Here is a 72,089-nt window from a genome sequence, read left to right on the forward strand (position 1 = left end):
TGCTCATGAGGCATTCAACAATAAGTTTGTAATATACCATGCCGTGATTCGGGGGACCTTACATGTAGTCCATAACAGACGAACTGGAATTTGATCAGGCATCCATACTTGATGATGAGTACGTGGGTCGTTGACCCACGTACTCATCAACATCGACTGGAGGACAGCAGCCTCTGTGGCTGATTTATAACCAAGAGGGAGTACGTTGCTCCCTCCAGTCAAAAGCGAGAAAAAAAAAAACAACACCTGTACCTTCTAACAGTAAAAACAAAATGAACGTCAAGAGAGAAACACAATATTCACAGGAGTGTCCATAAAACTGCTTCTAAACCCCTTTCCCTCGCCCCCTTCTGCACCAGTTCAAACCATTCTTGACGGCCTTTGGTCATGATGGTCAAGATTCCAGAAGCAGAATTAACAAGCGTTTAAATGACTCCACCTAGCGAAAAACGAGTTTTTAAGATTTTGAGTACAAAACATAGAGCCCATTTCGAAGGAGATGGAAAAAAAACGCTTTTGAACGAGTTTCGGGGCAAAAGATAGGCCACAGTAGGCACACAAGAAGCTTTGGAGAGGCATGATCTAGGTCACTGCAGCTGAATAAAGCCTGCAGGATCTAGTTTCTTTGGGCGAGGAATGTGCCTGTGCTCGCATGAAAACATGTTGACCCATTTTCATACTGGAAACCCTTGAACTAGCGATATCCTAAAATGGTTCATTGTGATCGTGGCGAGCGTTGCCGCCACAATCTACCGCTGAAGGAAGCACTATAGCTCCAAACAAAACGCGGGGTCTGTCTATCAAGTCCGGATGACGTCTCCAGCACTTCGCTGGCTCCAAGCGTGATGTGCAATTTAAAGAAACCATTTAAGAAAATTCGACAAGGGGACAAGAGGACATATAGAGCGGGTGTAATTCGGGGCTATCAATTTGTTCTTTTGTTAGCATTTGAAGGCTGTGTTTTGCTAATGCCTTGTTTCCTGTTCTGGGTTCGGTCGGTTGTCCCCAAGTTTAAGATCGGTTCATCTTTGCCTTGGAGTTTGATGATCTTTAGTTCAGTAGATTGCTTGAACGAATTAATTTTTCAAAGCTTGTAAAGTGTATTTGACATATTGAGTACAAGATGATAGGACATGTAATTAAAAGTGAGTAGCAAATACTCCACACTAAATTTAGTTATAAGATGCCAAAATACTACCAAAATATTTGAAATACAGTATCTTGAGCAAAGTATTTAAGATAGGCAAAAGCCTGTTCGTACGTCTCATCATGTCACGCGATGTCGATTTATTACGCTAAATGTAGCCGGAAAACTGAATTGCTGTATACGTCACGCAACGTGAATTTCCCCGCTAAATTTAGCCGGAAGCAGAATTTGCATAAGTATCACGTGACGTCGTGGCGAAGTCAGTTTACTCGTTAAATTTAGCGGGGCAGCTAGAGAAGTGTCTAGGTCCCATGAAATTCATTTTTCGAGCTAAATTTAGCAGGGAAACTGAACTGACCTATAAGTAACGTGACGTCGACTTCCCGATTGGGTTCATACAGATTTTCAAGAAATACTTGACCCCAAGAACAAGAAAACCTTTGTTTGAGTTCACTCACTGGTCTTTAGGTTAGCCTCTCTCCGGAGTCCCCGCTTACACTAAACGAGTGGAATGTTGATATCGAAAGGCGCAGCGTGCGTAGGGGCAATTTCAAACACGGGTGACGGCTAAATTCTCATCTTTTCCTGGTGTGTTTCGTATTTCATGATGTATGCATTTTCAGGAGGGAATTAGAAAAGCAATGTATCACATAAAAAAAACTGTAAACTGTCCGCGGGCGACAGAAAACATGCAATTTGATTTGTTTTTTTTGTTTTTTTTGTTTTTTTTTTACAATGAGTTTTGACGGTGCCGTGCTCAGGCGAGTAAATCGAGAAAGTGCATTACTGTCGAAAATAATTGACAGCAGAAGATAGCCGGAAGGCATGCATATTTCATGCGCACTAATACCGTGATTACCGTTCTAAAGAACAGGACTCGGACATGCAATTTAGCAGGTGTGAACTTTCGAACAATATTGTACGTACCGCACTGTCCAACGTTAACTGAAAATGATTTATTTGAGAAAGATCCAAAATAATACAGCACAACAGTGTCGAGGACACCGACATATCTACTGTAAAACGGAGTTCAAAATGACCGTGTTTTGGGGCACATTTTGGGGAGAGCTTACTTTTTTCACAACTGCATCACCAGGGTAAAGAAACAGACACGCCTGGATCGTTCCTCACCCAACAAGAACAGCTATTTTTCGCGATGACTGAGAAGGACTCTACCGGGATTATTTCTAAGAGTGGGCAGAACAGTTGTCATTCTTCTCAAAATCACGTCTATAGCCGTTCGACGTTCTTGCTTTCCTTCGTTGTTTTGTGAATGTCAAGCAAAAACGTTCGAATGGCATGCTCTCACAGTGAAAAATAACTAAAAAAAAAAATCAAGCAGCTTGCACACACACACACACAAAAAAAAAACTTTTAAGAGAGGCTGGATAACGTCGAATGCAAAGCTGCAAATCATAGGTGAAGAATCGCGCTGAGCAGGTTTCAACAGTCCATAAGACTTGGATAAAATGTTAAGCTGATAGGTGGCGCGAGAGTCGCACCAGCTGCATCATCATCAGCAACATGGTAGCGGACTAGGAGCGTTTCTTGGAAAGCTGTATAGATAACCCGACGTTAGGTCACGTGACGTCAATTTTCCCCGTTATGTTCAGCGGAAAGTTCCCGGGCGGACTGGTGAACGGACAGAATTTTGAAATTTGAGGGTGGGGGGCCGGGGATTCTGTTAGAAAGAATCTCATGCTTTAAAACGCGCTCTGCGCCGTGACAATGAGCAAACGTAAAGTAACGTTCGTTGTGTCTGCTTAGACTCTGTGTTCTAAAAAACACCTTTTGAACCTCGTTGTCAGTTCGATACTCTCCATAAAGACTAGAACACGCATGTTCGAAAAACCTAACAAAAATCGCAAGATATTCGGAACATACAAAATAGCTCCACACAATGCTTCGGAAAGTCATGCGTGTGTATTTATCATTCACATGCTTTCAAAGAAACCATACGTGCGTGAAATTTACGTGCAGTATGTGCCTATGTTAAAAATATGCACGGAGGACGTTTCCCATACTCCATATTTCGTGCGCCGTTCGGTTGGCTTTCGCGCATGTGTTCCAGCTTTAGATCAGAGTGATTACGTGTGTTACACAGGAAATGAGGCGCGTGGTGCTTTTTGTCTCTACCAGTTTCTAGTACATTCGTGATCTATTTGGATAACATATTAAGGCGAATTCTTGAAGAGACACCCAACCAATGTGCAGGGGGGTTTGTAATATATTGGCAATCTTACGCGAATCGAAGCCACGACGGCGCTGTCTGCCGGAACGATTGGCTTTGTATGGGGCCTAAGGGACAGATCCCTCATGCTGTCGATGCGATTGGCCTCGTTCCTGATCATTAGCACTGCCTTCATCTGACCCGCGAACGTCGTGGTCAGGATGATCACCACCAGCCAGAAGGCGGCCACGACGATCCGAGCAGAGCTCAGCATTGGAGTGGATGGGGACGCTGGTGTAATAAAAAAAAAGAACAGTAAATGAACGAACGTAGTGTCGCAGCTTAATTCCACATAGCGTAAACAAGAGGAGCGTGTGCGTTATAAAGTGCACAGTTCAGGACGCTGTATGACAACTGTGAGGTCATTGGTATCTGCAGAATCGCCATTTAACAATTTACTTCTTTTCTTTCCTATCCTCTGGAGCTGCAGTCTCAACGACTGAGGCATGAAAACGACAAGTTTGGTCCGTCAACACGTCTGCATTAACGAGTGAGCAATGCCAAATATCGTTAGTTGATGACTTTGTAAGGTAATGTCTGTGAGCGTGTGCTCTAGTTAAAAAAAGACAACAAAACAGACATTGAATAGGTATGTTTTAGTGCTCTTATAGGTTTGATAATTGTGCACGGATGTTAAAATATAAAGTATCGGCGTAATGTGATTTACCTTCTAGGAATGTGGTCATGATGAATGTCCTCAGATGATTGAAGAATGCCGGGAAACAAGGAAAGCCGGCGGATGATCCTCGTCTTAGGCGAAAGTGGACCTTGTCGCTGATCGTCCACGTGATGGCCGACAAGATTGTACCACAGAAAAAGCAGACCCACACCTGCATCGAAGGTAAGAAAAGGCTTCGTAAAAACTTGTAAAAATGTATCGATTGATAGGCGTATAAATTGATTTAAGTACGAAAGACGAAAGAACAAAAAACCTGAACGTCGGTTTTAGTTGGCTAATTTATGATGGGGATGGGAAGAGAAAAAAAAACAGCGGGGAAATTAAATATTTTATAAACATAATTGGGAATGATGACGTTAATGTGGTACTATGATACACAGACTGAAGGACGAGCCCATCATCGCAAGGAACACTGCAAAAGCCTTTACAAAGACAGCTGTTTCCCAAGGACTGAGTACTTTAAAAAAAAGACTAGATTGACCTCAGTTCATCCACAATAATTTTGGATGCAACAACAATCACTCCTCATCAAACCTTTCGCGTTAGTACACGAAAAACTAAATTGCCCCTTTCACTTCCCAGCTGGCATAGTAGCTGGAGACTTTCCTATACCAGTTCTACACTGGAGGTGGAATATATAGACTACATTTAGTCATATATGCAACTGAAGAGCCGCCTCTAGCGGTCCCAAGTCCAGATGAAACGCAAAATGTGTCTTGAGGGCTGAAGATATACAGTAAAAGATGCTGACATTTCGTGTTTTTTCACTGTAGTACTGCGAGATTGGTTGTTTTATGATGAATAAACCAGCATTTGCAGAAATTCCTTGTAAAATAAAAACATTTATTTGACATTGCTTTTGACCTCGCCTAGCTATCTGCGGTCTTACTCATATTTTGAGCGACAGAACAGTGACCTGGTATCTACAGAATAGCTTTGTGATCATTCTATTGTGGATATTTGTGGGAGAAGCGGCATTGCCAGTAAGCCACTTTGTCTTACGCATTGTTTTATTAAAAACCGTATGTTTTGCGGTGAACGCACTAAATTATTGGAAACTTTTAGCAAACCGTTACCGTGTTCCGGGTACCGCACTACCGGAGCCTTTGAAGCGTTCTTTTAAGCGCGTGCCCCGCGGTATCTTTATCAGCCGGGCGCATGCTTAAAGCATGCTTCAAAGGCTTCGGTAGTGTGGTACGTGGAACACAGTAACGGTTTGCTAAAAGTTCTGTTAAATAGACCAACTCCTGTGCTACGGTAAATCACCGTGACATAATCTATCCTATTCTCGTGCGGCCGCTAAGTTAGATGCAATAGGTGTCGTTTTTTGTTGTCTTTATACTGATGGACTGACTGGGTTGTTTTCACAACACCGTTTCCATCTTGTACAAGAGGAGGAGACCTTCATGTAATAAATATGTATTCTACACCCATTAGTTAACCTTCATGCCAGTTGTCTGAAGACGGGAAACGAAGCCTAGACATTGTTATGGATATCGTCAACATACAACGTTATAGCTTGAATAAAGGATGTTTTACTTTTCATAAGATAGTTGGAATTTCGGAAAGCTCCAAGCGCGTGTAATCTGAAGAGAGACGCTGACCCATGTGAAGAATAATATTTGGCATATACATCAATATTCTTTAACAAATGTTTGCCTAGAGGGTGTTTTGTGAAACCTCATAAGTCTTAAAGTCTGGCGCTACATACTGTGAGAGAACAATTTATGTCAGAGCAGTGCGGCCGTACCATGAAGTGTTTATACGGTACCGAATCTCTTAGTTTGAAAATTTAACATATAAGTATTACTAAACAGGGACATAATCTGTCAGGCCAAAACCACTATACTAACAGGCTTCAACAATATGTTTCATAACGCCGCGTCAGAATTAAAATTATCGTGGCGCATGCCATCTCATTTCGTTCTACAGCTGTTATCGCTTTCATTGTAAATTGTTTTCGAACCGATATCTTAACAAACTGTTTTTATAACATGGTACATTTATTTTGTATGGCATTTCTCCACCCTCGTGAAGTGGACGGTTGCCCCAGTATGAGGTTTACTATTCTTTAAAGGGTAACTGCAAAGAAAAAAAAGTTTTTTTTTAAATAGCCTAATTGGGACAAGCATGTCAAAAAACAATTTTTCCGCGAGAAAAAATATTTTTAACAGCAATATTTATTGCGTGAGACTCGTTTTAGTTTGCGGCTATTTCGTCTGTTTTAAATCGCGCGCCACGAAGTTGTGATTATGTGACGTCAATCCCAAAAGGTTCTCATTGGCTAAGAGTTTGATTGACAGCTTAGGTCTTGGTTGTTAAACCTTTGTTATATGTTGCAATTTCCTTTTGAGCGGCATATTTTTACGTTTAAAGAATAACCCATGTGATGAGAGTTATTATTCTTTACAAAAGGTTTACAAGACGGGCACTTCCGTTTGGATTCATACAAACAAAAGCTTCGCCATTCTTTCATGGCCGCCGAAGTCTGCTCCCGCCTGTCTCGCCTACCTCGACTAATCGTTTCGCCGAAGTGATCAGTGTTTCGTCGTTTCGTGCTGACCCAGGTGCTTGAGTGAGACTTCTTGAAGTGAAGTAGTGTGTGTTTAGCAGCTGTCGCAGGTGTTAGTGATAGGAAGCGACGCGGGGTTTTGGCATTCATAGCGCGGTTCTTGCGTTTTCCTCTTTGCTTGCTTAGCGTGCTTTTTTTTTTTTTTTTTTTGCTTGTTTGTGCGTGCAAATGCTGACTTTTCGGAGATGTCAGATGCGTGATCCCGACAGTGAGCCTTCCAGCAGCCATGTCGCCCCGAAAGGAATGCTATTTGGCTGGAGGCAACCGGGCGTTCGCGTAGCGACCAACGTGTCTAGTTCTCGTCATATCGCTCTGGAGGCCGTCGAGATTCGCCCCGTGTGCACCTAACGTCCGCGACTAGACAGAAAATAAAAAAAGCACTATGTCCACTACATAAAAATGGTCTCAGTTCATGCATCTGTAGGCAGGTACGAAATCGTGCCCAAATTTATTCACACCGCAAGATGCAACACGTCGCTGTGCAAACGCAGTCCAACACGAAGCATAAAAACGGCAGATTTAGGACAACAATGCGGAGTCCATTGTTCAATTAAAACGACGTAATTTTGTGAAAACGCCCGCAGCTTTTTACTCACGGTATGCGTCGGGAAACTTCCACATTTTGAAACAGAACGAGGCAGATTTACTTTTAAAAACGCTCCCAGCGTCCTCCCGGACCAATTTGACTGGATCAGCTGACGACGACGGGACTTAACTGGTTGAACGTCAACCCCACAACAACCAATTTGCGCTCCGTGTTAGCACCGCATTACACACACCACAAACGTTTCAGCTCTCGCATCGCCGTGTTGCACCAAACAGAACGAGATCGCCGAAACCAACGCAGCGCTGTCGTGAACCTTGGCTCGTGGTTGCGCACTCGTGGATTCTGTGACTCCCTTCGCTTTCAAAGCGCGCACGACGATTACGAACGATACTTTCCATCTTCCGGGAACATCACAGGGGCACTTCTCCGGTCACGTCTTCGCTACATGTGTTCGCAAACCGCGTCAAACCAAAAAAATACCGCGGCCTGGCGTGGTTGCCAGATCTTGCCGGAAGTCGAGACGCTGCGTCGTTCAACTCCGCAACGCAAGGAGAGTGAGGGGCGGGGCGTACTCCTCTTCCGCGGGGGTCGAAAGAGCGGGAGTTTCAAATGTGGAGAAATTCTGACTCTACTAAATTACGTCCTGTGGCGTAAATATTGATAAAAAAAATAATTTTTTTCGCGGAACATTTGTTTTGTGACATGCTTGTCCCAATTAGGCTGTTTAAAAAAAAACTTTTTTTTCTTTGCAGTTACCCTTTAAGGCACACAAATCTTTGGGAAGAACACACGATGTGCCTTATGTTACTTTGAACTTTAACAATCATGTTGTAAGACTTTGGCTTTTAAATGAACTGATGTGCTCATAACGGACATACTCACTTGCCACGTGAATATCTGTATGATTCCGATGATGTTGCTTTGATAGCGGGACAGACGTCCTGCGAGAATAACCAGTTCGATGGGAACGATGGTTTCTGTTTCCACAGCCACGTCCTTCTTTTCATCTGTGGGGTTCACCACGACCAAGGCTACGTCCGCCTCCTGCAAATGGCGTGGGCATGGAGCCTCGTTTCTTAGTCATTCATTTGCTGTTTTAAAGCAGCCGTTACCAAAATAGTGAATTGTCAACAATTACAATCTTGACCAAGCTGTACAGGAATAGAAAGCAGTACGGTGGTGAGATGGGCGAATTGGTGATGCATTGTAAAAGGGTAAAACAGCGCAAAAAGGCACGGACAGGAAGAAGTACACAAACGGAACGCAGCGCTCCGTTTGTGTACTTCTTCCTGTCCGTTTCATTTTGCGCTGTTTTACCCTTTCAGTATAGAAAGCAGTATTGCTTAGCACCAAAAATAATTTAAAGATCCCTGCAGTAAGATGAAACGAATAATTTTGGGGGACCATGGATATTATGTTTGGCACAATGAGATAATCTGTGAAAAATAATAGTCGAAAACTTTTTTGAACTAAAGGAAGATTTATAACATAATTAAAATGACGAAAAAAAGTAATACATTTTTATGATGTAATGTGTGTCGTAAAGCTCAGTCATTCAAACAGGCATAGCCTACTCTATTCTGGTAAAGCTTGGCAGATCGCCATGAGAAGCGGCCGCCGAAATTGAAAAGGCAGAGTGGCAGACAACGGATAAGAGGAGAGCTACGTGACGGGCGCCCGGCTGCGGCGAGAAGCCGAAACACACTTCTCCCAAGCGATGGAATATCCGCTCGTGCTCCTCGCGTTCCCAGCACTTTCGTTTCTTTTCTCCTCGGGTTTTAAAACCATGTTTTGGGGTCCTCGCCGCTGCAAAAGCTGTGCCCTGACGTCCAGGTTCCCCCAGAAATGCTGTGTGCTACCAGATCCTCGCGCTCCAAATCTGCGACCGGGCAGTCTATGGCTCCGTCGTCGAACAGCCGGGCTTTGTGAGCATAGAGGAGGCTAAGATACAAGGCTAGGATTGTCATAGGACGTGAACTCTTGCAGTTTAGGCGTTTTCTGCCTGCCATACAGTCAAATTTAGGATTTGGACGTTCATATAGCTGGATAAAGTTATAGCTGCTCTGCACGACAGCCTGATGAACAGAACTCCTTTAGCTAAAATTACCAGGTTGCTGTTAATGACGGGCAGGGGCGGGAACGATTCTAGGAATAATCCCTGGATTCTCCAGCGCGAGGTTTCGCTCCTCGTACTCAGACTCGCGGCATGGTATACGATGTGCTAACACACTTGCCCAAAAGTGATAAAACAAGAAAGTAAAATGAAGACGGGAAAATTCGGAACTTCGCATGCCAACAGTGTAGGCACAAATATCCTTACGCACCCAGTCATGAGATGGCATCGCCAGTGAAGATGATGTCACATATAAATTAAACACAAGTGGAAAGTCACGTTCCGAGTATAAAATAACAAGTAGAAATCAACAAATTTTCGATGACTTGAGAATTGGTGCAGTTGAAAGTCTTCATACAAATACAAACGGTTTGTAGTGCGCAAACAATTTGAGCATTAGTTTTTGTCTTGCAACCCAAAAAATCTAAACACAAAATGTGGTTTTTGCTTGAAAAGCTTACCCAACTACATAATAATTTTATATTTCCTTTCACTGGATAAGCCGCATAAAAAAAAAAAAGAAATTGGTAAACACTTACGCATCCCGTAAAGCGAAACACAGCGACAGCTGAGGTGTAACGTCGGAGCCGCTAAGGTATCATTTCAGAGCAGATGGACTGAATAAACAGTAAAGGTGCGAGAGTGCACCATGGAGTCCGCATAGACGTTGTGTATTAAATCGAGTAGCACAGCGGACGAACATTCCACAGCGTTTTGGAACCGATGTGGGTGTATTTGGTGAAGAACATTTCGTGAACCCGTTGAACAATTCTATTGGACACATAATGGGACTGCCTTGTGGTGATTGAAGAACGCTTTGAAAATCGCGCGCCCAAGTTTGAATTCCAAGAAACAACGACACTGCCTATGGACGGATGAACCGTTAGTTCTCTGTCGTTGGTTTGGCTGCCTGAACGTCTTAAGCAATGTAATTGGACACAAATTAGCTGCGCCTTTTGGTCACTGAAGAACACTTCCAAAATCGCGTACTTTAGTTTCAAGCGTTGTAGCTCCACCTAATTTCACGCCCGTGGTTTTGCCGGCTTAACACCCACTTGGTTTTATTACTTTTATTGCCCGAGAACCTTTCTGGGATAATTAGCGAGAACGCTTTGTTTTTATCGTTTCCATTATCAGCAGTCTCATATTTATGTATTTACGGGCGTCATGGTGTGACGTGGCGACTTACTGTCACGTGGCGTCCTAATGTCATTTCACGTCATCATATCACGTGACTTGATCACGGTGTCACCTAATGTCATTAGGTCGCGTGGCATCACTGTGCAACGTGACTTGATATGACCATGTCACGTCATGGTATCAGCTGACGCCAGATAACACGTGACGTGATGCACGGCGTGACATCAGAGTCATGCCGAGAGGGGTGACGTCTATGTGGAATGTTTTGACGGAGTGCCGAAATCGGCATCGCGTCGATATGGAGCACGGTCGACGGCGCGAAACCCGCGAAGTGTCCCACTAACAGCCAACGCTGTGAAAAAAATAATGTCTTGGCGACTGTAATATATTGTCATAACCTTTTGCTCGATGACCTACATTGAGTATCCAAACGTTAAAAGGAAATGTTAATCAAGACTGTAATCTATCCATTCCTTGGCATCTGCCAACACGCGGCTAGAAAAGAATCCTCATTATACAATCAGCAATGGACGAGAAATTGCGCAATAAACAAAACTAACGCTTGGGGACGGCTGGAAAGTAAACAGAGTATTTTCACTCTCCTGCTGTCACAAGGAAAATTGAAAAGAAGAAGATGGGGAGTAAGAACAGTAAATACGGCCATTCAACCTTTGACAAGAATCAAGAAAGACTCACATCATGCTGCAGCATTCCCATGACTCCGGTCCAGTTTCCATCGAATTTTCTTAATCCCCAGAAGGAATCCATTGGAAAGGTGACGCTATAGCTGACACGGAAACAACTTTCAATAAGACATCCCTACTACGTACACCTTTTGATCGATGTACTTTTCATTTGGTTGACGATATTTAATGTATGCTCGCAGTTGTTTTCAGTCAGTTACTTCTTGTGTCCGATATCACGGAAGCTTTTAGAACAACAGTTTGCAGGAATTTCGTAAGAGCCTCCTTGCCGTCAATGGATTACATGACACATTTGCATTTACATAAGGCCGACCCTCAACATACATAGTAAATGACCTTTTCCAATTGCGTGCAAGGGCAATCTTACAGAAATACAATAAATTAATGATATTAATTTTTTATCCACCATTTTATTTTTACTACCATGATCCAAAATTCACCATTATTGAAATGTATGATTCCAGAGTTTATTTTTGTGTACAAAATATCCTGACGTTGCAGAAAATCATAAACGGCCGTTACAGGCTTAGAAGGCAGAGCTAGGCTTTCGCCGGCAATCGCGGTGTACAAGCGCGTTCACTATAAAATCTACCCGAACTGACGATTGCTAAAAATGGGGAATTCGGTTTCGCTCCACCAGAAAGGTTGAGTTCTACGCATATCATGACAATCTTGTTGAATTGGTACATGGTACTGGAAATATAATGAAGCGTATAATATAACTAAACTAAATTAATATAACCATAAATGAAGGTAATGCCCGTAGCAAAATTTTCTTAATACATATACATGACGATGATGTTGTTGGTGTTGAAAGTGAAGACGGGAATAAATACTTTTGGCCACTCCTAAAGTGATACATTCAATATAGAATTGGCGAAGCTAGTTTTAACGGAATTATGAGTCTTACTTTGTTTTCAAGGATTGAGCAATCGTGCTCATGATTTCGCCGCTGACTCCGTGGACGGGAACGTTGAAACCTTCTCCTGTGGTGATCTGGTACGGCGGATACTGCACACAGATGCGTCACTTTAGGTCATTACTTGGGAATATAGCGTAGGGTGCGCACCTACTTAAAAGTGAAGTAAAACGGCTTAGTAAAACGGCTTAGTAGACGTCAAATATGCAGCTTTTTATCAAAAGGTGTGAGACGCGAAAGCGAAGCATATAAACATATGAACTCCCGCTCGTCCCCAAACCGTACAAGCGTGCTTTGCGTGCCCTAGTCAGTAGCCCTGGCTCGTAAGCGAAGAGTCGTGGGTTTGAATCCGGCCTGAAATGTTTCATATATTTTTCTAAGGCAATTGAATTACTTTCTAAAGTAAAATCGTTTGAGGCATGCGCTTGCACCTTTGCATTTAATTGCAGTATAATCATAACCTTAAAATTGAAACTTGCAATTTTAAGGTTATGATTATGCTGCAATTAAATGCAAAGGTGCAAGCGAGCTGGAAAAGAATGATGAAAGTAATCCCCAAAGAAGGGGAACAAGAGGGACAAAGGAGGAACTCAAATCTCTAAACACAGCTAGGTGACTGGTGCGCGACCGACAAAATCCGCCTGGTCCGGGTATCGAACCCGGGACTTTTCCATTACAGGTGGAGCGCTCTACCAACTGAGCTGTTAGACGTCAGTAGAGCAAACGGATTTTATCGGCTGCCACCAGTCCAACACCAACAAGGATGAAACTTGCAATTTTAAGGTTATGATTATACTGCAATTAAATGCAAATGTGCAAGCGAGCTGGACAAGAATGGTCTCCTTCTCCAGGGATTATTTTCGTCATTCTTGTCCAGCTCGCTTGCACCTTTGAATTTAAATGCAGTATAATCATAACCTTAAAATTGCAAGTTTCACCCTTATTTGTGTTAGAGTGGTGGCAGCTGATAAAACCCGTTTGCTCTATTGACGTCTAACCCCTGGTTAGCTCAGTTAATGGGCAAACCTATTTGATGATATGATGAGAATGAAAGAATTTTAATTGCACGGCTGCCTACAAGTGCTGGGTAGTCGTTTTTATTGTTTTTAAAACGCTGAATAAAAAAAAAAACTGGTTAGCTCAGTTGGTAGAACGCTCCACCTGTAATGGAGAGGTCCCGGGTTCGATACCCGGACCATTCGGATTTTTTCGGTCGCGCACCAGTCACCTAGCTGTGTTTGGAGATTTGAGTTTGTCCTCTGTCCCTCTTCTTTAGGGATTACCTTCATTCTTTTCCAGCTCGCTTGCGCCTTTGCATTTAATTGCAGTATAATCATAACCATTATATTGCAAGTTTCAATTTTAAGGTTATGATAATACTGCAATTAAATGCAAAGGTGCCAGCGAGCTGGACAAGAATGTTCCCCTTCTCCAGGGATTATTTTCGTCATTCTTGTCCAGCTCGCTTGCACCTTTGCATTTAATTGCAGTAACATCATAACCTTAAAATTGCAAGTTTCACCCTTGTGGCTGTTAGACTGGTGGCAGCTGATAAAACCCGTTTGCTCTACTGACGTCTAACCCTTGGTTGGCTCAGTTGGTAGAGCGCTCCACCTCTACTGGAGAGGTCCCGGGTTCGATACCCGGACCAGGCGGATTTTTTCGGTCGCGCACCAGTCACCTAGCTGTGTTTGGAGATTTGTGTTTGTCTTTTGTCTCTCTTGTTCCCCTTCTCCAGGGATTATTTTCGACATGTGATGAGTGCCGTACAGGTCTGCCCCTATGAAGCCGATGTCGCTGAGAGGAGGACGGGCTACTAGGGAGTTTTCGTAGATCGTTTCTCTCTGCTGTCCCGTAACGCTGTCCACAACCCGCTACGCGATCCGGAACTCTGCAGACGATGGTAGCGGCGCGCATGCGCAGTAACGGCGTCTGCGTTGCTGAGAGCGCAGCGGAAGGGAAAGCACGGTCTACGAAAACTAGAAATTTTCCTGACAGCAATGGGAACTGAGGCAAACATGTGACGCTTCTGAACGTGTCAACTGTTACCGACCCTGTCATACATCACACACCGCAGTAATATTTGGTTCATTATATGTTCGATAAAAATACTGCGGAGTTGACAATATTGAACATCGGAGTTCTAGTATACACCTCTTTTTATTATGAGGATCACGAAACAAGAAAGACACGTGCAACCATCTGGAGGCGCGTATAAAGCTACGATGCCCTGGGACACCGTACTTTCCCTCTATTGTTTTATTCATATTTGTTTTTGTGTTATTTTTTTAAAGGGCGACGTGGTGCATTCTGTTGATTGGCTATAAAAGACAAATAAGCGCTTTTGGTTTTAATAAAACAAACCACGACTAATTATGCCATATTACTTCAGAAATGAATGCCGGATTCAAGAGTCCTCGGCCTTAATACGAATACGGGTTTGCGCTATCGGAGCAACGCGCATGGCATTCAATGTAATATCATCCACTGCTATTTCGATTATACCAATTATTTAGACGTGCATTAATTCTAGCACAGAACTTTTAAGGTGTTTTGCCAAAAGACTCTTAACAATAGAGCAGATAGCGCGAGCAATTAGTCTATTTCTTACGCTAGGGGCAGCCATTGTAATAAATAATTCCCTAAATTATGTATTTATTACTAAGATTGAGTTCATATAAAAGCAACGAAAATACTTACATTGAATGTAGTCACTCTCAATGTGCTTCCGTCCGCCATGACTCTTATTGGCGGTTCTATGGAGTTTTAAAAAAAAATCTCGAAGTTTCTTTAGTGGCACCGATTGTTCAGGTGTTGCTGGTACGAAGAATGCACAAAAAGTCACGCAAACAACCACGTCCGCTATCAATGAGCTATGAAATAATAATAAAGAATAGTCCTATTGTTCTTTTTGTGCTCAGAAAGAAATTGTGCCTACTCGATACCGGTACAATAGCCGCGACCTTGTGACCGACTGATAACATCCTCTCATATAAACTCTCGGTGCTTGCAACTTAATTATGAATTCGCGGGTTCGTATGCGGTTCCTAATTCGTTATTTTATTCGCATCGCAAAACTGACCCCGAGGGCTCAGTAATCATTCCTTCTTTTTTATGCCCTCATTAGATCGCGAAGATTGAGATATTTCGAGTCATAATCCGCATCAAACAAAAAGAAAAAAAAAGAAAAGCACACAATGTAGAGGCTTGCAAAAACACAGTCCTATGATCATACTGTTCGAGAGTTAAAATATTTACATTATTTATACGTACATGATTGCATCTTAGTATCTACTCATTCCGTCGCATTCATAATTTTCTCCGTGAAGTCTCGTTGGTGATTTCATCTTGGGCACTATGACATGCGCTTGCGGCGGTTTCTTGCGCCGGCACCATGAAACTACGAGAAAGAACATGAACAAAAATCATTGTTTTGGAACAAACAGTTTTCTATCTCCCCCCCCCCCCCCGCGCCCTTTCCCCCGCTTTTTCAAGTTGTTTTGTTTCTTATTCCTCTACTTTTACGTGTTAGATTTGCATAATATAAGCGGGTATTTGTTCCCCAACAGTGTAAAGAATACGGGTCAAGCTACCCTACAATTTGCTCAAGCATTTATCCATCTGCTTTTACGTTCTCATCAGTTTTATAAGTTAAGAGCCATCTTGAAAATCAGATTATTTTTAACTGCCTTTTGAGTAACTTTTATGAGCTCCGTGTATTGATATAAATATAAGTTACACATTTATTTCTCTCTCTATATATATAAAAGCAAAACTGTAAGAAGTTTTTTTTTGTTGTTGTTTTTTTTTTGTTTCTAGTCAAGCCATGCGCATATCCGAGTACCAAAAGTGTAAAAGAATAATCAACATTGTGAATCACTCGTACGATAAGAGTCAAACGAAAATTCGCCCTCACCGCCGTCCCCAATAAATTTCTTTTTTTTTTACTTTTTTTTTTGGAGAGAGGGGTGGGGTCGGCCATCGGCTACACCAGAGTGGTTATATAAAATGTAGACTAAAATACACTTCCCTCAAGATAATCCTCTCGAACATTTACAAATTCATTTCTCAATTTGCTCTTTAGTGAAAGAGTTGGGTGACTGAAAAACAGTCGGGAAAACGTTGTTAGGTCCTAGTTTTTTTGCGTCGAGTTTACATTGCACCTTTTAACCGTTACACCCTCTTACTCAAAAGCGAAGAAGCGGCATTTTTTGTTTAGTCGACCGTGTCGCAACCTCCGTTTCCGCTGCTTCGGTTGAATCAGTAAAAAACATCGAATGAATCGGCTCAATCTAGAGAGGGTGGAGTGCCGCCACTTCTTTTCAACGTAACAGCTCGATCAAACGCAGAGCCTGAGCGTCACGACGTTCTGGGAGACAATGGCCATGGATGTGCTCGGAAATTTTCTCGAGTTGTATTGCGTAAGGCCGCGGTCAGACGGCTAATGCGTCATAGGAAAGAGGGTCTGCGGACACTGACTGACGAGTTTCCCTGCCTCGTATGACGTCCCTCTCTCACCGGTCATAAAATATTTGCAGACATGTTCGAAGTGTACATACATGTGTCCGGCAAACATGGTTCGAATATGCTCGAAGCCCATCCGCAGATATTTCTGCAATCACGTATGCAGCGAACAAAGTGTCTTTTGTATCATGTATAAGCGGTGTTACTGCGGCTTTCGAGCGCAGCTCGATTATGTCCGGTGCCTATAACGAGTCTCCGACCGACGTCTGTATCGCGTCCACGTCCTCATTTGTGGTCCGTCAATTTTCGCCTCATGACGTCATAGAGGTGTCATGCTCTATCTTTTCTGCGATCCTGGCAATACACCTCCGCAACGGCGGAGGTGTACGAGGAAAGACGCCTCTCCCGCTGTGTGTCGCTCTTCAAATTTACAGCTCACGGAAACTCCAGCAGCCAGAGGAGGGGACGTCGCGACCATAGAGTTATTATAATGTACGCTAGAGGTTCAAGTGGCGCTAGTGTGCTGACGCAAATTGAAGCAGACAGCAACCTGTCGAAAATTGACTTCCGGTAATGCATTTCTATGGGAAAAAGTGAGTGCATTTTCTCCCTGCGCTCGATTATAAGAGCCAATATCCCAAATAATTCGTACGTACTAGGTAGCTTGGAACATTTCTCAGTCAGGCCGACAAAATAATTGGTCAGTTACGGCGTTTTTATTTCGAATTCGTCGCCTTAAAAACGGTGCTAAAACGGCTTCGTACGTGTATTTATGTGCACCGTCGGACACTGTTAGCGCGAACGCGGCGTCAGCGATTTCCAGCATGGGGGATATACATGCCAAACAAACGAAGGACATCTGGAAAATCAAGAGCGGCGGCAAGAACTATAACACTGGATCAGTAACTCGCAGTGCATGTACGATCAAAATAAATTGAAGACCACGCAATCTATTCCGATTTTAAATAAGTAAATACCGCTTTATTTTTTCTGCCCTGAGCGAAGCTGCTTGTTCTACGTTCAAAATATCACCCGCGCCCTTGATATCATTGAGAAGAAGTGCGCAATAAAAGCTGCCCGGTAGAGAGAACGACACGAAGAGACACCTTTCATAGCCCACGGAATTTATTCACTACGTTTTAAAGTTTTTTTATCCGCTCATGCACGACGGGATCATTTTCATACAGTGACAGGACTGGCATATTATCAATAAACAAGCGTCACCGGAATGCTGGCGAGTCTTGAACACATTCTATATTCGTTTCGATTGTAATTTTGCTTTGAATCGTAGCTTGTTCTTACACACCTGCTGCGGAACACACGTTTGGAACTGAAATGTAGCGAAGTTAAATATCGTTCACTGATGAAGAAAAATGCGCAAACTAAAGCAATTATACTTTTACAGTGTTAATCAAGGTACATGCTATTCGGTACGACCCAAATAACCAAAGTGTTCCGTGTTATTATCCGGCGAAGAGACAAAATGCACGCGCGTTTTCCCATAGGAATGCACAGGAGCACCGCAAAAGAAGACTGGTTGCTGTCTGCTTCAATTTGCGTCACGGAAGTCGCATAGACACTAGCGCCAGTTGAACCTCTAGCGTACATTATAATAACTCTATGGTCGCGACGACAGCGATAGTCGCCTTCGCTCGTAGTTTTCGTAAAAGTGTTTTTACGCCGTCATATGCTCGTCTTATGATCTATTTTAACTTATTTCGCGATCTATATTTATATCTCATGCTTTTTGAGGGACTTGTCTTTAAAGCCTTATAGTATCACATGTAGTTTTTTGTATTGATTAAAATCAATAAAAAAAAACTACATTGACACACATTGACAAACATAATTATATGTGATGCTTTCTTATATGCACACATTTTTGTTGATGCAAATATGTTCAAGAACTTTTGATTGTGAAACTCCTTATATCTTTTATGTTTTGCATTTTCTGTGCTATTTGTAACTGCACTCTAAGAAAAAAAGAAGGAAAAAGTAAGAAACGCATAATTTCCTCCCTTCTACTGACGCGCCCCCAAGCGGGCATGAGAAGAAGGGAGGAACGAGACGTTTTTCTCCTCCATGTGGGAGCATGCGTTCGCCCCCCACCTCATCTTCTTTTTGTTTAATTTTTCAAGCACGTCGCGCTTGTTGTTTAATATAAATCTTGAGTTTATTGAGCTTCAGCGGCAGCGAAGGCTGCCTTTAATTCTGTCTGCCAGTTGAAACATGACGAACATCTCGGTTGCATTGACGTTTCTAGCGCTCATTTTGTCAAACAAGCAAACCAGGCCGTTAGAAATAGCGAAGTTATGGAGCAGTGAGTAGCGCTACGTACACTGGGCTAAGATGGCCATCTCCGGATTCCGGAACGATGCGGAACGACATGACGACCACAGCGTGGTGACGGCTTGGACGGCGTTATGGAAACCGTGGAAAGTGCGTCCAAGACAGGCAAATTGTGCTGCCGGATGCCGGCGTAACATTTCTGCTGCGTTCGGCTCTCTTTTCTGATGCCGAGTTTCAACCGACCATCAACCTGGTTTTGTATTTCCGCGTGTCAGAAACATAGCAGCGACATCGTGATGGCAGTGTTGTGAGTTGTGAATGAAGACAGGAATTGTCTCCGATGTTACCGTGTACCGTGTGCTCGCGTATCAGTGGTGTAACAGTAAGATGAGGTCACGTAAAATGTCGGGCGTTGATGCTGCTGGTTGGGCCGTGATCGAGGGAGGTCGAGTGTCGCAGGTCTACTTTATGGTTTACATTAAGGAGTTTAAGACCGCTTAGGGGATTATGGTGCATTCGATCAACCTGCGCATAATGATTTTAGATGGCTGGTCTGAACCGTGGCTTCCATCGTACAGAGGGCAATGTGACTGTCGTCGGCGATGTCTTGTCCACTCTCCGAGAGCGATTACGCTCGGGGGAAGGACTGAACAGTCTTGAAATAAGACGGAAAGTACGTATACTAACAGTTTGGAATTTAGCATGAAGGGGGATAGCAGGTAACATTTACAAAAAAAAGCTATCCTTTATTTTGCTGTTTAATTATACTGCGGTTCCTCGAAAAACTGCCTTCTTCTGGCGATTTCCATAACGTGTTTTGGAACCTGCTCTCGCGGCTTCGTGTTTTGACCGCCAGGCGCTGCTGATATCGCATTCGCCTGAAGAGGTTGGAGAGCGAACCTGCAGTCAGAGCTTTCTGTTCTAGCCGCTAGGTGCCGTCGATTTCGATGGAGTCGCCAGCGCCTAGCGGTCAAAACTCGAAAGCCGTGAAAGCAGGTTCCAAAACACTCGCTGGACAGAGTGCTAAAAGTTCTCAAGCTCACCGCAGCGTAGCTCCGTACACCTAGCACCTGCCGGAAGTCGCGGCTTTGACTGCATTCATGTTGGTCGAAAAGCGAATTCTCTGCCCGTGAAGCATCGCTTCCAGCTGAATGAATATCCTCTCTATTATTCAAGACGACAATTGAAATCGCATGGGAACAGCACAAATAAAAAAAAAACATATATTACGACAGAACAACTGGCGCCAATTCGCGCCATTCTACGACTGCTGAGTGGGGAAGCAAACGCATGTCTTGGAACCGCAGTGGAGCGGCTTGTTTTATTGGCCTTCAAATGAATACGGCATGAGTGTTTCCTTTTTACGATGAGATTCATCCTCTGAGCCGTTTAAAATACTTTCGGATGCATGACACTACTGATAAAAGATCAACATGCAAGGGATATTCTTTAGTGCTTATGTGGTCATCGAGAAAATTTGAACCCTCAAACAACCAGTACAGAAAACGGCAGTGCACTGAACAGAGTCAGTAAAGGGTGTAGTGTGCGGACAATAAAAAAAAATAGAAAGATGTGTAGTGTGCGGTCATGTTAATGTTTATATGTGTTATGTATGTGTATGTCTCCCTGGTATGTGTACTGTATTGTATGGAGAGGTAAGCGAAGTGTACGTGTGCGTATAATATAGACGTGTAAATCCCAATAAAAAAGACAAAATCTTTTTTTTTTTTTTTTGTGGCCGATTTTTTTGTGGCCCACTTAGCCTTGGAAGTACTCTGCCTGCGCCTGCTATGTGGTGGCTAGCAATTTAACCTTCTTGATAACGCAAATAAATGCAAATGTGCAAGCGAGCTGGACAAGAATGTCTCCTTCTCCAATGATTATTTTCGTTAACCTTCTTTCACACCTCGCGATATACTTTGGACCGTGGAATGAGCCAAGTGCTGATTCGATTTTGCTCTTTCGGGAGCCTCTTTTGATTTCGAGAATGGTTATGACTCGTTTCTGAAGTGCTGTGCTAACGAAGGAAGTGTGTCGCGGATAGTTACTAAGGTAAGACGTGATGTGTGGGCAGTGTCCGTGTTTGCGTTGTCTCCGTTTAACATAGCAGTTCTGAAAACGAGAAGACTGATTGAGAGCGTTTGAAACGCATTTCCTGCGCTGGAAGTTCGACAATAAATATAGTTTGTGAAAAGCTCATGTTACGTTTCCATTTTCTACAGCTATCGCTCCGAAAGTAGAGGCTCGCTTGGATGTGCGCGAAGCTGTTGACTGTCTTTCTTGCGATAGCTGCTTAGCAGGCCTGGGGGCCGCCGGTGGTACGAGGTAATTTCCTGTCCGAAAAATATGCCAGCTCTTTTCGGTTGAACCGCGGCAGCGTTGCGCGCAAAAACCTGCGCCATGCGTAGCGTCCTGGCGTCCTAAAATGTTACATTCGTGGCAGAAGTGGGATTCAAACCCAGGCCTCCTGAGATCGACATTTCGGACATTTACATCAGGTTCTTGAACGCTTCCGAAGTGGATCTCTTAAGATCAAATTGTCGAAATGCCGATTCTTTTTCGAGAAAAAATTGTATTTCGGCCACGAGATATCTGCAAAAGGAATTGCAACCGACGCAGCCGAAACAGAAAAAATCTTAAAATGGCCCACGCCACCAAACTCTTTTGATGTCCGTTTCTTTCTAGGTCTTGCTTCCTACTATCGAAAATGCATCAAGAATGTTGCTGCGATCGCCTTACCGTTGCACAAACTCCTGGAGATGCAAGCCATGTTTGCTTCATCACAGCACTGCCAAACTGCATTCGACGTGTTGAAGAGACGCATTAAAAGCATGCCCATCCTTGCATATCCTGGTTTCAGCCTTCCTTTTATCTTGTACACAGATGCCAGCGACCAAGGAATGGGGGCGGTACTTTCGCAAACATTGATGGTGACGAGAGAGTCATCGCGTATGGGAGCCGTACTTTTTCCAAACCAGAGAGACGCTACAGTGTCACAAGGAAAGAGATGCTCGCACTGACACCCTTTGTGGACTATTTTTGGCACAACTTGCTCGGTCGAGAATTCACCTGCCGAACAGATCATAGAGCTCTCCAGTGGCTTCGAACACTGAAAAACCCGGAAGGCCAAGTCGACTGCTGACTAGAAAAGCTAAGTGAATACGACTTACAAGTTCAACATTGACCAGAAAAAGGACACAGCAATACACCCTCAATGTCGCGACGACCATCTGCCGACGTACCAGCTTTTGCCTGCTCCACAACAATCAAATCACTCTTCACAAGGGAAGAACTTTCACGCTCAAAGGGCTGATCATTCTCCCGCTCTAGCCATCTAAGCACTCGAGGGGCGAGCCGTGGAGAAAATTATAGACCCTGACGCTCAGCGAGACTTGCAAAAAGGAACGAAACTCTCATTGAATGACGGGTGCCTTTGATGACGCGAGGCTTGTACCAGTTCTACCTTGTGCCTGGGTTCCAGAAGCCTTATTTTTAATACCTTCAAGGCCCAAAAGCATTACAGAAGGGAGTGGTATTCAAATATATAAACAAATAAAAACGGCATTTATGCTATACAACAACTTGAAAGTAACAATGGCGGATTAATAAGCTAAAATATGTTTTAATGGTGGATTTAAAACAAAGTGGATCTTTTAAGGTGGCTATCGAGGTGGGCAGATGGTTCCATCCGTTGCGTGTCTTAGGAATCAATAAAATAAAATAGAATGAAAGACGTTTACAATTCTCTGTAATGCCTAATTAGAGCGCAGCTCTTAAGGAGGAAGAGGGTAGGGTACGAAGGGGAGGGTATGCCCCTCTTCCACTTCCGTAAACTCCCCTCCTCCTCTACCTGCTTCCCTTCCATGTAGTGAGAAATTTTCGCTGAATCACTCGCTAAATTTAGAGAAAATTTCCCCGCTGAATTTAGCGGGGAATACTTCCGCTAAATTTAGCGGGGAAATATTCCCCTAAATTTAACGCAAAAGTTTTTCTGCTAAATTCACGTGACGTCACTAAGATTAACGAGACGTCATGTGTGACTTTACGAGCGTAAAATTTTCCCACAAAATATGGCGGGAAAGTTCCCTATAAGTTCAGCGGGGAAATGTTCCCGCTAAATTTAGCGGAAACATTTTCCCGGGTTGAGTGGCGTCCCCGTGTGATGTCATGAGGGCAAAATGTTCCTGCTAAATATGGCGGGAAATTTTTCTGATAAATTTAGGGGGACAAGCGGTAAAATGTTGGTAAATTTGCCGCCCAATTTAGCGGAAATATTACTCGCTAAACTTAGCGGAAAAATTTCGCGCCAAATTCAGCGCAAAAATTTTACCCTCGTGAAGTCCCACGTGACGTCACGTGCGACGTCAATATGAAAAACGTCCAATAATGCAACGTGCGGTTACGCCGACGGCGACGGCAACGCCGCTCAACCCGGAAACGGGCGCCTAAGAGCTGCGCTCCAAAAAGTACACGTTAGTGCGACAGTGAGGGACACCTACTTTGTGGCTATGATCCGCATGGGATGACTGTTCCAAAAACAGCTCGCTTTTCAGTGAACGATTTTGATGATAAATCTTATGAAAAAGGGCTAGTCTAGACAGTTTTCTGCGTAAAGTGAAAGGAGGAAGGTTTAAAGTAGTTTTTAATGCAATACCTCATCCAATATGGTAGTTAGACAAAATGAAACGTGCACTGCGATTTTTGAATTGATTTTAGGTTATTAGTAAGAAAGTTTAGTCTTGAAACCCATACCGCAGAAGCGTACTCAAGTTTGGAACGGAGAAGAGTTTTGTAGTAAAAGCTCTAACGATGAAGGCACCTTAGAAAAGTTTCGACGTAAATACCCAAGCATTTCGCAAGCGGTTTTTACAATATAGTTGATATGCGTTTGCCAGGAGAGGTTAGCCGTGATATGGACCACTACGTACAGTAACCAGCAACTAAATAGCTCCAAGCGACCGGGCGTTCTTCCCCCTTTAATCAGATCACACTAAAAAGACGCTGATGTTAACAGCAATTTCTTTGCGTGGATTGGTTCCCTCTTGTCAGCTTCACATGGGACGAGTCCTGACATCAGCACTCTAAAAACAAATGCTCGCTTGCTTGGAGCTATTTCGTTTTTGCGTGACTTACTAGTAGGACCTCACTTGTTCCAGCAAAAATCGTACAATGTTATATTTGGAGTAGTTTTGACTGTTAGCATGACGGGAGATTTGCATTCTTTTGCATTTATTGGTATTAGGACGCATTCTTCACGACGCCATAATAGGAGGACACCTTGGCCAGACGAAGACATTGCGAAAAGCCAGAGAAAGATTCTTCCGGTCCAGAGTGACAGATGACATTGCATCGTGGTGCTCAAATTTCAGCGAATGTAATGTGCGGAAACTTCTCCACCACACTCCGAGAGCTCCACTCGTCATGCAGATCGCTGAATCCCCATCACAGGACCATTTCTAACTACAAAACGAGGGAGCAAGTACATACCTTTCGTATTGAAGTGTTTCACGCGATAGCTTAAGGTTTTTCCAATGAAGTCCCAAGAGTGCCAAGAAGTCGCCGATTGTCTTGTTCGTAATTTGTTTTGTCGGTTTGGCGTTCCTAGAAGTGTTTACTCGAACCAGGGAAGGACGTTCGAAAGCCGACTTTTTGGATAAAACTCTGGCTTGCTCGAAAAAAAAAACACAAAAACATTTGCGTATCACCCACAATCAAACGGGTTATTAGAGAGGTTTAACAGGACACTTTTGTCAATGCTGACCGTCTATTTCGATCAGTCACAAAACAATTGGGACCTTCGCCTTTCTTTGGTCATGATGGCATACCGGCCAAGTGTCCCCGAGTCGACCGGGTTCACTCCGCACTACTTTCTATTTGGCAGAGATGTGAATCTGCCAGCAGATATTTCTAACAAGGGCAATGAAACACGTCCTTAGCACTCCAAGGCAGCATGTCCGGCAAACTCAAAGAACCTCGTGGATAGTACATGCTGCTGCTACACTACATGACGCCGAAGCGTCGCGTCGCCGAAAACAATATTACAATCTCAACGTCCATGACCAGGATTTGGACGTTGGCAACAAAGTTCTACTTCACTGCCCCGCCGTGAAACGGGGTAAATCCTTGAAGCTCTAACTGTCTTGGCAGGGATCCTATATTGTTGTCAAGAAACTTTAAGAAACATCGTTTCGAATGGAGCTTGAGGCTTCTAGATGCAAGTGGATAGTTATTCACCATAACAATTTGAAACCTTATCGACAATTCCCAGCATACAGGTGTCCCAGACAGCTCAATGACAAAATGTACCTGGCGAACGTGTTACAGATTATCCCTGCCACGCCTCTATTGGTTCTGAACAAGAACAGCAGCCTCCTGCGACAAGTAATCCCGGTCCACCTGACCTGGGGGAATCAGATAAAGAAACCTGGAACAACCATCTCTCTGCTTTTGAGCAGAGGTAACAGATAACAAAGGGAGACAATGACTTTCCACCTAACAAGTGTACCGGATTGGGAGGCGATCCGGCCCGTGAATAGTCTTGAATCCGTCCTCAATGACAGCCTTCACGGCGAGAACGTGATGAGCAAAGTTAGGAACGTCGGCCACCCCTTCTACCAGGTGACCACACAATTTACCAGGACGTAAGCCCCGAGGATCGTCGGCTGTGGTGACTGGTAGTCAAGATGAAACGATGGAGACGCTCCGGCAGGTGCATTCTACGCCAAACGGGACGTTGAACACCGGTTGTCATATGAACTTGCGGAATCGTTCAACTCCACTGCTGCCGGCACGCTTTCGAGATTTCATCCTCACATTATTTCACGGGTCGGTTGGAGAAGGTGCAGCAAGAAATACGACGTGAAGTCGTGTGAGGAGACCTTGCGCGAAGGTATTTTAAATTTAATTTTTAAAGCGTTGCACATGTTTAGCCGGAAAAGCGCCTCAAACATATGTGGACACGAGAAAGAAGGGACAGGAGCGCGCGCTACTTCTAACTGAACATTTATTGAAAGCACACGAGTGAGTGTTTTCAATAAACGTTTAGTAGTAAGTAGCGCTTGGTCCTGTCCCTCCTTTCTCGGGTCCACGTATTTTTGAGGCAGTTTTCCAGTTCAGCAATATTTACATTATGGTAGGGCTGCCTTGCTGCATGCTCATCCGGGAGGAACAACACCAAGCCGGGGTTTCCAAAAGAAGAAACTACATTTATTAAAGGGGTACGGAAACAAAAATTGAAATATCCAAATTTTGTTCGGATGATAACCGGAAATGATAGTCGCTCGCTTGTATTTTGAACGACTGGCTATATTTTTGTTCGAAACGGTGCACTCAAGCAAGCGCTCCAAGAGAAGCGAACGGAGAGAGCGATGCGTCGTGTGATATCCGACGCAAGCAAAAACAGAAAGAAAAATATTCCTACGTTCGCGGCGTAGAGAGGCTGGCGTGGTTATGAGCTTTGCCGTTGGTGCGTTGTCAGCTTTGTGGCGGTGTCAATTCGCGACTCTAATTCACTATAGGGGGCGCCACTCATTTTTCAAAATGGCGGGTATAGTGAGGGTTCGAGATACGTGCCGCTGCTGAGCCTGTCTAGTGTTTTGGATTCACTGAGCGGCACGAATTATTTCTGGTGGTACGAGGAAGCTAGGGTGTTATGAGTGCAGGTCACCTCTTTACCTCGAGAAAAAAAAAAAAAAAAACGTGCCAGGAGGCACGTTTTAATTCGGAAGTGAAACCGAAACTAACCTATATTTTGGATTTAATTTCTTTGTTTACGTATTAATTTTGGATTCTTTCATAACTTAAGATGAGTCTCACATCGAAATTATTTAGTTAAATAAGTTGGTCGCCGAAACTTTATTTTGCGACTTACGTGGTCGGTCCAGGCACTTCAAAATATTTTGGACATTTCAGTGTCCTTTTAAAGACGGAGCCTTTCATACACCTAAGAGGTAAAAACATATTGTATTTGCTGAGAAAATGAATGCTTATATTTGTGCGTTCTCACTGCCTTTTCTCGCTCAGATCATTGTCATGTGAAATAATGAACTGCGGGGCTTTTATGGGATTTTTGGGTATTTAGATGATCAGTTGCGTTAAGATTCCCATCACATCAATAAAAGAAAAAATCTAATATTTACAATATGGTCACAAAACGTATAAATTAAGAAACGCTGTTCTTAACACAAAAACACAAAGGCGGAATCCCAGTCAAACAGCTGAAGTGTGTGTGCTTTTTTTAAAGCGACGCTTGAAGCATAGTGTTTTATATTGCACAAAAGTGTGCTAATCATCATCACCGCTTCGAATTGCAGCATTTGTAATTACTAAGCTATAAAATAAAAATAGTATAAATCAATGAAACCATTCTAGATAATGTAAGAAATCTATGTAACATTGCATTAATTGTGCGTAAAGCATATGATGCTATCAAAGTCGTGACTTTTGACAATCGGCAGAACTTCCAAAGTCCCAGCCATTATCTTTCTCGACGATATGCCTCCCTCCCCTCAAACAAACAAAAAACTAACACACAAACAAGAAAACAAACAAACGAATTTCGTTCTTTTTTTTAATTACCGATCTTTTCATAATATTTAGCTACTTTCAGTTTTACGCACCGTCTTTTTGCAAATCTCAGCCTTGCTAGTTTGACGGAACGCCTACCTACTTGCACTTCTGCTCACTGCAGCACATTTCATTGTCGTTGGAAGCCCGAGCACGCGACTCTAACGTAAACGCACATCGCTTGCGTTTGCTTCTATGCACTATACTAAAACTATCTAGTAAGGTACAATCCCATACCGGCTGCAGCACTACATTGGGACAGTGAAGAGTGTTGTTTGCATTCGGAAGTGACAATTCGCGAGCCCTAATCGCAGGCAGTTCCGCCATGCCCGCTGAGCAGGAGGATTGGGGGACCCGCACTAAAGCGCTTCCCGTTTCCGCCGCGGGAGGGCGAGCAGCGAGCTGGAGACGCAAATAGCGTAAACACGTTACAACCGAGCCGTTCGAAGTACCCGTGGGGTGACGAGCATGTGGCTGGCCCAAGGAGCGCGTAGCTTCCACAACATTGTCAGCTTAGGGGTGAACGGGCTGGGGACAGCAACTTTTGTCCAAATTATGAGCGACTGGCTAATCTTCTACACTGTTAGCAAAAATAACACGCCCAGACGTGTAAACCGTTGTCCCATAGCGGACACGTCAAAACGTGTTCGTTTTACACGAGGCCATCTGTGTTTTTCGTCTACACATGAGGTGCTGTGTAAACTTAACACGCTATACCGTGTCTGCCTTCCGCAAAAACGTTTCGAGCGTGTTCCTTATGAAACATGGCGGCCAGCGGCCGAGAACAGGCGAGAGACGAGCCCAGCGAGCCGCGCGCCTTTCAGCCGAAATGAAAGCACACAGGGCGCGTTAGTTCTCGTTCGATGTCTTTTATGCACAGTAAAAATGTCTCCAAGCGGCGGACGTAGCACGTAGCTACCTGCAAAGGTACGTACGTGCGTTGTCGGCGGTGTCGGTAGCCTCAACTAGCCGCTAGACAAAAAATGAAACGAATGCCGAACTCACATGGATAAATAACTTGAGCAAACTATTTAGAATCGGGCGGTAACTTGCGCCACCTATCGAGATTTCTAGCAGCCTGTATTTAAAACAAGACGAGTTTGTTACCACTGCGAACGACCACGACTACACAGCAACCCTACATACAACGCAGGCAACACCAGTACCACGTACTACATAGCACCGACATGTACACAAACACAATAACCGACACTACGCCCGACACTTCCTACTTGATATCCATTTCTCCCCGCGGCGCATATAAGCTTGACATGTGCGGGTGAGCTCTTGGTCGCTGACCATTACAGATTTATAGAAGAATACACAAAACACGGCGCAATGGACAGCCGTGTGTTAGAACTGTTTGCATTTAAAAAGTATGGAGGCAAAATCTATAATGTTAGTCCGTTGCAATAAATAACGATATGTTAACAATAAATCTTAAACCGGTCATGAAAAAGTTCAAAATTTTGTTATTTTCTTGCTTGACCAGTGTTATGAGCAGTCCGACTAGCTTGAATCAGATAGGAAAACAAATTATTGGGATTTTGTCATTACGTATACAATAATAAATGAAAATGGTCCTTGCGCAAAGCATTTTTTATATATTTTTGTGAAGGACATCCGGACATCCGCCCAACACTTCACTTCCGCTAGTTGCAGTACATTCTAAGAAAAAGTGAGCACCCCCCTTCGTCATCGTGCGTTTTGACGGCTGTAACTACCCCACAGGCTTACTTAACTACCCACTGGGCTCGAGCCATTGAGAGTTAGCACCCTGTTGGCAGGTGACAAGCATGTGGTAGTCACGTTTTATAAACTCTTGAATTGAACATTCAAGTGCATGCAGTCGTTCAATAGTAAAAGTCACTTCAAAAATCTCAAAAAGTACTTGAAACTTGTTTTCTTTGTGCGTTGGTTATCATTTATTCAAATTTGAACCGGTCGAAACAAGCCTGTGGCTCAGTTCGCCTAAACTGGCAGAAAACAAACAAGTACAGGCAACCTTGGTAGGCACCTGCTAAAACCCGAGGCTGATAAAAAGTATCCAAAGTATCGCGGTTGTCCTTTTTGGTTCCGTCGCGGGTTTTACCCAACCAAATCTCTAGAAAAGCACAGGAAGCTACGCACAGGCGTGAGTTGACTTGAATGTTCGCCGGACGAGATACTCTCGTCGTCTTTTATTGTGCGGTTCAGTAAAGAGCGTGCTCTCAATAAAGGTGTGATCGGTCAGTTCTGCGTACAGATCAGTTGCAACTGGCCTCCTCGGTTCCGCCGAACTTGCGCGCCTGTCGTACCCATTTTTTTTGCTTTCAAGTGCAGTGAAGTATGAAGCATTGAACACCACGACTGAGGCCGGACAGGACGAACGTACACAGATATCTGGGATCATGTCCGTGTATTTCACTATTTCTCTGTCTCGAGGTACATGATTCGCCTTCTCTGGTTCATTTGGCACATTTCATCGAGCATACTCGATAAAAAAAAATACTTCAAACAAGGCCGGTTCAGACACTAGCGTTTGACAGCGTTGCGTCGAGAACCGGAAGTCACTCACCGGCACGTCTGTGCTTCGTATCAAGCGTGGAATCCAATTCAAGGAATCATCTTGGCACGCGATATAAGCAGCAGGGATGTCCTGATTTCTTGCTGCCGCAACGCAGTCAGACGCACGCAGTCAAACACTACTGTCTCAACCAGGATTTAGACAATTTAGCATACGTATTACGCGTTCGTTGCAGGTGAAGGCACGGGCCCGAAAGCAGCAATTCTGCTGTCCTCTTGGCGCGAGCGCGAGCGCATAGAACCGATATTTAGCGAAAAGAAGAAAACTGAAATAACGCTTCGGGGAGGACTGGTGGACGGGCTTCGCTAAAATCAACTGCGCGTGCTCAGTTGGCTCAGTGTACTCAACGTTTACCCAACCGCCGCTAAGGTCAGTCTGGATATGTAAAAAGAGAAAAGAAAATGCATCAGTGTGTTCAGAAAGTTGTGATTGCAGAAATTGGTTTCGATAATTAATACAATTAATTAAACAGGCTTCTGTATACTTGAAGTGTAGGCAAGCGAGAAAACGAAACTGTTCAAAATGTGACGTGTAGCAACTATTCAAATTTATTTATAACCTGCAGTTCACTTTTGCAATGGCCCTACATTAGAGATACGGGCGCTTTCCTAAGGGCAGTAGAGGAAAAGAATATATACGGCTAAATCTTGCACAGTCTTTTCGTATTTATGCAAAATATGACAGTGGTCACCATCCTAATCTGTCCCATAAAATACAGCAGTATATAAGCTGGTGGTGTCGACTTGACGTGTGTATAGGAATGTAGAGTGTCAGTGAGTGATGTTGTATATTGTTCTGTTTCTAAATGCGTTGATGTATAAAATGCTGTGATATCTGTATGTCGCGTATGAGTGAAGTGTGGCGTAGGTTATGTACAGTGCTAATCACACTTGTCTATAACGCGCGAGCGTGCGGCTTTCTCCGGGGAGCGCTAGACTGGTGGCATTCGCGGAAACTAAGCTAGTCACGTGGCGCAGCATGGAACGGCCCGCTCGAGGGGTGTCCTGCCCACTCTATCAGCTTGATAAGCGATAAAAGTAAAGTGCTTTATGATATATTTTTGTTTTTTGATGACGACATCGTTGATACGCCTTCATGCTTTACACTCTTAGAAAAAAGGGTCAGTATAGTCCTCCCTAAAGGGAGGAACGCTCTTGACACATATGTTCCTTCAGAAAGGGAGAAACTTTCGTCCCTTAAGCAGGGGAGGAAAAGTTCCTCCGTCGACTGCATCTCATTATGGCGGCCACGAATCGAGCAAATCGAGCTCGGTAAGGCTTAACGAGAACACTAAGTCCATTGCACGAAGCGAGAGGAGCAGGAAATAAAAACGTAACACGAGCTTTCTGCGAACTGTATTCATTTCCGAAGTTTCTTTACCCCTGCAGGTAAAGAAACTTGCGTTTCGAAAGCATGCAGTCACTCAGTCTTCTCATCGTCAGCACTGCGATGTTCAACGGAGACAACCGGCACTCAGTTCGCGCACTTTATGTCCTACCTTTGCTATTCCTCGAGCCACAATTCCTTCGTCAACCGTTGCGTCAACCGCACATCACGGAGGAGTGAAAATCATTCGCCCGCAAAACCAAAAGCCGCTCTCAAAAAAAAGCAAATCCGATGCAACCTCTTGGCTTATCTCAGCACGGTAACACGAAATTATGGCGTAGCCGCGTAGCGTAAAAGGATGTTAAATCGCTTGCCACCAGATGGCAGGGTCAAGCAGAGTAATCGCACGTAGCTAGGCTAGGTGGCGCTAGGTACCGCCCAATTCATGTTTTACAAAAAAATATTTTTATTTCCTTCCGCCACAATTGCGTTTCCTTTTCTTCGGAATCTCTAACACATGTAGACACGTTGCGCACACTACAAACATCAGGTCAACATATATTGAACGCGTACACAGGCATCGCACATACAGACATCAATACAACAGCACACTACCCCGATCACTACTACCGAGCCCTGCGTTTCCGCCTTTTATAGTGGTCGTTTTGAACGTGTGGAATTTTTCGGTGACTCCCTAAACAAAAAAAAATATTCCGAACATGTTCATTTTTTCCCAGCAATGTCATACATCTGAGGGTATTTTTAATGGCTCAGGGGATGAATCTCTTATTAAAAAGAAGACGCTCGATCATGCCATAATTATTTGAAAGCCAATAAATCGAGCCGCTCCAATGTGGTTCTAAGCCATGAGTTTGTTTTCCCGCATGGCCCTTCGTAGCCAGTATTTATATTGTAGTGTTCGTTTTTCTATTTGTGCTGTTCGCGCAAAGCTGCAATTGCCGTCTTGAATTAATCTCTGTAGAGCGGATATTCACTCAGCTGGAAGTGATGCTTCACGGGCACAGAAATCGCTTTTCGATGAACTTGAATGCAGTCAAAGCCGCGACTTCCGACAACTGTTAAGTGTACGGAGCTGCGCCGTTGCGAGCTCGAAAACATCTAGCGCTCATCCCAGCGCGCCACTTAGAGGGCAGTTTCTACAGGAACCGTAATATATTTAAACAGTAAAATAAAGTTTAGCGTTTTTTGTTTTTTTTCGATATTGCCTGTCTTTTTTTTAATGCTAAACTTCCATTATAAACATGAGTAAAGCTATAAACCAACACGCGTCCCTGACGTCACGCAGCTGCGGTGGCGCTGTCGACGGGACTGCGCATGCGCAGCAGCTTCACCTCACGGGAATTTGGTTTCTGCGCATGCGCAGTGCCCACACCTGATGTGGGCAAACGCGGGCTTGTTTGTAAACAGCGTGTCGGTCTATACGCACCCCGGAGTGCGCTTCGGACGGAAATGGCTATACGCACTCCGCTTTTCTCGTATAAAAAGAGTGGACACAACGCGATTCCTAAGCGGTGCCATGGCATAGGGGTTGGGATGTCCGCTTCCTACGCAAGTGGTCGCGGGTTCGATCCGCGGTGGGCCAACTTTTTTTTTTTTTTCTCAAACATTTTGTTGTTTTGTCGAGGCATTTGGCGATATTTACGATATTTCCTTTTTTGCGATGAACAGTAAAAAAAATAAAATCGAATGTTGTCGAGAAACTTTGCAGAACTAAATGGTAGCGGACTCCCTTTCCGGAGGTGCGATCGGGGACAGCGGGGCTTGGATTGCCGGCTGGACGCCGCGAAGCGGCGTGTACTGGTTACGCTTTGTAATTAGCAGCCGATACTGTCGCCGCGAAGCGGCGTGAACGCAGGCGGGGGGCTGTGTTAACGAGCGCCCCAGTGATTCACGCGCCGTTCGAAAAGGGTGGCCCGAGCGGCATGATCTCTCGGAGGGGTGCGTATAGCCATTTCCGCGCGAAGCGCACTCCGGAGTGCGTATAGCTTTACTCTATAAACATACGTACTTTCCGTCATACTTTCGTAGTGTTGTCTTTTCCCCAGAGCGCAATCGCTCTCGGGGACCGACAGTCACATTGGCCACTGTACGATAGGAGCTTACCGTTCAGATCAGCGTTCCAACATGACTATCCACACGTCGATCGGCTGCACCTAATCCGACAAGTGGTTTTAAACTCTTTAATGTAAAGCGGAATGTCATCCTGCGACACCCCGGCCCCTCCGATAACGGCCCGACCAGCGGCATCAATGCCCGACAGTTTACGCCATCTCATCTTGTTGTAACACCACTGATACGCGAACACACGGTCACATCGGCGATAATTCCAGTCTTCTGTTCACAACCCACAACACTGCCATCACGATGTCGCTGACACGAAGAAATACAGAACCACGTTGACGATGTTGCTGACACGCAGAAGAATCACGTTGAGCGCCGGTTGGCACTCGGCACGGGACAACGGAACCGAACTCAGCACGGAAGGCACCCAGGCAGCCGACAGGAAAACCTGCCTTCCTTGGACGCAGTTCCCGCGATTTCCATAACGTCGAAAACGTCGACACAGTTCCTCGTGGTTTCTCTGCTGTAGTTCCGCGTGTGTCCCGCAAATTGGAGACGGCCGTCTTACCCAGTGTATGTAGCGCTGCTGACACTGCTCCGGAACTTCGCTGTTTCTAGCGGCTTCGTTAGCTCGTTTGATAAAATTAGTGGTAAAAACGTCAATGCAACCGAAATGTTCTGCACGTTTGGACTAGAAGACGGAATTACAGGCGGCCTTTGCTGCCGCTGAAGCTCAATCAACTCAACATTAATTTATTAAACAACGTGCGCGATGTGCTCGAAAAACGAAACCGAAAGAAGATGGGTCGGGAGGGCGAAAGCTTTCTCCGGTCTGCCTGGAGGAGGAAAACGCCTCGGAGAATAATAAGGACTTTAATTTTCCTTTCATCGGTCTGGGTTTGTTTATGTGTGTTTTGGTAAAAAAAAATTAAAAAAAAAAACTTTACAAAAAACAAAAAAAAAAAAAAAAAAAAAAACTTTACAAAAAACAAAAAAAAAAAAAAAAAACTCTTTTCTGGGGATCGAACCGTTGACCACTTGGTCAGTAGCGCGATGTTCTACCCCTGCGCCAACTAAACAAGGAGGAACTTGCCCTCCTCCTTTCGTCTGAACTGCCGTTCCTCCCTTCTCTGGGCAACTTGTACGCAACAAGGAGGAACAGTCGCTTTTGCTACCTTTCTCCTCCCTTTTTTCTTAGAGTGTAGTTTGTTTATTGTTCGAGCAATGATGTTGGTAAAAAAGCATGCGAGCAGCCTTCCGCGTTCGCCGCCAGCTGAGAGAGTGGGCAGGACACCCCTCGAGCGGGCCGTTCCATGTTGCGCCACGTGACTAGCTTAGTTTTCGCGAATGCCACCAGTCTAGCGCTCCCCGGAGAAAGCCGCACGCTCGCGCGTTGTAGACAAGTGTGATTAGCACTGTACATACGGCATTGTCTGGCGAGGCGCTCAGAGCAAGAATTGCTAGTTTCTTTTTTTCTTTAGTTTGAGCGCTGTCCGTTAGGTGGCGCGTGTCGCCGCCCAATTCAAGGAGTCGCGTGTTTATGTGTCTACTTATTTGAGTGAAAAACATGGAGGCGTTCCATGGCTCCACGTAGCAGCCACAAAGGGTTTCTGCTTCGGTTCTCGGCCTCTCGTCCAAATGGGATCAGTCCCATAGCCAGTTGAATGGGTGTTCCGTGCGGTGAATAGCGCCAAGTGCGTGCACAGACGCGGTGAGGATTACCAGGGACTTGAAAGTGGATAACGAATGCTAACAGGTGAGCAGGAACGTTGAACGATCGGAACCGACGCCGCTTAAATCGGTGATGCCTCGCCTCGCCGCTGTCAACCGAAAACGCCGGATCACTTGCGGCAAGCACAGCAAGCAGATGCTCTGTTCAATAAAGACATCATTCCATTTGTCGCTAGTTTGTTTCCTTCTTTGAATGTTTTCTGGCCGCGAAGTAAATGCAGCCGGCCTCGCGAAAGCAATCGCGGACAAACCCCCTCAAATGCGCCCGCCCCCCCCCCCCCCTCCCTCCCCCCTCCTCACATCGTCGCCCCTACTCGTATTAGGTGCGGTGCCGGTGCTTCGAGGCGCGTTTCGGGGTGCTTTGTGCGCACGGAAGGCAGCGAACGGGCGTACGCACTTGAGAATCGTATTTTAGCAAAAAGCAGTCCAGCTCGCTAGGCCGTACTCGTATTGCTCCACTGTCGCTTGCCAGCCGCCATGTTGCTTTTGGGGGTGCTCACTGTGATTACCTGCTGATTGCGTGCCGTGTGACTGCCCATGGGGTTGTTAGTATAACAAAGAAGGGGTAGCGATATCTGTGACGGCTTCTGACTACCCCAAGTGTAGTACCCTACGACAACCCTTTTGTTGAGAGTGTACGGGAGCAGACGCCTTCACTTTTGGGGCGTTTTGATGCAGTTTGTTGTTGTATATGTCGTGTCGGTGTCGAGTGGAGCGGTAAGGCTTGGGAGTTTGTGACCGGTGTTATTCGTGAACACTGGTGTGGGGCGCTGATGCGTCTTTTTTTTTATGCTGCCACCACCCCGAAATTTGAACATACACGGGCCCGTAGCAGTGCATTATGCTGAATCGCGAGCTCCTTCTCTGTTGACGTCGCTTTCCTGGTACCACTCGTGGATACTGCAAGCGTTTAAACAGTGTGCACCGTCTCGCCTACACCCCCGGTGACGTACTCGACCTGTTGAAACTTATTGCTTCCGTCATTTTAGAGTACGCAAGGCAGTTATCTCGTTGGTCTGGTTTCGGTTATAAAAGCAAGGCAAAACGCTCGTAGTTCCCGCCTTCAGTACACGTTGGACATCTTCCACACTTTGACACCGGATAACTGAATGAACGAGAATTTACATTCACTTCCGAGGTTACTCTCGCCGCTTCCTCACCGTTGAGCAGCTGGATGAGCTGGCGACAAGCCGCGGATGAAAGGCTTGAGCATCATCAGCCCAAGCGCACTCGGTGCCGATGCCGGCGACGCGGGTTTCTGTCAACCAGGAGGCCAGCACAAACCGTGACCGTTCCAGCTCTTCGTCATGACACGGTGTTGCAGAGAGCAGGGTAAAATACAGCTACATAGATCACCGAAGCAAACGCACTGCTATCTTAAATCTTGGCTTGTGATTGCGCCTTTGTAGTAGATCATCTTATTCGTTTTGCTGGCGAGACGCAAACGACGGGCATAACAAAATCGCTTGCATATTCCGCATATCTCACAAAAGCATTCAACCTGTCACCTTGCGAAAAGCGCGAAACACGGAGTCCGCACCGTCCTAAGCTTCCCGTTTTTTACCTGCTTTAGAGCAGTTTGTACCTGCTAGTAGATATGCCTACTGAAACTGAAACAGGGCAGAGCCAGAGAAAAAGAGACGAAGTTGGGAAAGCTTGCTCGCTCTCCAATTTCTCAACTCTCAAGTGATTGTGCTATAATAAATGCACCAACGCCCCTTCAAAAATAAAGAAAGAGCGCTACGTTCACAACGTAAAAAATGGTCTCAGTGCATGCACCTGTGGGCAGGTAGGAAACCTTGCCCTAATTTATTCACGCCGCATGATTGACGCAACAAACTCGTTGCAGGACTGAATCATCTACTCGAGCGGTGTGCGTCGCTGTGCAAACGCAGTCCAACACGAAGCATAAAAAACGGCAGATTTAAGACAACAATCCGGAGTCCATTATTCAATTAAAACGACGTAATTTTGTTGAAAACGCCCGCTGCTTCTTACTCACGGTAAGTGTCGGGATACGTACACAGTTTGAAACGAACGAAGGAAGATTTACTTTTAAAAACGCTCGCTGCGTCCTCCCGGACCAGCTGGACCGGATCAGCTGCCGACGACGGGACTATACCCGTTGAATCTCCACCCCGCAACAATTTGCGCACCATGTTAAAAGCGTGGTTCAAACGGACCCGGAATACAAAGCACCGCACCACACACGACGAACGTTTCAGCTCTTTTTCGCATCGCCGGGTTGCACCAAACAGAATGAGATCGCCGAAGTCAACGCCGCGCTGTCGTGAACCTTGGCTTGTGGTTGCGAACTCGTGGACCCTGTGACTCCCTTCGCTTTCAAAACACACACGACGATTACGAATGGTACTTTCCGTCATCCGGGAACATCACAGGGGCACTTCTCCGGTCACGTCTTCACTATGTGCTCGCAAACTCCGAAGCTCTATGCGAAGCTTCTCGCGTCCCGTAAAACCAAAACAGTAGCGGCGCCATGCGTACTTGCCAGATTTTCTCCGGTCAAACAAAAACAACGAAAGCCAACCGGCTCTTGCTTCCAGCGTACATCGGCGTTGCGCTTGCGCTGTGGCCAGATCGCTTGCAGTTGAAGGTTGAAGCAAAAACGAAACCAACTGCAATGTCACGTGTTCACATCGAGGACACGCTTTTTATATCCATTTTAACTGTTTGGAACGAATAACTAGACCCATGACTTTATTTGTGGTGTGTAAGAAACTGTTATCAAGACCCCTAAACTAAATACAAACATGGGCGACATGAGGGAAGCCGCATTGCCATCGACCAGAAAATGGCGGCGAGCACGGTAAGCGCGGGTTTCGCCGACGTCCTGCGACATGGCGCAATTGCTTTTGGTGCATATCTGCCTCCGAGACATGTTTTTTTCCGCGGCATTTGTCTCGACGGTCCTTTCTAAGTGTGTCCCCAAGCATTCCGGTGCTTCGATAGCCGGCAATGCCGCGGTCGTTGCCGGGGGCGATGCGTGTTATCGAGGTCGGCTACACGGTTATGCGTGTATGAACGAACCAAAACACGTTTTTTTACAACCTCGCATGATTTCTGAACGAATTATCCGTTACTCATCGTGTAAATTTATGGTAATTTGTGTAAATAGCGTGTTTTTCACCCCAAATATTCGCCAAATACACGGGACTTGCTAACAGTGTAGGGGGAAAATGGCTGTATCCGGGTGCACAAACGAGAGTCCGAGAAAGAGGGGAGTCCCTCCTTTCCGTCTTCTTAAACTTTTTGGTTCAATGCGTGATTTGTGAGTTGAGGCGGAAAGCTAAGATGGAAAATGTTAAAATTCCCAAGAGCGGCGCTGCTCCGATGGAGCTCGCTACGTCATGACTACATAGCAAGTTCGCCAATGTTGCTAGATTACCTCCCAAATAAGCTCCGCATGCATGCACCAGGTGCACATTGAAATATCGTTTAATTAGCTTTAAAATTAGTTTGCTTGTGCCTTTCAACGCATGCCTTGTGTATTTGAGATTATGCTGCAACATGCAACACATTAAAGCTATAACATGACCGTTTGAATTTCGTTTCTCTACCCCTTTAAAGTAACAGCGAAGGGCTGTTAGTGTTGAAGAATAACACGGCCGCAGCGTTCGATCTGCACGCCTCCGTGACCTCGGTCCGTCTCATCCCTTCTGGGGGCGTGTCCCCTCTTTTATTGGCTCTCTCGCCTATTCTTCGTGCGCTGTTGTGCGCCTTGGACGTTGTCCACTTTGGGCGGTCGGCAGCGGCCTGTGGGCGTAGTGGCAGACTCTCGCTGCCACAACATTTATCAAAAAGTTTGCCGAATTTTATATATAGCAAAATAAACTCTATAAACTTCGAATTGTGGAAATTCGAAAGTTTAGTAGACGTAAATTGGATAAATGCTAAATCCTTGATTAAATGTACATAAATATTACCTTAGAAAAGAAAAAAAACGATAGTTATAACTTGTGAAAATAGCAAAAAATGTAACTTACATTTTCGACAGCAGCTACATCTAGGGCCTATATCTGGTACCATAGATATGTTTCAGCTTTTAGTGACAACATTCTTGAAAGGTAGAATTTACGATCTCAATCTTTTCACGTGGAATGAAGCCTGTTAATAAAACATTCGACTTTTCCCCGCTTGGAAAACTATGTGAAAGGCGCAGAGTTACCTCGGGGGTCCTTGCCTACTCAAAGCATACTTTGAGGCTATGAAGCGTTCAATATGACCTGGACAGCGCAAACGCCTGATCACTGAATTTATTGTTTCTTTCCTTACATCACGCTAAAGGTGCAGCGTAAAGCAGTGGATGCCCAATGATTCTGGTTCTCCCAAGAAGCGCATGCCAACAGTGCATCTTGCTTTGTTTAAATTCTTTTGACTTCCGCTCTTGCACTATTCAAAGTTCGCACTTAATGCCGACACCGTGCTTGTCTAGAAAGCAATTAGGAAAATTGCATCGAGAATGTGGTACTGCATTAAAGAAACTAATAATCCGCCTGCGCATTTGTGAAACCGACATCGCTGTTGCAAATGGCCGGACGGATCTGATAGCTCAGGTTGCTTAAGACCTCGATGGCGAAAATGCAAGTTGACACGGATAGCATGACAATCCAGAACAGGAGCAGGTCCTTGAAATCCGAGAAGGAGATGTTTCCGTCGCTGATGGTCTGACCGCAGCCTTGCCAGTGGCCTGACGAATCTTTCCACCATTTTGCCACCAGGCCAGAATCACGCAGCCACAAAATCCTTTGAAAAAAATATGAAAAACAGGTCACACAGTGGTGCCAATGTAGCTTGACGTCAGCTATTTTCCCAGTGCGTAACGAGATCTGAGTGATAAGCTTTATAAAAATCATATATGCTTGGATGACTTTAATAGTTGCGATGCCTTACAGTGCATGAACAATAATAGCAACATGTGCTCTCGAGAGCAATTATTTGGGCTACTTTATTCTGAGTTGTATTGTTTTACTGCTTGTAAGCCATGTTTGTTTTATTCAGCCTATGCACATCAGGAGCGTTTGGAGACTTAGTAGGCAGTAATTATTATCGTGGGATAGAGATTCCTACAAAGCACACGGCCTAGTGCCGAAGCTCATTTTTAGCTTTTGAATAATGCGCGCTGTTATCAGAATGACTATCAAAAGGAAACGCAGCGGATAGGTTGTATGTGTCTTTTTACCTCTTCCAAGTTTCAGGTTTGTAAGTAATCCATTTTACAATAGACAGTGTCTTGAGTGGTTTGTTGATGATCGGGACAAAACTGAGACGTGCTTAATGGAAAAGCTAGCTCTATTGTAATCAAAAATTAAAGTAAAATCCATTGGTGAACTCTTAGGGAATGCGTTAGCATGATCCTTGTGAAACGCCATACGGGTCTTTCTTTGGGAAACGCTAACGCTGACCCCTTCACTCCTCTATTTTGGTTTTCTCTTTTGGTTTTATTTTTTGCTTCCTCTATTTTTGCTGCCAATTTTTGGCCTCGATATAGGGTTAATGTTAACGTTAACCAAAGGGAGACGTGTGTGGTTTTTCCCAAAGGTCATGTGCTAACGCATTCCCTAAGAATTCCACCGATGGGTATCACGTTAATTTTTTTCACCGCTTTTTTGCACTTTGTCAGAGTACGTCGACGGCCTTGATACCGTAATACATATCACGCGTGTAAAGAACCAAATTTATACCACTCGTGAAAGGAACCACATCTATATCACTCGTGGAATGAACCGCATCCATCGTTTTAACTACACACACATCACAGCCCACCCACCGCTATGTCGGAAACCCAGAGCGAAGAACATCCGGCGGCCTCAGAGGGGCACTGAGCACGCTTTCATTTTACCGCGCCGCAGCGCCTCCTCCTCTCTGCCTTCGCGCCAGCTGTGGGACGCTGCTTTGACGAAAGCGAAGGCGAAAACGCTCGTTTTGAAGAAAACCCTGCGGCGCGTCTGTCCGTTTGTCGGCTCCTGGGACATGGGGAGAGGAAGAAGGAGAGGGTAACGCGCGGCGACGTCAGCGCATTGAACCAATAGGAGCGTTGCATGCGTCACTCTTTCTCCCTCCTTCTCACTTTCTCCCCGGTGCTGAAAAACTGACAGACACCGCCTGGACTTCGTCAAAACGTCCGTTCTAATTCTAACGCATTAAAAAAAAATCAACTTGGAGATTTTTTTTTTTTTTCACACCAGTCCTTTTATCTACAGCGGCTATCAGACTTCGCGTGCTGCGATTCTGAACCGGTGTATTACAAAAGGAAATGACGTATATCCGTTTTCGGAGGAAAAAAACATCCAAATGAAGTATAAGAAAAACAAAATTCGAAAACACCAAATATGCCTCACGACGGATTCTAATAGTTGTAATTCAAGGTTTCAATATTTATATTTCTGCACGAGCCCTCCCCCCCCCCCCCCCCCCACTCCCCCCTCCTCCCCCCTCCCACGTCGATGCAACCTTCTTTACAAATAGTCCCGAGCTATACCACAACCAGACTTACCTACTATTGATGGCTTGTTGCCTCTCCAGTGGCATCCTTTTGTTCAGGTAGAACACAGAGTTGAAATTGAAGGTGGACTCCTCTCCCACGTAGTACTCTCCTATCGTAGAATTGGCGCATGCAATCGTGGCCCGCGAGGCCGAAGCTGCTCGACTGATGATGACCACAGCTTTGCCGAGACCGACTTCGCGCATCGAGGCCTCCGACAGCACGACGGCGGGTGGCTGGCTTCCCTTGTGCTTTTCTACCATGCGCCACACTTTCTGGTAGTATGTATCCCTGGAATCCTGTTTAAAAAGGCAGAAAACTGCTTGAGAAATCGTGTTGAGTATGTATGTTTTCGGCTAGCACACTTCAGAAACGTAGGGTCGAACTGCTGTCGAAAACTTGTTTTCATTGTCGTAATATAAAGCAAAGGAAACGCTATTTTAGAATTGTTACGCGATGAAAAGCCCGTTGCCGTGTACGCGTTATTTCGGACCGAGAATTGCATTAAATAACATAATTAATTCAAAGGTTTTGAGAAATACTGAACATTACTCTTCTGTTATACTAACAAAAGTGTTTGAGCAATCTATTCAACCAACTGTTCTCCCATTGGACTGGAAGATAGGAAGGGTGGTACCCATTCACAAGGCTGGTGACAAACATTCCTCTCCCAATTATCGTCCGACTTCTATAACCAGTGTTCCCTATAAACTTCTAGAACATGTCCTATTTGTTAATAGGACATGTTAAACCTTGTTAACTTTTAAGAATCAACGACTTTTTCAGCATTTCCCAACATGATTTTCAAAAAAAAAAAAACATTTTCATGTGAGACGCAGCTTTTATCATTCACTCATGATCTTCATAGGATTCTAGACCTAAGATCGCAGGCGTACCGTATTTTTCTGGATTTCCTACAGGCCTCTGATGAAGCCTCTCACAAGCTTTTGCTACTAAAACTTTCCAAACTTAACATAGACGCTAACGCTCTTGCGTGGGTTAAATGTTTCCAAATTCAAAGGTGACAATCAATTGTTGTAAATAATAGTAACTCCTCAACTCTCACTGTTACTCACAGTGTTTCACAAGGATCAGTCTTAGGGCCCCTACTAATTTTACTATATATTAATGACTTTCCGATTAATCGTTCCTCATCAATTTCTTTGTTCGCTGATGACCGCCTGATTTATTGAAAACTTCTAGAGTATAATGGTACTTCGAATCTCCAATCAGCCGTTAACACTATCTACCAATGCATGGTCTATGAGTTTTAACACTAACAAATGCATGGCATATGAGTCTTAACACTAAGAAATGCAAGGCCATGCGGGCGTCTCGCCAATCGCATGACTATCCTAACAACCTGCTAAGTAATGCCCAGTTAAAGCCAGTATAATGAAATTAGTGTTTAGGGCCTACATATAACTTCTAACCTGTGGCGTACAACTCATATTCATCATATTTCTTCTTGGCTATATGTTAGGCTAAATCAAATGCAATTTTTCATTAACCAATGTTTCACATAAGAAAAGTATTCACAAAACTTTAATTCGGCCCAAGTTAAAATAGGCAGTTTTTATCTGGGATCCCGACCAAGCAACTCTTTCATCTACATTAAAATCAATTCCCAAGAGGTCTGCTCGTTTTATCCTAAGCAACGACCACCACACATCCAGTGCCACCTCTATAAAAATGATCTTTTATTGACACCTTTATTCATTCGTCCAAACGTTTCTTGACCTTGTTTCATAAAATGAATAACCATAATTCTATACCACGCGACCCACAAATCTCTCGTCCATTTTATGATTCCTCTCGTCTGGATCATTAGTATAAAGTGGTCAACCTAAGTTCTCTCACAAGAGCGTTTTATTCAAATTTCGTTCCTCGTGCATTCCAGGAGTGGAACCCCCTTCCCGGATCGATAACTGTCATCACGGACACTGAACTTTTCAAATGTACCATCACCAATCATTTTGCTGACGAGAGTGGCTAATATGCTTGTATAGATATAACCTTCCTATTAGTGAGTGTGCCAAATTTATATTTTGTTGTTGGCTTAACCTGTTTTTGTTCTTCTTCCCTTCTGTAATGCATTCGGACCATAAGGGTACAATAAAAAAAGATGAAAAAAAAATGATTTGGGGAATTCATCAGTATTGTAAGGCCATTATAAAAAAAAAGTCGTCGAAATAATTTATATTTTTTTTTCTGGATTTACATTCTGCTGCAACGTACCAAGGCATCGGCGTTAATAATCTTGACACTCAAAGAAAGGCAAACATCACAATATTCGATAACATAGGAAAGCAAGCATGAATCACGGTCGTTTAACAACCTTTATAAAAAAGTTATTCGGTACTACTAAAACAATATTGTTAGGTAGACGATTCCGTTCTTTACTTGTATTAACAACAACCACTATTTGAACGTATTAATTTTACAGTTGAATTCGAATATTTTCAAGCGTTCTTGTTTTCACAAGGCAAGTACCAAAAATAATCAGACAATAAACTATAGTTCCTCAGTTTCGCTGTAAAAGAAACTGTTGACATTACTATAAATTACATTCAGAACTAAGGATTCTCTCACGCGTATTGAGGACACGACGGCGCTTCCGGCCGGAACGTATGGCTTGATCCAGGGCCTGAGGGACAGGTCTCTGATGCTGTCGATGCGGTCGGCCTCGTTTTTGACCATCATCATGGCCTTCATCTGACCCGCGAAGCCTGTCGTAAGGATAATCACAACCAGCCAGAACGAGGCTACGACGATCCGTGCTGAATCGCGGTTTGGGGTGGAAGGAGACGCTGAAAACGAACGAAGAAAAGTAACCGAAAGGGATATCAGTTAAAAACATCTGTTAAGTCGATACATGGCTGGCGCTCAAGAAAATATTTATCGTTGACTAAATTAAATAAAACAAAGTGTGTGGTGTACAGTACGCGTTGGAGCGGCGTGGTCCAATCAGCCGAGAGTCAAGATAGCCAACGAACCAGTAAATATGGGGAAAAAGACAGAGCACGGCATCATAACCGAGCAGTTACAGAACAAGAACAAGAAGCGCAGTCGCACAAACAGGAACTTCAACATGACTAGCTTTAGTTGAATGCAGGACGGTTCTTATATTTTGGTCACAGCTTACAATAATCAGTGAGTCCTGCAAAATTCTAAGATCTCATTCACTTGAGCTACGTGTAATTGACGACTAGCGTACTTCCGTATGTCCTACACAATTTTAAGACCACGTTCACATGATTTACGTGTAATCAACGACTAGCGTACTTCCGTATTACAAGCAGTGACATCGAACACCTGTGCTCCGTTTGGATGAAATTTCAATCGTCGGGGGATTGCACTTTTCCTCCCCTCTGCGGAATGCTAGCAAGAAGGACATGGAGGCTTGTCAAAGCTAGATAAGACCAATACTTTTACCAGTACGCCGAAGAAAAGGTCCGAATATTCTGTGTACGTGTTAAAGGCTTGCGGTTTCATGGGGGTGCTGCCTTGACGCTGAGGGCTTTTTATTTTGTTTTACTTCAATGTTTTGTCACGCTACCATTTGAATCATCTGCAGGTTCAAGCTGAGTGTCACCCCCCCCCCCCTTTAACCCATGACAATTTCTAGATTGCTGTGATAAATTACAGCTCTTTCTTCTTACCGATTTGACGCTCGTCTCATAATAAATTAAAACAAACTTATGCTCCTAAGTTTGTATACGATAAATTACAATATGTTTCGTTAGACGACGCTACGAAGTATGCGACGAATTATGCAGCGTCGAAAGCGCAAGTCAATAGGTCACTTATTTTTATGATGGCTTGAGCGATAATTGAACAGGTACAGAAAAATGACGAACCTCCTCATGGTGCTCTATTTGACGCTGTCAGATCTGTCTCACCAGTTCGTAGCGTCGGCTACGTTAAAACTTAAGGAGAAACAAAGTACTGTAATAGTTATAAGCCTCGGTTCCTTCTCTCGCGAGTATCGTTCTTGATTATTCTGAATGGATTTTACTCATTATACGACGCCTCTGCTTTGTACCCGATTCTTTACTCCAGTACATTGGGAAGCCAAAACGTGAGTACTAAAAGAAAAATATTGTTTTTGCCAAGAACATGAGTTATCACCATGCGCTTCTTTTTTGGCAATACACTACATGATTGAAATCAAGTTGTCACTTACCTACCTTATTATGGAGGGAATGACGTTTGATTTTATTGTGCAATGTCTTCAGACCCTAAATTTGATTCTTTATTAACGGCGGAAAGCAAATATCATTTTACCTAACAATTGATTTTAGCCACGGGCGCAATCTCAACACCACTACCAACGGCACTTTAATAGAAACACGGTAGATCTAACCTAAAGCTAAAGGTAATTGATCAGTGCCTAGCCGCACTATAAAGAAATTGAACTCGAAGTTTAAAGCTCTAACAAATTAAGCGAATCGGTCTGACCGACCGTTAACTCCCCCGTTAGAACTTCCTACTTGGCCAAGATGGACGCGCATTAATACGTTGGTGCACTTCGGAATGTGATGTAATGACCTATTTTATCAATACAAGGAAAACAACGTTGGTTTATAGAATTTGTAAAAAAAGCGGCTCTCGTACCTTCTGTACAGGTGTTTTCAATGAACGTCCACAGGTGATCGAAGAGCGTCGACAAACAGCTTAAATAATGCCTTGGTTGTTTCCATGAGTGGACAATGTCACTGAGTGCCCATGTGACGGCTGATAATATCATGCCACAAATGAAGCAGGTCCATACCTAAGGCGACATTGAAAGGAGGTTTCAAAGAAGGATGCGGAACTGCCTTCAGGTTTCAGCAAAGGCGCTGCACTAACAACGCCCAGCTGCTTTATAACAACCACTCAAAGACGGTTATTTGATTGGGTTTTCTAAATGGCGTTTTCAGAAAGTCTTACTAACGAGACAGAGGGGAGCTAGGCCACGCACAATACCCGCTAGAGAAATGTTAGTAAAGGTCTACAGTCAGTCTGAAGTCACTAATGGCAATCTCCAATCGTCGTTTTGGCGCGCTCTAGGATCTACATTTGGGGAGCGCGCGTCTGCCGATGGGCGGGTGAAGTCAGCACGTTTGACTTCAGTTCGTCGTTTTAGAGCAGCGCTGGCTTCAGGTCCTCCTTGGATTCCGAGAAAACCTGCTCCGTCGAAATCAACGAGATTCGGCCGGAACACAGCTTGTAGCTCAAGACGCTACTCCCGGTGACACTGGCAAGGACGGGATGCACACTTTGGTAATTATGGGCAATTTTTATTGTTTATATCACTTCGCGTGTGGTAGGGTATTGCTTCAAGAGAGTGCAGCCGTAAGCGCAGTTCAAGAATCACTACGGGACGGCATTCACCAGGCGACATCAATTGCGAAAATCCACAAAAAGTATTTTCTCTCGCTCCTCATTTTGTTATGTCGTACTTCGAGCGTTAAGGCCTAAGCGAGAAAGGAGTGTCACGTACGTTCTGATAATTACAGCTGTTTTTACGAGCATATCAACTTGTTTTCTGTTCGTGTGTTCTTCCGAACCCACGAACGTTTCGTGCCGCTTGGTACAAACCCGAGCTGAGATCGGTTAAACATTGCGTGTGATGGGTTTGACATTTGCCTTGATCATGATAATAAATTTACTCAGCACTGTCAGTTTGCAGTCTTTACCTTTTTTTTTTGTTTTATTTCATTTTAGAAACACTTTTGAGATTTTGCATATTTTAAGATATCCGGCGGCGGCCGGCGTAATGCTTAAGCATAAACATATGCGACCAGCTGCGTATTTGTTGGTATTTCTATCATTCGAAGCCATCTTGCGTCGCTCCTTTTTTGAAGAATACATATAGCTGTGCTGTGCTCCACGTCGAACGTGTGCGGTGAGAGGGTGAGAGCACGTGCTTTTCGGTGGAGTGGCGTTAGCCTATCCTCGTGCCGCTCTCGAAGGTGGGGTAATCTTGCCCTTTTGCATTCGGAGGCACAACGGCTCACCGTGAATCGTGTGCTCCAGTGAGGGTTTAAATCATTACATAAAAAATGAGGATTGGAAATTTTCGTAAACCACACCTCACAAAACAACACGTTCTGTGAGGTACGGTTTCAATTTAAAAGAGGGCGGTTAACCCGTCTGATGTTTTATTTATTTGTAATGTGAGTGATCGTTGTCATTCCTATCTTCCATTAAACAACATACCAGACATTAGCAAGAGTAGCACATCCACCAGAGAGTACAATGGGCTAATCACGACCTAATACTAACAAGCTTAAAATATATATTCAGTGATTGGCAATTCTAGAGAAATAGGTACCTAAGACGATAGACACGAAATAGAAGGAGCTGCAATGGTTTCAGTAACTGAAAATATAAATAAAAGAAAATAACTTGCACTTATTGAACGTCAAAAGTGAAAAAAAGATTGTCTTGTTTCTGGACCCCCCAAAAAAAAGACATTATAAGCAGCCGCCTGAAATATTTCTGAGATATTGCGCATAATACAGGACAAACAATAATTCAAGACAATTCTCCCCGCTGCTTGCTTTTATTTGTTTCAATAGTTCCAATAATAATTAATTTTTAAAGAGATTTATGACCGCGCTTCTTTTAATCTGTCACTTGAATGTTAAGACCATTCTACGCTTTTTTTCACCTTTACCCATTTTATACACGGAGGCCACTGTGGATCCTAGCGCAGTATGACGAACGGGGAAAATCGTCGCCTACACATAGCAAGCTCAAACTTTCACCAAATGTAAATTTGAGTGGTGGGTTTTACTTTGTAAACTTTCGAGGCGTAGCTCTGTTTCTCTAAACATTTAGGTCATTCGTCTTGCCACGGTTACAGTCGGACGCGCTCGCAGACGATGGAGCTAGCGATGGCGGGGTTATGCGAACAAACCAAAGGGTGCGTCGTCTGCTCGCTGCACCTATCGAGAGGGTGCACAGGAAGTCACGGCAATCGATATCTGGGTGGTCTGCGAACACATCCGCCATTGACCATGGAAAGTTTGTTGTTTTCATTTCTTTACAGGAAAGGAGCTACACCTTGAAATTTCACAAGGTAAAATCCACCAATGAATTTGGAATTTGGTCAAAGTTTATGCTTTCCTTCTACGTGCGAGCGCGGATCTTTTTTAGTTCGTTTTACAAGAATAACTTTGGTTGTCACCAACGTTTATTTTTCTCAAGTTTACCAACGGGTTTACTAACATAGACATGACATTCCGAAATGCTGCAATTACTCTGTTGCATTTTACGTTCACTCAGTGGTATTTTATCTATGTCCAGATAGTACGTGTCCTTGGTACTTACTTGCCATGGAAATATTTGTATAAGTCCAAAAATGTTGCTCTGATGACGAGACAGACGCCCAGCCATGATGACCAGTTCAATGGGCACTATAGTTTCTGTTGCCACGGCAACGTCCTTTTTTTCGCTCGTCGGGTTGTCACGGAAAGAGCCAGGTCGGCCTCCTGGAAGCGTTACAATTTGAAGAACTAACGGCTTGGGCTCTTCTTGTGAGCATTCAGAAAATATTCAAGCGCATTGCGTCCCTCGACATAATTAGCCTGGTTGCTAATCACTCCATGTGCATATCTGTAGGTTAAAGAACCCTTATTTCTGTTAGCATATTTTTTCACCTAGTACATTTGGGGAAAGTGGTAGCTACTGTAACATTATTGGTGAGGAGTATTGAAAAAAAATATTACGGTTGCCACGAAATTTATAATTCACAAGAACAAAAAGTCACTCTTACGGGTCTTAAATCGTCGCCTCCACCTTGTTATACGTTTTGGTTTATTAGCATTCACAAGCGCGATAATTAAAAAAGGTGTATCTATTCACTATATCGAATTAAGGACTCTAAGGGTGTTGCATCTTTTTTTGGTATCAAAAACGTACTTTTCAAATTCCAAATGAACTTCCAGATTTTCAAAACTCAGTTAAGTTAATGGGTGGCCTTCGTATAGAACCACTAAAGTGAGAGACACAGAACTAAATCTGAATATTTGCGACAAGATATGGGATTTCAATCTGAGGGAGCCCCATTGGAATATTCATGATTCAGAAGAGAAGAAAGGGACAGGATAGGTTTATAATGCAATTAAATTGCAAAGGTGCAAGCGAGCCGGACAAGAATGACGAAAGTAATCCCTGGAGAAGGGGAACAAGAGGGACAAAGGACAAACATAAATCTCCGAAAACAGCTAGGTGACTGGTGAGCGACCGAAAAAATCCGCCTGGTCCGGGTATCGAACCCGGGACCTCTCCATTACAAGTGGAGCGCTCTACCAACTGAGCTAACCAAGGGTTAGACGTCAGTAGAGCAAACGGGTTTTATCAGCTGCCACCAGTCGAACACCAACAAGGGTGAAGCTTGCAATTTAAGGTTATATTTATAATGCAATTCAATGCAAAGGTGCAAGCGAGCCGGACAAGAATGACGAAAGTAATCTCTGGAGAAGGGGAACAAGAGGGACAAAGGACAAACATAAATCTCCAAAAACAGCTAGGTGACTGGTGAGCGACCGAAAAAATCCGCCTGGTCCGAGTATCGAACCCGGGACCTCTCCATTACAAGTGGAGCGCTCTACCAACTGAGCTAACCAGGGGTTAGACGTCAGTAGAGCAAACGGGTTTTATCAGCTGCCACCAGTCGAACACCAACAAAGGGTGAAGCTTGCAATTTAAGGTTATATTTATAATGCAATTAAATGCAAAGGTGCAAGCGAGCCGGACAAGAATGACGAAAGTAATCCCTGGAGAAGGGGAACAAGAGGGACAAAGGACAAACATAAATCTCCAAAAACAGCTAGGTGACTGGTGAGCGACCGAAAAAATCCGCCTGGTCCGGGTATCGAAACCGGGACCTCTCCATTACAAGTGGAGCGCTCTACCAATGGAGAGGTCCCGGGTTCGATACCCGGACCAGGCGGATTTTTTCGGTCGCTCACCAGTCACCTAATTGTTTTTGGAGATTTATGTTTGTCCTTTGTCCCTCTTGTTCCCCTTCTCCAGGGATTACTTTCGTCATTCTTGTCCGGCTCGCTTGCACCTTTGCATTTAATTGCATTATAAATATAACCTTAAATTGCAAGCTTCACCCTTGTTGGTGTTCGACTGGTGGCAGTTGATAAAACCCGTTTGCTCTACTGACGTCTAACCCCTGGTTAGCTCAGTTGGTAGAGCGCTCCACTTGTAATGGAGAGGTCCCGGGTTCGATACCCGAACCAGGCGGATTTTTTGGTCGCTCACCAGTCACCTAGCTGTTTTTGGAGATTTATGTTTGTCCTTTGTCCCTCTTGTTCCCCTTCTCCAGGGATTACTTTTGACAGGATAGGACCGCTAATTCATGCCTGTTTGAGAGCTTTTACAATACTATCCTGAGCAGCCAAACGTTTTGATAAATATGCTGATTTACAAGTTACTGAAAAGCGTTTTCTCGTTGCTGACACCATGATAAGCAGTAAGATGCCTCAAATGCCAAAATGTATTCCTTACAATTATATCTAGAGTCACAAAAGTAGAAATATGCACGTTAAGATTCTATAGATATATAAACACTAACACATGTAAATAACTGCCGTATATTGAAAAATAAATATACATGTTTTGATTCAAAAAGAGCTCTATGATACATTTGTTATATACAATATATATTGCTATAATTCGGTTGAACATAAACCGAAATAGGCCACGGTTAGCCATACTTCTGCGCGTACCAAAAAAGAATGAATTATTGAGAATCATAAGGATGGTTTTAATGCTTAATCTGCAGTCGCCACTTTTTATGGCATATTATCATCATGGCTGGAACAAGTAGTAGCATAGAACTTAGGTACATATTAAAAAAAAAACTAAAGCGCATGACAGAGGTTTTGTTTATACCTTCGCAGAGGTCACAGGGACTTAGTTTCTACTGTCCTGTTTCACACAAAGTTGGGGAAATCAGAATACAGCTTGTTCGCTAGTTGAACGACCAAATGTTTGGGCTTTACGCGACAAGAAAAAAAAAAACTCACGTCCCGTTGCAGCATCCCTATGACCCCAGTCCAGTTGCCATCAGGCTTCCGCAGTCCCCAGAAGGAGTCCGTTGGAAAGGCGATGCTGTAACTTACGTTCCAACAAAACAGACAGAGTGTCATATTTGGCACGTGGCGCTTTAGCAATGCGGAAAAAACTTTCATGTACTGCTATCATAAAGTATAATCGAAGGAACAACTTAGTGAGGCTTAGAATTGCTGCACATAAGCTTCGCGTACGCAAAGAAATGGCGTCGTCGCCACTGCGCATGTACCGAGCCGTAACCACGTTTTGGATTAGCGCATGGCGCCGAAGCTATGCGTTACGGAAGTTTGTCTGCTTCCTTTGTAAGGGTTGTTGTGAAGTCAGAACGTAGAGCTCTGATTGGCTCTGATTGAACAACAGTGTGTAGACCTCAAGCAAGCTGAACTGAGGTCTACCCACATTCCTTCAATCAATGCAAATCAGAGCTCGGCGTTTTGAGGTCACCACAAACCCTGCGAAAGAAGCAGACGAACTGGCGCTCCGCATTTCTTTGCGTAAGCAAGGCCTTTTGGGCATGCTACTATATAACTATATATTGATTCACTCTATTTTCCGGTGCATACGCCAATGCGCTGCATACAAGCGTGCGGAGAAACAAAATTGGCGGAAGATAAAACGTCTGCCTATGCACAGTGCGGGACAGCAGCGCCACCGCAGTAACCTGACGTCAGAGAGTTGAGTTAGTGTACAACATGCACTGGTCTAAAACGTGCCAATTAAATGTTCTCGACCAATGAGAAAAATGAATTGTTGTGAGGGGTATGCGAATATTCGACCTTAGAGTTGAAATCGAATAATGATTGTCCCAATAATTCGATTCGTCTTTCGGATACCTACTGGGTGAAACAAGGAGACGGTAGGCTCTTTAAATCGACCGGAAAATTCGGTTTCTTAAAGGGCAACTCCGCTTCATTTTCGATGCTGAAAAAACAACGCAGTTCTCTTTAGTATCACCTAGAAAGACTATACGTCAAGTTTTACGACGTAATTAAGCCTAAACGTTTGTTAAACTGGTATACAAAGTTTGAGATGCCTCAAGTCTCCGAAATCTGCTAATTCTAGCGGTCGATGTGCGGCGCAGAGAACAGCGCAGTCAATACCGCGTGTTGGCGCAGCCAACACTGCGCCGCACGTCATAGTCTGGGACCGCTTTTTTTCTTGTTTTTTACTTTATTGAGGCGCAGCCTACAGGCGGCGCCAGCAGCGTGCATACCGATGTCCACGTTATCCAAAACGCGCATGCGCTGATGAGCGTCTGAGCGAGCGCGCTCGTCGTCGGGAAGACCGAACCTGCTGCGTCTCGGAGCAACGTTTTGTGCTGCGATGCCTGGCATATTACGAGTGGTTTACTTAACTTCAACTACCAATTCTTCCAAAACATAACTTTAAAACAACTTGCCTTTTTCTGCGTCAAAACACTCTGCGACCGCGGTAGTGCACACGTCGTTGGATAGCAGAGACCGTGGAGCAGACGACACGGCGCGACGACGCTTCCTCCGCCGATCCGTCCGTCCGCGCGGTCGGCGGTGTCGTGCGGTGACGTTCGTACCACGTGGGTTGTCCCAGACTATGACGACGCGGCACCAATGTTGCCAGGCGCGGGCGCAGTTTCGGTTTCGGTTCGTGATCAGGAGTAAAGAAGGATTACGAGAATTATATTTCCTTTTTTGAGAAACAAACGACGTCGAGCCGTTTATTAGTATAACTTAATGTATAATCACCAAAAACCCCGAACTTCTTGGAATTGAGCGGAGTTGTCCTTTAACCTATCGCGCTACGACTTTGTGCAGCGTTGCCCACAGATGGTGCATTTTCTTTGTAAAATTTCCAACGAGTGAACTCACCTGAGGAAAAAGTAAAGAAAGAAAAAGGCTTAGCTCCTATGGAAACTCAGCGACGCCACCAGTCTTCAAGCAACACGGCGCCGTTTCGCACGGGACACAAGAGATGGCGCAACGAACGCCGCCAACGAACGAGCATACAGCGCCGAGAGCCGGCGTATTTAGCAGACAAGGAACTGCAGTTCCTCGTTGTTACCGCGCCTGTTTTTGTTTCTGCGACTGTCGCCGCCTGCGGAACGCGCGTCGCTTTTGAGTCGAAAAGATTGTCTGCTAAAGACGCTGGCTCTCGGCGCCGTATGCTCGTTCGTTGGCGGCGTTCGTTGCGCCATCTCTTGTGTCCCGTGCGAAACGGCGCCGTGTTGTTTGAAGACCGGTGGCGGCGCTGAGTTTGCATAGGAGCTAAGCCTTTTTCTTTCTTTACTTTTTCCTCAGGTGAGTTCGCTCTTTGCAAATTTTACAAAGAAAATGCACCATCTGTGGGCAACGCTGCACAAAGTCGTAGCGCGATAGGTTAAGAAACCGAATTTTCCGGTCGATTTAAAGAGCCTACCGTCTCCTAGTTTCACTCAGTAGTATTCGAGTTTTTACATTATTCGATTAATCTAATATTGGTATTCTTGGTAAAATTTAGGTTTACTCCGGAACGCTGTTCAAGGGATGAAATAGTCCTTACAAGTATGTGTTTGATCAAAATTAAGCATGCATTCAGCAGCTTTGAAAACATCCTTTTCGACAGGAAGTAGTTGGTTCTTTTGTTTCTCGAACGAATTCATGCTCCAAGCTTTTTGGATACTCCCGATGAAAACCCGAAAGCCACTTACGACGCCTGTACTTTATGAACCTAATCTCGGTTGTGAGGTTGATGATACAACAATTTATTATCAAGCTACAAATAATAGCGATAACTAAACTGGTCTCTTCCATTGACCCGTCGCTCCCCGCGACGTTGGGTGAGGTGCCAGGGCTAGTTGACGCAAGTCGTCACCCGATTCAAACGGATCACTTATGTCCGTCCATTTATCCAGCACGCTGCGTAGCAAAACGTAGACGGATGGACACATCCTTCAGTTTTGTTTCAAATCTGTTGCTTAAGCAAAAATAATTTGGCTTCCAACTGCAATGGATCGGAACTCGCGCCCTCTAGGCGACTGATGGTCGCTGAGAAAACCTGCCTGGCTCGGGATTCGGTCCAGGCACCTGTCCAAGACTAGTGGAGAGCTCTACCAACTGAGCTAACCAGGAGCTGGGAGTCAGTCGAGGATGATTGCTCTACGTACTGCTGGAGATCTTTGATAACACCTATTTCCTTTACTTACTGCTAGCCCTTAGTTATCCCAGTTGGTAGAGCACACGGCTAGACTTAAAGAGGTCTTGGGATCGAATTCCGGACCGGCCGGAATTTTTCAGCGGCCATCAGTGGCCTAGAGGGCGCGAACTGCGCTCCATTTCAGCTGAAAGTAGGTTTATTCTTACTAAATATTCTTCTTTGGGGACTTCCACCTAAAAATCAATAGATCAAAGTTTGTCGTCGTTTAGGTTTAAGTAGTTGAGGTTCTGAAACACTTGCTCTTTTCTCACTCCTTTACAGAATATGACCTATCTTAACTCCACCAACAGTAACCCTTGTTTACTGTTGTGTACTGAGGTATTCAAAAAATAACAACCATAAAGACGGCTTTTACGTGTACTCACTTCATCCCCATGGACTGAGAAATGGCGGTCAGGATTTCCCCGCAGACTCCTTGAACGGGTGCATTGTGACCCAGCTTCGTGATCACGTGGTACGGCGCATACTGTGGATAGTTGAAGCGCTTGGCACATTCGGATCTTGCACTCGTAAACACCGCGAGTTGGCTGAGGTTCGTATTTCGCAGTTTTACGAGGACTGGAATCCAAATGATGCTCTTTCTTTTTTTTAGAAGTAAGATGGGACGAATGTAGAGAATAATTGAAATGTCAACAAATTTGCACCTCCTTACGGACGTCAACTAATGTTTCATGAAAGAAGAATTGAATTAACTTACTTTAATACCACGGTACTCACAATGCAAAACAGTTAAGATATACAGGGCGTTCGATTTTTAATTCAAGCCGGTTTTAATGCGAAATAGTCTGAAAGTTACACTATTGCCGGCTTCACAGTCTATTTATCAGGCTCGGCATATGGTAAGATAACTAATTAACTAAAATGTGTTAATTACCTTTGTAATTATTGGTTTTAGGGGTCGTGTTGCTGTTGCAGTATAAACGGCCATTACAATTGGAGGCCACAACAATTTAATTAATTTGGTAAAATGTTACATTTTTTATATTAACCGATCAATTTTCGCCCTTTTTGCCCGATTTAAAAATTGAGCACGAAAAGAACGCTTCAGGGCTTGCCCACAATGCCACTGACAAGGCTGGCGTAGTCGTTTCAGTCACGTTGTCACTTGTGTCGTGGGCGCACTCAAGAGCGACATGCTTCCGGGATGGTGACGACACAGTTGAAATGACTACGTCACCCTTCGAAACGTGATTGTGGTAAGGGCTTGCGGCGCTCTTTTTGGGCACAATTTCCTGATTGGGCGAGAAATCACGCATATTGCTTGATTAATATCTAAGAAATCATTACCGTTTCACAAATTATTTTAATTATTCTAGCATCTAATGGTAATTGCCGTCAATGCTGCATTTCCGAAATGACCCATAGCACCAATCATTAAAACGTTAATTCCCAAATTCTAGTTGGTTCGTCAACTTGCCTTGACAATTATTCCATTTTCTAATGTTCACAGTATGTAATAAATACATGGTGAAGACGGTACATGTCTCCCATTCCTTCTCTTTAAGTATGTTCGAATTAAAATTAAACGCCCTCTATAGAAACTATTTGGTCTTAAAAGTGGCATTCAAACATGTCATATATTAAAACCCAAGACGACGGACGACTCAATCAAGGGATCATTAACGACAAGACAGGTTTTCAGTCAGACTGTCTCCATTTTAACGCTTTTATAACCTTTCCATATTCAAGGAAAACTTAGTGAGTTTCGTATATTCAGTTGCCTATTCTGCCAAGGTTTTAAGGAAAAAAAATCTTGAATTAAAGTACAGAATTTTATTTTATATTTTAATGAAACACAATGTCAGTACTTTCTATTTAGGTCTAATGCGCCGTAAAGGAGACCATCCTCTTCAACAGCACAGGTCTGACATGGGAAATACAAGATGTTGCTAAATAAATATCTTCCAGAATACGAGTAGAGGGAACCTAAGCTTAGTGATCCACCTGATCGATAAGAAGTTTAATCGAATTTCCTCGAAATAAATTTTTTGACTCAAATAGATGAGTTTAGTTCAAAGGAAACATCGTTAAAACACGTAATAGCATTTTTTTCTCCATGCGGTCTTTTTTTTTTATTGTGGTGGGAGATATTAAATTATTGTTAAATTACATGGACGAACGTGCATAAATATTCCAAGCTCTTACATTGAAACTGCTGACCCTCAAGTCACTTTCCACCTCCATCTTGAACGCCAGTCACCACCTATCCTGCAGAAAGCCCGTCAGGTCCTGGATTTTGCTGGAGATCGCCCTACGTTCGTCGCAAATTGGTGCTGAATGATCATGCACGTGTGTAATCACACTCTTGTTGCGAATAATTCAAAAAGCGGGAATAGAAGCTGCCGTGCCACTTAACAGCACACAAGGGAAGTCTGCATACGCAATTAAATATAATCAGCGTCCTCATTATGTTGATGGTCCCAGCAAACAGCAACCAATAACATGCCATCCGAATCCAGAATATTCAGAACTGTTACCATCATCATCTTGCTAGTGGAGCGAACGGAGGCACTCGCTCTCGGTCTCTAGCGATGGAGCCTAAACAATAGCTGTTCAGATGAAATCGTTTGCCCTTTCCAGTATGCTTCGCCGCCTGACCTACCTCACAATATACGAACTTCAAGCTCGAACAAATATCGCATATCAAATGAAGCGACCACAGAACACAAATATCGTCTCCATCATTCAAACACTGCTTCACAAAAAAATACTTGGCTTCGTTCAAAGCTACGTGTTTAATCCTGCAATAAATTATTTCCAATCTAACATGCGCTTCAGCTAGCGAGTCAATTAGGATAAAAGGTATCAGTTTATCGTTGCCCCCAGTCGCCTGTATGAGATCTATTGAACTGCCAAAAATATGCACAAAAATAGTACCGTAATTTGAAATATTTAAACTTTTTCCTGACATTGTTTCGTTACTCCGGCCATAAACGGTGTATTTTCCGAATAAACAAGTCGAAAAATAGACCGTTTAATTTGAATTGTTATTTGCAATATAAAGAGACAGTGGTGCAGGTCCCCAAAAGCTTCCTCAGCCTCCCAACTCCCTGCAGCGGGACTCTCTCACAACAGAGGAAAATAGGAGGAACAGCAAGCATTCGAACGGCTGTCCAGTGGTAGTGAAGTATGGTGCAGTACATTCTGGATAACATGATTTTCATTTAATATTTCCAGTGATGCAATGTGCCAGTTGCAGCATCGACTGACAAGTATGCGCTTTATACCACTCCTCGCAATTATAGCAATCCTGTTTTCTATTCACAAAAAGATAGTTAAAAAAAAGGCTTTTTATTTTCGTTATTTCGCGGTTTACATATATGCCCATAAAACTAAACACAACTATCATGCTCCACGCTGCACATTGGACATTCCTGACTCTTCCCATCTTCCTAGGCGTCCCGTGTGTACTAACATTAAAAACCGGCATCTTAAAACTTGAAAACCAGGCGTTCAAAAATGGGATGCACACTTTTATGCAAAGCGGTCTCCAAGTGACTCAAATAAAAAAATTCATAGTTGCGATACTTTCAAACATGCAATATTTGCAAACTTGACTCGCGCACGAAACGGTGACTCGCAGAGAAAGTAAGAACACAATGTTACCACTTTTATTTAACAATGTGCTCACACTTGCAAGCTTGCGCTAATTAGACCTGAAAACAGAAACTTCCGGAATGTGACTGCGGCCGCTTCCACCCAACCACGTTGTCACATTGCTTCTGCAAGAAATCCCTGTAAAATTGTCAGTAAACGCACAAAGATGACACTGATACAAACATCTTGCAGAAGATCACCTTATTTAGTAATCACTGTATCCATATGCATTATACGTTGCATTCCGGATTTTAAAAAAAATATTGCCCGTAAACACGAAATATTAACCATAGTCTGGCATCAATGTATTTTTGCCGAATCTGCCAAATTTTTGCCGATACTTTAGGAAAGTTCGGAAAAACTTCGGCTTTGCCGAATTCCAAGATTCGGCGCCGAATTTTTTGATTTAGCAAAAGTTCGGCCCATTACTAGTTCTAACACTCCCCGCAAGATGGCGACACATATCTGAAAGTCGGACGTTCGACGTTCCGGGTTGAAAAGGCGCCAAGTTTAAAGAAGAGAAAGCATACAAGCGACCTGTTTAGAAAACACCATAATTTATATGTAAGTTTCCTCGTTTCAGAATTTAATTAGAATAACAAAATGTAAAAGTTTAATATATTTTTTTATGACGATTGCTCTTTGTATTTTTGTTGGTATATGTTAACGTAGGTTATGTACCTCATTGGCGTGCGCAGAGTTTCGCGTCAGAGGGAGCCCGACTCGCGTGAAAGTGCCCCCCCCCCCCCTTCCCCCTTCCCCCTCCTCCTCCGATCCCTCCAGGTTCTCTTCCAACAAATACATTTTTGCATTCCGCGAAGTGATGCAATTAATAATTTATAAACTCTAAGTATCTGAATATCTGGAACTTAAAAAAAATCATCTTACAGCCTGCATGATTGTGCCATCACGCTATTTCCTTTCTTTATATGTGTTCACATTAAAAGTGCGTATTATTACAAACTGCTTACCCAAAATTAATATTTTACATACATGGAAACTTAGACCGCGCTCCGGGCAACATATTCACACTTTGTGGAACGGACTCCTCGTGAGGGGAAAGAACGTTAAGGGGAAGTTTTTTTTTGCATTAATAATAGGAATTTATAAGACAACAATAACGTGAAGGAGAAGTATTCTTTGCACTTATAAGAGGAATTATTTAAACACTAATCGAAGTCATTACAACTTTAAAAAAACAGTTGTAGTGCACAAGGGCTTTTACACACACACACAGACACACACACACACACGCACGCACACACACACACATACACAAATGAAGCGCACGAGGACTGAGGCATTACACATTTGCTATGCAAATGCAATGGACTCTACACAATTGTAAAAGCACACGACAACTGAGCTGGCGGAAAAAGAAACAAACAAATGAGAACTAAACTATTATAAGCAGGTAAAAACGTTACCTGTACAAAAACACTTTACATTTGAGAATCGAGCCTGGGTACGGATTGCGATAGGAGTAACACGACTGTTATCACCGCCAGTATGAAACACGTTCATAACAACATTTTGCGGGTTTCCATTGTGACAGACTTCAGAATATTCTCAAAACTGGTTGATGCTCCCATTTCCTGGTCGACGAAACACAGCATCAGCCAGCAGAGCCGTTTCTGTGACAGAGTGGATCTCAACTCGGGTCTTACAATTTTCAGCTTGGAAAATGTTCTTTCACATGAGCAATTAGTAATAGGATTTGTGGAAGAAATCTCAAGAACAGGAGAAAAATCTTTGAACACAGATTCGCACAATCCATCTCCTTCTTTCGAGTTAGCAGAGCATCCTGCCGTTAACGTACGCGAGATCCAGGACGTGTTCCTCCGTTCGTTTTCTGTAATTTTCGCAGCACCTACGACTGATCAACAATTTCGAGGGAGCTCGGGCTTTGTCGAACCATCCTTATCCAACTTCACCAAAAAAGGGATTTCTCTGCCCTTCTTCATTGCCACCATAAGGCAAGACGAAGTTCATCTCTACATTACAAATGCCTCTCGTCCACAATAATTTATTCCACTAGGAAGCCATGTTGCTACGTTAAGGATGTATCAGGAAGATAACATCCCTTCATTGTCTAACGGTATTCCCCATAGCCCATCGCGCCTTCCGTCCACTCAAGATCCTTCTCACCGCATTAGAAACATGACCGACCAGGACTTCCCAGTTGAACAGCAGAAAGCCCTGACCCACCTCCTAGGAACATACGAAACTTTGTTTGGTTCCAGAACAATACCTTTCCGACAACCTCCTTCGTACGTCACACTATTGACACAGCTGACGCCTCTCCAATAAAAGGTTGACTTTACAGAGTTACGCCTGCAGAGCATGCCGTCATACAACACGTCAAAGATATGCTCCAAAAGAAAGTCATCGAACATTCGTCTAGCCCATCGTCCTCCCCTGAGATACTGGTGAAGAAACAAGGCGGATCATGGCAATTCTGTGTGGATTATCGACGCCTCAACCATATAACACAAAACGACGCTTATCCCTTTCCCCGAATTGATGACACGCTTGATGGTCTTCGAGAATCCTGCTTCTTTTGTTCCGTGGACCTCAGAAGTGGCTACAGGCAAATACCTGTAGCCAACGCCGACAAACCTAAAACCGCATTCAATAACCCTAGTGGCCTCTACCACTTCGATGTTATGCCCTACGACCCTGTAATGCCCCAGCAACATTATAAAAAATGATGAACACCCTCCTTCGTGGTCTCACTTGGAATGTGTGCTTATGCTATCTTGACGACGTTGTATTCTTGACGACATTTGAAGAACACTTCCATCGGCTACGACAGGTTTTGCAGTGCTTCACCAAAGCTACGTTGCAACTAAATTCAAGCAAGTACGTATTTGGAGCGAAGCAAATAAAAATTCTTCGATCTCGTTAGCTCCGCTGGTAAACGTCCAGACCCTAGCAAGATACAGCTAGGCTGTTTCTGACTTTCCCGAACCGAAGGGACTTAAAGAGGTTCGTGCTTTTCTCGGACTTTGTACTTATATTCGACGATTCATCCCTGGATTTTCCCCTATCGCCGAGCCTCTCAACATGCTGCTTCGCAGCAACGCTAACTTCGAATGGAGCCCTTCCCAAGCCAGAGCCTTCCAGTCTGTCAAGTCTGTGCTAACGCCTGTTTCTGTCCTTGGCCACTTTGTTCAGGGTGCCAGCACCGAGTTACATACAAATGCAAGAGGGCGCTGCCTTGGCGCAGTTCATGCACAAAACGTCCACGGTAAACAGCACGGCGTCGCAAAAGCGGAACGGGACTACACTAAAACAGAACGTGAATGCCCTGCGGTCGTATGGGCGATCTCCAAAGTTCGCCCATACCTATATGGTGTCCACTTCCGCATTGTCACTGACCATCATGACTTCTGTTGGCTTGCTACATTTAAGGATCCATCAGGCCGACTCCGACTTTGGTCGTGAAAGCTACAGGAATACGACTTTACTGTCAACTATAAATCGGGCAAGCGGCACCCAGACGCAGATGGGCTTTCACGATGTCTCCTCCCCGCTGTGTCTGCCTTTCAGCATCCCATACACCACTTAAACACCACAGCCACCCTCGACCAGATGAACATCGTTGAGCCTCAATAGTCCTATTACACATTATAGCCCATCGTCCGCTACCTAAAAGTACGCTCCTCCGCCCCGCTGGACGCGTGGAACAGCGCGCACGTCTTTTCACTCTTCTTAAAGGAATCATATATCGATGTAATTACGAACCACATGGACGTCCATGGCTTCTCGTTGTTCCTCGCAATCTACAACAAGACGTGCTCAGCGCCAACCATGGTGACCCTACTGCTGGCCACCTTGAATTTTCGACGACATACTTTATAGTTCGCGACCGCTTCTTCTAGAATGGGGTGAATCGATCCATCAGCAAACATGTACGCGTATGCCACCTCTGCCAGGCGAGCAAAATCCCCACCACTGCACCACCCGGCCCTCTACGACCCATACCACTACCCGAAACCCCTTTTCGAAGCATCGGTATCGACTTTTTGGGACCTTTTCCTCCCTCCGCCGCGACTAACCGCTTGATATTGTGGCTATCGACCATCTGACTCGTTATACAGAAACGAAAGCTGTGCCCACCGCCAGCGCACAAGAAGTGGCTGACCTCTTTTTCCACTCTATTGTTCTTTGTCGCTCTTCAGACTATCGTTAGTTATCGTGGCAGACCGTTAATTTTCAAGGTTCTTTCGGAGGTTCTTCACCTGTTTACTACCATTCACAACATAACGAGGGCTTATCATCCTCAAACTAACGGACTCACGGAGCGCCTAAACCACACTTTAGATACCATGCTTTCAATGTACGTTACCGAGAGCAGCACCAACTGGGACATTATCTTACCATTCGTCACTTACGCCTACAATACCGCACGCCAGGCTACCACAAGATTCTCATCATATTACCTTTTGTATGCCCGTGATCCCCTGACAACTTTGGAGATAATTTTGCCGTGTGCTCCCGACCCCTCCCAGCATGCTTACACAACAGATGCCCGGCGATTCGCCCACTTTCAGACTTTAAGATCACAGCAATACCATCAATTTCGCGATGCAGAAAGCCATCCTGACGTCTGGTACAACATCGGTGACAAGATTTTACTGGCAACCCCTCTCAGCCAAGCTTGGCCGATCGGCAAAACTGATGCGTAAGTTTGTCTGACTATATCGGATAGTCCGCCGCCCTTCTGCAACCAACTACGAGGTCGTTCCAGTCCAGCCTCCCCGTGCTTGTCGCTCCAGGTCCACGGACATTGTCCAAGTGGCCCGTATGAAGCGCTACTATCGTCAAACCTAAACCAAATAACCAACACCAACGTGCCGGGTAGCCAGCACTCCAGCCCCCCGTGAGTATTGTTGAAGGGTCGGCACGGGAACAGGGCACGCGCCGGGTCGACCAAGGCAGAGATTTAAAGTATACTCAACCGTCGGAACTGCTCTCTTTTGGTCGTTCATTACCATCGTGAAAACCTCATTAAACAACCTCACAATATATATATATAGATTTTTTTTTTCACGGACCTTAAAAATATATTTAGACGCTTTGAGAACGGATCTGTTTTTATGTTTATCGCCCAACCGTTGAACACTTCGTACGCGAACTGGTTCCTATGACAGACATGGATATGGACAAGGGACGCTTCCGCGAAGCTATGTGATTCTTCATATCACTTATTAAAGGAGCGAAAACCACGATAAAATGCGTTTCACAGATTTTGATATTTTGAAACGCGGAAGAGTCAAAATGAAAACTTTAATATTCAATTTAGACTGAAGGAACACAATAAACATAACACGCTTTCTATAAAAGAAAATGAAAAAATTCTGAAAATCATGGTCACCGTTCCTAATGGAATTAGCGCTTTGTATGCAAATTTACAAAGCGGTCTATTATGGTCCGCCAAAGGCAAGCATTATCTCTTTACGGAGGATTTCGTTTTTCTTTTTATCCCATTTCTTGGTTGACGATAATGTCATGCGTTAGATATTCAGAGGGTTCTCGTCAGATGTTCCCAATATTTATTCGGAGAATAGTGTATGTATCATTTAGGGGAATATAATATACGTATCGCCACGAGAATCATTCTTAATGACAAGCCTCGCACAAGATACCGGTGATTACCCAATAACCTTTTTGTCTTTTAGTTGAACGAAGATCAAGGCAAAGATTACAACTTCCGAGAGGACTGCGTCGCGTGCCTTCATTAAAAAGGGGCGTGACGGCCTGGCTGAGTACACCAATAAGGCGACGGGAATACGCTGCGCAGTCGCTCCGGTATACGATCCTCCACGTGAAAGGTCTCAGCCAATCAGAGTTTCGGAATCAGTCACGCAACCTATTTTGTGGGGCGTGTACAGATCCACGCGATGCTTCCCAGATCTGCTGCGGTCCTGGGTAACATAATGCGATAAACCCGACTCTGAAAGCAAATTGGCCGACTCGAGTAATTAAGTTTCCAAATGTATTTCTGCCAGAGAGTTATTCTATGAGCCTTTTATTTCCAACTATACTTATTCCTGTAACTGCCTTCAGGCGTTAAAGTTTATACGGCAAGTTTTGCGTCATGTCACTAAAGCGAGTACATATGAATTTCCCGACCACCGTATTCTGAAATCACAGACCCGAGCAATCCAGTTTGAATGTTGTTACATCAGCGACAAAGAAAGAAAATGAAAATTTTGTCTCTAAAAAAAAAATTAACTGACGAAAAAAAGAGCATAGATGATATTGGCCTTTTCTTTTTTTGTTGTGTTTCTGTTTGCTAAGTTGCTTATACATGCCCTCATTTACACGCATCGTCCACCTATTACCTTTTTTATCTCCAATCGAGGGGATAAGTGTAGCAGACTTTTTCTCAAACGTAGTGTCGTTTCAACGACGCTGTCCATCGATTATTTTGCAAGGCATGCTGCCAGAGGGCGCGATGATACTTTAAGCGATAACGTTAGACTTCCTGGGAAAGCGCATAGCAATCAATTTCACCGTATAGCTGGACTGTTTTATTTTCCCGTGATCTCTCAAGCAAACGCTCACGTTGAACGCCTCCAAATGTTTAGCACAGCTTAACGACCTGCTGTTGGTTATAACTGTATCAATAACCACTGCAAAGAAAGTCGTTTCGACTTCTTTTGGCGAAAGGCTAATGGCCATTGGCGCAGCCAGAGATTATGCCCGATATGGGAGCGTTCGAACGTGCTTTCGTTTTAAGCACATTTGGCCATGGGCCTCGAATGGCGCCAGGACGCGAGCTGTGATTCACGTGAGTGGGATTCAGTAAGGAACCAGTAATCAGGCCTAAATGGCCGGGGTTATTTTATCCCGGTTTTGATGATAAGATCAGCACGACGCGAAAGAAGAGAGCCCTTTTTTTGTGCCAGCCTGCACTTAGTGCGATAATATTTGCCACTCGAATTTTCTAAAGCAAACTGGTTATTCGCTTGTGAGAAAATGGAACATATCTTGCGTGTGAGCAGCTTCAATGTGAGTATTTGAAACCTGTAGTCCCTTTACGCGCAAGTTGTTCCTTCTTCAAAAGTCTTCAAAGTTTTTTTGTTTCTTGTCACTTTGCTTGCTCAGGTTTTATCAGTGTGGTGCAGGTGTGAAAGAATCAGCGAGAACCGAAAAGAGTGTATGTTGTGCGTATGTGTGTATGAGTGCGGGGGGAGGGCGGAGGAGTTTTCACAAATGTAAATAAACAATTTCAGGATATTCGCAATTCAAATGTTGGCTCAAAAAAAAACATAAAAAATTGTGGGGCAAAAGTGTAGCATACGTGAAACGTTGTTGCATCACGTGACATCAGGTCACGTGACATCAATTGTTCCGCTGAATACACCGGGGAAACTGAATTTGCGTGAAGGTCTGTGACGTCCGATAATGCAACACTGCGCGCGTTCCATTTTGGGACGTCACAGGCAACGGCTTCACGAAATGCGGGTGCATAAAACACGGCTTCCGAAAATCCGAAGCAACTATTGCCAAATCAAGCTTCACGTTAAACATATCCTGCAGAGATGTAGAAACACTCGGCGTTATGTGCTCAGGTCCTCTGGTGCCCGTGCTTTCTTTTGTAGTGCTGACACTTAAAGTCTGAGACTGAGAATATGAAACTACTTTAAACTAATCCGCCAAAAACTGCCTCGCACTACTTCGTTGAAGGGCAGCTAAGGTTATTGCTAAGCTGCCTTGTCGGGTGTACTCTGTATAGTTGCTGTTGGTACGGGAGCTTCAAAGAGTACTAATCTTACAGTCTTTAAATTATTTAATGGTCCCGGAATTTCGGCAGTTGCTACCCAAATAAATTTTTCCCCCCAATATAGTGCTAAACAAAAAAAAACTAAGTAAAAAAATAAGTTTTGTTTTTCTTAAATTACATTTTGCACTCTTTACGTGGCGTTCCAATGATTTCGAAAAAAAACCCTAGGTATCAAGTATTATTCGCCTTTCCAATCGTCCATCTTTTCGGCGGGTCCGAGCTTTGAGATTAATGAAAGAATAGACGCATACAGCGACTTTCTCCGCTGTGGCTCCTTCGAGCCAACGTCCATCCGTTAGGATATCTGAGCAACCTGATTGGTTGACTCCTAACCTGGACAGCGCGCTTCTCGGGCTTCAGTTTGTACCAAGGGAAAATTTTCCCACAGCTGGACGAAAACATTCCAGGCCAGGTTATCTAAGGACAGTGGTAAAACTTGCTACCGTATTTCACATTTCTCAGCATTTTATTCATTACATTCACGTTATAAACCTACAGCGCTGCGCACTACGCAAAATGGCATACCATGTGAAACGGACACAATGCGCTCAGTTTAGTTACAATTGAGCAAACAGCTTAACGCCTCTCTAAGGAGGCGTTAAGCTGCTGATGGGTCACTCAAAATAAAAATAAATAAATAAATACATTTTATAACCGCAGATTAACATACATTATTTTTTCCGCTTTTCTAACAAGATTGAAAGACCGCTGACTTACGATGGCTCTCATCCCTCTGCACAGTACGCACCGTACCACGTAATCTCCGAAGAAGGTTTGAACGTGCCCGTCCGTGGGGTTTGCGGGGAAATCCTGAGCGCCATCACCCAGTCTATGGAAACAAAGTAAGACCAGCCCTCGAAGTTCCTTCACGTACTGTGTACTAAAGAATTTGAATTGACTTCATAAATATATCTTTTTCAATATACAGGCATTTCTGAGGCGGGGAAAAACTAAACAAAATGGCAGATAACAGAGAGACTTCAAGTAAAACTGCAAGACTTTTCATGTGCACTTACTCTTATTTTAGGTAGCCTTATTTAGAGAACACGGACATGCATTTGCTTTTTGTATAATAATTTATATTTAGGTCTAACGTGTTTTTTTTAATAATGTATTCGTGTTTCTTTTGTAGGGCTTGCATTAGAAGTGAAGCATCACAATCATAAAAATTCTCGTTCGCTTGATCATGCTCGCAAAACCCAGAAAGTGTCCTGCACAACCCGCGCGGAGTGTGATTTCAGCAGGACCCATTCAGGCTTATGGTTTTTGTCAGCATGATCAAGCGAACAATAACTTTTATGCTAGTTTTCTTTTTATGTGCACCACAGATGTTAGTTAGGGCAAGACCAAGTGAACTAGCACGCCTCATTGGCGCTATTTGATGTGGCTCTTGCGCAATGCGTGACGTCAATCAGGCGAGTGGTCACGTGGTATGACACCCCCGCCGGGGCTCGAACTTTTCTATAACGCTCCCAGCGTGGCGCCCGTTCATGACGCTTGTTCATGTCGGTCGTTCAAAACGCTCGATCATGACGATTTTCTCGTAAAAGTGAAGAAAATTATTGTCGTTTACCACTCCATGTAACGGCGAATCGGAGCGCAGCTCTTGAGGAGGAGGAGGAAGGGTACGCCCTTGCTCCTCTCCGTACCCTCTCCTCGTTCCCTCTTCTTTCTTGAAGTACTTCGATTTTGCGATATACCGTGGTGAAGAATTTGAGAAAGATATGTGTATATATATATATATATATATATATATATATATATATATATATATATATATATATATTGTGGTATTCTCGCTTACGGCTTGTCCGGAGAAAGGAAATATAGTTCTCACATCTGGAAGCTCCACTCTGTCTAACTTTTACCGGTGCCAGGAAACAGGACAGCAGGAGCAAGGCGGGAGAACGAGCCAGCGTTCGAGTGGTACTCTCGATTAGAGTTCTACACGGGGCTGGGCCGACCCGAATGCCCGGGCCCGGGCCGGGTAGCACAGGTTGTTTTCAGACCCGGGCCAAGTAGTACGGATTGTTCTCGGGCCCGGGCCTGGCTCGGGCCGGGAAACACGCAAATACTGAAAATATTTAACCCATCGTGACTTCAGTTTATAGTGGGCAGCGTAGAATATGGGTTTTGTACATGTTCTAAGATATCTCGAAACATTTCTAAAAAATGGTGGTGTATGTATGTTTATACAGCCTAGAACTTGGTCTGCCTCAACGGGGACGAGTTTCCCAGCTGCAGATGCGAAATTTAGCCAGTGCAGTACAGCTGCTAGCCTGGGGTCTTTAACCTCCATGACGCAGTAGTGATACACGACCGCACGCCGGTACGATGCTCATTCAGATCGAAACGAGGAGGGCTGGGGATTGAGCCCAGGAGCTCTCTCTTCTGCAGCGCAAGCTTTCGCTCCGCGTGCTCCGAGCTGGTGTGCGCTAGCCCACTCGGCCACCGATCCCCCCCGCTTTCCCCCGAAACTTTTCTTCATCTTTTGAACAAGTTTCGCATTTTATGCCAACACATAACGTCTTGACAGCGTCTTTCATTCTAATTAGACTAAACGAATCAAATGCAGCAACACTTCCCAATGGCAGCTTTGAATTTAAGAAATGAGGCACGCCTTGGCCTCTTACCGGGCCGGGCCAGGGCCGGGCTTGATCAGGTAGGCACCTCATCGGGCCGTGTACGGGCCGGGCCTGATTGGGTAGCCATTTTGTCGGACCGGGCCGGGCATCAAAAAGTAGACCCGTGCAGTGCTCTCCTCTCCATGACATCCTACTTGCTCTCGGCCCTGTCGAAGACTGCTCGGCGTTTTTGATTTCCTCAGCATTAGTCTTGACCGTGCTCCCCCAAGATGGCACAGCAGAACAGCGAGTGCACGTCCCTCGGGGCCAATGAGATGTTTTCCTGCATGACTGGTATACCGTTATTCTTTGTCTTGCACGAAGTAATTGGTGAGCGCTGTAGGCGTGAGATACAGAGCTACCACGAGCAAGCCGTTGTCGACCCTGGCGGCACACAATTTAACAAACTTCGTTTGACGGGCCACAGAGATCGATGGGTACAGCACAGCCCGTACCCATGCAGACGACCAATTCGATAACAAGTACACCACGTTTTCATACGTGCCTCCCTGTGATTTATGAATGGTGGTATCACTTGCTTGCAACACGGATAGCTGGTTCTCCTCTCCTCCTCTTATCCTCCTCCTCGCTCCACCTCCCTCCTTATCCTGCTCTCTCCTCCCTCCTTCTCGTCTCGTAACGTCATTCGTGACACTCGTGACGTCACACGTGACGTCGTTATGGGAAACGCCCTATAATGCAGCGCGCGATTACGGCGACGCCAAAGGCGACGCCGCTTAAAGGGGCCCTGCAAGGACCTTTTGACTGGTTTTTAATTTGCACCGATCCTGAGCGCACTGAACGTAGTAACTTTATGAAACTTCTCGTTTTTCAAATTTCACTTTCTTTTAGATGTTATAGGTAAATTAAAGTTACAAAGACAAGCAAGAAATAACCTCCTTCATGAAGGCCTTGGTTGCTTGACTCACCGTGAGCTAGAGGAGGGGCACTGAGCTCAGCGAGCGCTCACGGCTGCCGCACTCCGTGTCGATGGCTCGAGAGGGCGCCCCTAAAGCATGTCTGGATAGGCTGTATGAAGAGGGCAGCCAGGGCGGCTCGCATTGCATTTGCTGCGCAATTAAACACTAATTCGGCGCGATGCTTCATTGGCCACAACCGACAGCAAATACGTGGCTAAGGTCAGTTTTGAACGGGAGCCACTTCGCGCTGCCGTGCCGCAAACCTGCTCGTCGAAGAAGCCGAAGGCTTTCGGAACGCTCGGAACCGGTTGGATCCTCGACCAAAGCGCCGCCGTGTACATCCGGTACCTTTTTACACTTGCTGCTTTTGGTGCCTGATCCCACTACCCCTTTGTAGCATCCACCGCTTTTTCCACCGCTTGGTGGCGGTTATGTCAACGCGTCATTTCTTGTTTCCGTACTTTATAAACTGCATTTGTCTCTTTTCTGATCTAAAATACTGATGAAAAACTGCTTTCATAAATAACTGAAGCGGTTCGCGCCACTTATATTTTGCATTTCGACAAAAAAGAAAGCTTTTCGCGGCTCTGACCAGTAACTGCCAGGACCAAAAACGTTACATATCGCGTGCTTCCGGCAACGTGGGTCGCCCCCGTAGGTTAGGAGGTTTCCGCGTCGTCCGGTTAAAATATGACGCACTGATATTTAGTTACTCTCTCCGTGCCCGCTGGCTTGCCCGAACTCCAAGACATGTGGAAACGGCAAAAAAATGTAGACGCTTAAATATGATTTAAGCCGTAAACGGGCGCCTAAGAGCCGCTCTCTAAACGGACTCATGAAACAGTAACGATTGGTGTAATCTGAGCTAGTTGGTTACTCATTATGAAAAAAACCAGCTGAACTAAGGAAAAGGTAGAGATAGAAAGAAAGACACCCGATCGCTGGACTACCAACTGTTTTTATATATAAACCTCCTCTTCATCCTCTTCCTCTCCTTCTGCATAATTCACTTCGTTCCCCCCTTTTCCCCTTTGTTTTACGTTTTATTTTACAAGATGTTGACCCCCTCGGAGAAATAGTTTTTCGGTGCGCAACAAGGTGATTGAAGGTGCACTAACACACCCATCTCCTTTTTCTTCTATGGCAGCAGCTTCTAACATCTCCCGCGCGAGCTGGCTTTTGTGGCGTGCTACGATGTTAACTTGCGCGAGCTTCGCCGTGCATTTGCATGCTCGGCAATGCGCAGATAGGTGCCCCGCCGCTGTCAGGTTCTTTAGGTTGGCTGCGTGCTCACGTGTACGCTCGTTGATGCAGCGTCCCGTTTGCCCAATGTAGCAGCGCCCACATGTCAGTGGTATGCTGTAAACAACCTCTTTTTCGCACGAGGCGAATTGTGTCTTGTGCCTGGTGTTACATTGACTGATCTGGTTGGTCGATGACTGGTTGATCTTCCGGCACATTGAATACGCTTTGTTGGGTGCCGAGCACACAACTTGCACGTCTTGTCGCCTGGCGATCTTTTTTAACTTGTGGGTAACCCCATGTATATATGGGACCACCACAAAAGGTTTCCGTGCATGTTTCTTTTTTGCTGTGGGGTCGTCTTTCTTCTTGATGGTGCGAATGATTTTTTCGCAAATGGAGGCCAATAAAGACTCTGGGTAACCGGCGTCCTGAAGTCTTGAAACTTGTGTATTGAAGCTTTGTTGTATTTGGTGGGGGCAAGTCTTTTTGAGGCTGGCCAGAAGGGCCGTGGCGACTATTCCTTGTTTGACGATTTTGGAATGCTGGGACTCGAAGGGAAGGAACCCTTTATTTGAGCGCGCCTGGTACCTCCAACAAACATGATCTTTTTGAAACTCCAGCACCAGGTCAAGGAACCTAATAGTTTTTTTGATGGGAAGCTCATGGGTGAAAGTGAGGCCCATGCAGCTGTTTTGGAAGTATGTCATTATGGAGTCGAGGCATCCATTTTCTTCTTCAATTGCAGTGGAGCATAAAATAAGAAAGTCATCCACATAGCGAAAAATGACTGATATTCGTGGATCTTTTATGACTTTTTGGATAGTTGTTCCACAGGCAGCGAGAAAAATTTCGCATAAAAACGGAGCCACTTGGGATCCGATGCATACCCCACTCTTCTGCACATAGTGATGTTCTTGGTGGGCCACCACCGTTGCGGACAAGTAGAAGCCTAAAAGTTCCAAGAAGGTGCCCAGGCTCATCCCTGCTGCATTTTGAAACGTGGTAAGCCCTTGTTCCTCAATGGTGGTTTGAAGAACACGTAAAAGGTTATCGTGCGGAATTGAGTAGTACATATCCTGTACGTCAA

General features: G+C 44.4%; 1 protein-coding gene and 1 non-coding gene across 2 annotated transcripts; one reads left to right on the forward strand and one right to left on the reverse strand.

Annotated features, from left to right (window-relative positions):
* Nucleotides 1-3,321: 3,321 nt before the first annotated feature.
* On the reverse strand, nucleotides 3,322-44,669 carry LOC8031284. The gene is made up of 9 exons (XM_042291579.1): nucleotides 44,573-44,669; nucleotides 44,169-44,386; nucleotides 41,589-41,875; nucleotides 39,610-39,838; nucleotides 12,043-12,143; nucleotides 11,125-11,215; nucleotides 8,058-8,219; nucleotides 4,045-4,207; nucleotides 3,322-3,608 (listed from the first exon to the last, which is right to left on the reverse strand). The coding sequence occupies exons 1-9, from the start codon at nucleotides 44,667-44,669 to the stop codon at nucleotides 3,322-3,324; spliced, it is 1,635 nt and encodes a 544-aa protein (XP_042147513.1).
* Nucleotides 13,634-13,706, forward strand: Trnar-ucu. Its single transcript has one exon. It is a non-coding gene; the product is annotated as a tRNA-Arg (tRNA).
* Nucleotides 44,670-72,089: the final 27,420 nt, after the last annotated feature.

This window comes from Ixodes scapularis, unplaced genomic scaffold (assembly GCF_016920785.2).
Source record: "Ixodes scapularis isolate PalLabHiFi unplaced genomic scaffold, ASM1692078v2 PGA_scaffold2__306_contigs__length_199485367, whole genome shotgun sequence".
NCBI classification, from domain to species: domain Eukaryota; kingdom Metazoa; phylum Arthropoda; class Arachnida; order Ixodida; family Ixodidae; genus Ixodes; species Ixodes scapularis.

Bases quoted from the DNA above. Each gene is read 5' to 3' on its own strand.
- LOC8031284 (XM_042291579.1), bottom strand. From the start codon at position 44,669: ATGTTGAAGTTCCTGTTTGTGCGACTGCGCTTCTTGTTCTTGTTCTGT. The intron at 12,144-39,609 runs GTCGGTTTCACA...ATCTGTGTGCAG, and splicing joins CGGCCATTTGCAACAGCGAT to TATCCGCCGTACCAGATCAC. The intron at 11,216-12,042 runs GTAAGACTCATA...TTTCCGTGTCAG, and splicing joins GCTCAATCCTTGAAAACAAA to CTATAGCGTCACCTTTCCAA.